The 72089-nt window shown below is 37.8% G+C and overlaps 1 protein-coding gene across 1 annotated transcript; it reads right to left on the bottom strand.

The window, feature by feature from the left end:
* Window positions 1-36926: 36926 nt before the first annotated feature.
* LOC311096411 (heparan sulfate glucosamine 3-O-sulfotransferase 3A1) lies at window positions 36927-70589 on the bottom strand. The gene is made up of 2 exons (XM_084135539.1): window positions 68823-70589; window positions 36927-39164 (listed from the first exon to the last, which is right to left on the bottom strand). The coding sequence occupies exons 1-2, from the start codon at window positions 69407-69409 to the stop codon at window positions 38543-38545; spliced, it is 1209 nt and encodes a 402-aa protein (XP_083991665.1). The 5' UTR covers window positions 69410-70589; the 3' UTR covers window positions 36927-38542.
* Window positions 70590-72089: the final 1500 nt, after the last annotated feature.

The following is a 72089-nucleotide window of genomic DNA, read 5'->3' as shown; positions in this document are numbered from 1 at the left end:
TCAGACTGCAAAAGCATAGGCATGTTTGTCTAAACTATATTATGTTGGTGCTAAACATAAAACTGAAATTTCATTTAATTACTAAAACATTTGCAAAGCTCTTTAAGTCTGTCAGCACTTGCATGTATAGGCAGGGTGTCACGTTCCCTCACTGTTGTGCCCTCTGCATGAGCAGATTAAGGAAAATGAATGAGAACATTGTTTGTCTGATCACTTTAATTGGAGAATTTAAGGTGTTAGCCTGCATTAAACATGTCTAGTCAGAGGGATTAGGACAGGGATCAAGCACATTTATAGCTAATGATGCTGGTTTGTCGGGTTAGTAGACAGAGGAACTGTCAGACAGAGATAATTCCATGTTACACACAACACACACACACCAGTTTATTTATAACAGAGCTTTTAATTTGATACTGATCCATTTAATTCATGTAAGCTTTTATATATTTTTTTTTCAATCTCTTACAGATTGACTTGACATTTAAAATGTTTTAACTTTTTTTCTTTACATTTTTCTATGTTTTTGTACGTTATTCGTATACCTACTATTTGTATTTACTTTATTTTCTATATATATATATATATATATATATATATATATATATATATATAGCCTATATATATATATATATTTTATTTTTTTTAATTTATTTTTTTATTTTTTTATTAGACTGCACTGCAGGGTTATTATAGTTACAAAAACAAAAACTAAAAATATGAAAACATTTTCATAACTTCATTATAATGAAACGTTAAATGAAATAAAATAAAATATAAAAGAAACTAATAAAAATGACAAAAACACAAAATTACTAAAACTAACATGAAAACGGAAAATATAAATATATTTTAAAATATATTTTGTCTGCGACACTTGACAAAAATAAATACATGCCCTAAAGATTTCATGTTTCATATTTTAATTTTTCATTGGTAAGTTTTTGAGTTTTCTTTTAAAAATTGATTTAAAAAGCTTATTTAAACTCAGCCAGAGTGCTGCATGCATTATCAACTTAATAATTAAATATTTTCATTGCAATATATATATATATATAATTGTTCACAAAGCATTTGTTGATTATCACCTTTATTGTCAGTTCTGAGTGCAATTTCAAAAGAGTAAAAGTTGCACAGGCCTGACAGAAAGATTCAAATGACCTCAAAATTTAATTTGAATATAGGTGATGTAGTAACATGCTTTTGTAATTTCAAACTGAAAGAACCAGAACAAATGGCAATGGCTTCTGTTGCCAGACAGCTGGCAGCTCACCCTGGCAACAAGTGGCACGGAAGCGTGTGAAGGTCAGGGCCACTGGAGGGTGGTCTCTCCGCTGCCTATGTATCCCAGCATGCACTGCCCCATGGTGCCCAAAACCCTGTGACCTTTCAAGATGGCAGCTGAGAAAGATGAAAGAGTTTGCGTGAAGAGTCAGTTAAGATGAACAGGGCTCCTGCGACGTCTTTGATTCAAACCCTGATTTTCCTCGAATACACCGCTGTGTTTGTGCACAATAGCTGAACACGTAAAAACAAAAGTCAGCATGTTTTCTTTTAGTATTCATGTACGTGTCTTTCACACTTTGATTCTGCGTTTGTGAATGTTTATAGATGTTTTTATATTTATTTCAGACTCTTTGTTTCAGATGTGTGCATGCATCTTAAATGGTTAGTTCATCATTTACTCACCCTCATGTCATCCAAACCCAAGACAGTTAATCTTTGAAACACAAATTAAGAATTTTTGTATGAGACCTGGTTTCTGTCCCTCCATTGAAAGTCCAAGCAAGCAAAACTTACAAGATCCAAAAAGGTCAGAACGGCGTCATAAAATAAGTCCTTCGAACGGTTTACTCAAAGTTCAGTCATGAAAATTGTGTGGATAGTTTATAAAACATTTGATTAATGTAAATAAAATATACATTAAAAAGATGTGCTGAAAAGCCCTTTTTTTTACAGTTTAGCAAACTCTAGAAGCTACCTTAGCACAGCCAGGTAGATTTTATAAGCTAGCAATCAGAAATTTGTCAGAATGTAAATGAAATGAATTTGAATAGATGAATTTTGTTCCGTACCACAAAATGCAAGTTTACATATTTGTGCCTGAAGTCATCCTCAAATGGGAGGAAAACTTGATAGAGACAAGTCAATCACCCCACAGCCAGCCCCATAACATGCAAGACTTCAAAAATTCCTTTCCTCCTCTGTAATAACCCTTCTGGTTGGAGATCCCACCCTTTGAATTGCAGAAGAAACAAACTTACATTGTTCTACGACATATGTTATAGTGCTATGAAGAGAAAAGGGAGGAAATCAAAGAACAAGGGATTATTCTGGTGGAGAGCAGGTGGTTGAGGAGTTCAAAGAGTCCAGAGATGAGACTGTGTTTTCTTTACCATGGCACTCTGCTTTTCTTACAGAGTCCCTTTTCTCCCTTTTACTGTTGAGAGCGGTCTTGTTCTTCATTCAGGAGTGCCGTTATTATCGGTAAAGTGCTTTTAAATCCGCTGCTGCTCAGCACCAGGATCTGTTCAGCATGATAATCCCACAGGACAGACATCCGTTACTCCTCTGTGGATCTCGCTCATGCCTGCCGTGCTTTCAACAGCTGGGAAAGCAGTTCGGAATTTAAGATCCGCAGACTATGGGGGAGTTAAACACTCTCCTTGTCCATACAGAGGTTTATAGTAATGTAGTGTTATTTTGAAGAATAGAAATCAGTAATTGTAGTTTTTAAAGTGAGTCAGTGTATCTGGTTTTAAAGTATTCTGTCTGGTTTTCCAGTGATACTATCTAAACTATCTTTAAAAAAGATACTTAAGTAAAATTGTGTAAGATAATACTTTTTCAGATCTTATTATTATTATTACTCCATTTTGTTTTGATCTAACAAGAATTCATCCAACCAGATTTAGTGAAGTTTAAAATGTTTTCTTATTGAAAAGTATAAATTTTTTATTTTATCTTCTAATCCAATGATTATTTTCTACTTTTTCGTGATTGAACAACTCTGTCCTATGGTGTAGCTCCAAACTGTGATTACATTGGTGCCTTTAACCAGTGCTTACCAAACGAGGGACAGGCACAGAGGAAAAGTACACAGCGTTGTAGAAAAGGGTACATTGAAAAGGACTAGTTCTCGTGAATTCGGCATGGACCAAACACATCTAAAAGAACCAAAAACATCTAAATCAGGGGTGTCTCGGTCCTGGAGGGCCACTGTCCTCAGAGATTAGCAACTCAACACACCTGCCTGGAAGCTTCTAGTATGCCTATAAGACCTTGATTAGCTAGTTAAGATGTGTCTAATTGGAGCTCAGCTTTGCAGGACAGTGGCCCTCCAAGAGCAGGATTGGACACCCCTGATCTAAATGAACCAAAAACAGGACATGTCACAAGACGCGACCCTAAAAAGGACAGAATGCTCAAGATCTCAAGGTCAAGGTCGGTACAGGCATCAGAAATGCCGTCTGCTTGCAGCAGATCTTTGTTTGTGTGAAATGGAGAAATTCCTGGCGCTGTTTTGACTCCTTTACACATTTTATAAGCTCTTTATGAGTTCTCAGCAGGTAAAAATACCATGTATGCACATACAGTGTTGCAAAATACTGTACATGATTCTTCACTTCTACTTTTGATTTCCACAACAACAACAACAACAACAACAACAACAAAAGAGTGTAATGAGAGAATGTTAATTTTTGGGTGAACTGTGTCTTTAAAACTACATACGTGATCAATCAGGTGACAATGAGAAGACAGATGAGATTAGAGAAGCTGTTTTATAGAACTTTAGCTCAACCCCTTATGGCTGGCGTTTGGCCCAGTGGCATTAAGAATGAATTGACTGTTACTGTTGATTCAGCACATGAACTGAGTAATGAAGTGCAGAAAACATCAGCCAGTGAAAACAGGATTTAAGAGAGAAGCGCTTAATGCATCACTTATTCTGTTCTTTGAATGGTTTGCAATGACTTCCACAGAGCTCATGGATATCGTCTGTTCATTACCAAAACCTTTTCCCCTTTTAGAATAAAAAAAGGATTCTTTATACAAAAAAAATAAAAAATCTTATATTTTTCATAAAAATGTACGGGAAAATCAATGAGGACTGCCAGTGAAACATTTTCAATGTTTCTTTTCATAGTGGAAAACGGAGAATGCTATTACACTTTTGAAGCATAGGGGGCAGTATTCACAAACATAAGGCGGATAGGAGACTTATGAGTCCATATAAGTTCTTGGAGATCCTGGTTGCATGACTACAGTGATTGACATGATACTGGGGCGTCTAATAGCAGTATCTTTGCATCTAACTTAGTGTAAAAGAAGCATATAAACATAAGACAATGTGGATGTATTACAAATTTCACTTTTCATAAATCATTTGCATTGTGCATATTTCACATTCAAAAGTGTTTTGTGTCACAGAACAATGCACTTTTTATTAATACCTGAAAAGTAATGCAAATAGACATAGTTTTTCAACACCAGTGTCATTTGGTATTTATAGTCTGCATGAAAAATAATATTTTATTTCATAATGTGGTGCAATTCCAAGTGAAAAATGGCATGGTGGGACTTGGTTTTGCCTACTGGGAATGGATTGGATGATGAAAAGCGGTCTCTATATGGCAGGTGCTTCGAGAGGAAGGGTTGAAAAATAAGAGGGCTTGGTGAGGTCAGGTGCAAAATAATGTCAAAGGTGAAGCAAATGATTACATTTTGATGAAAGATTATGAAGACAAATATTGCTTTTCTTTGGAATAATGTGCACTGATATGTCAATGATATTACATTAAGTCCAGGAATGTATTTTAAGATCAGTTTTGATGGTAAAGGAACTGCTAAATAGTGTCAAGCATGTAAAAGAGCCTTTTTTTACTTATCCTACAAAATCATAGGACACGGAACTCAGAAGCTGAACAAGCGTATATAAGTGTATTTCTGTCCATCTTCATGTGGTGAAAATCCGGTGAAAATCCGCCTGAGAATGTAATTGCACTGTAATTGTGTTCATCTTTTTTTTTTTTTTTTAAAGAAGCTTCTTAGCTCCACTGCTTTTTGACACAGATTTAACCCAATCCACTTTTCTTTGCACACTGACATGCAAACAATATTAGATTTATAGCATTTAAACAGCACTATTTTTTCAGTCCTCTCTCTCTCTCTGAATTAAGCAAAAAGCAGAGGTTTCTCTCACTCTCTGAGGGATGCACAGCATCAGTGTTCCAGGACAGAAATAGTGCTTAATAATGAAAGATTTATGTTGAGTAAGCTTGTAATTACATGCCGCAGTAGACAATTAGGTGCCTCCCCAACAAGCTCTACGACTTCCTGCTCAAGAATCCTGTTCTATCTCTCCTTCAGAACTGGCTACCATCTGTCTGTCTGTCGTTATATATCTATCGTTCATGTTAGTCACCCGATCTATCTATCTGTACTGCATGTCTATCTAATCTAAATACATACACTCTGTAGTTTCTTAACCGTCTGAGTCTATGGCTGGACTAGTCATGTTCAGTATGAGACTATAAGACACATCCACTGCCTTACCAATAGAAAGTGAGTGTATGGTTGTAGCGCTCTCTCCTCCCAGCACTGCTGCTCAGCCTGTACCTGTCCTTGTCAGCGACCTACCTGCACTGACAGCTCAATAGACTCCTTATTCCCCCTGCTATCAGCTTACAGCTGGTAATTACAGACAATCATGTAGGATCAGGAATGTGTGCATGAGTAGTCCAGTGTAGCATCTGCTGTCCTGGTGTGCAGCCCAACTAGTGCACTCAGGAGTGGGACAGCTGTGCCTCACACACAACTCAGAGTAACAGACCAGGGAACTGATATTGTTTGCAAACTGTAGCAGCTAGCCTACATTCCAGCAAAGCTCTATTTCTTGTTGATTGTAAGACTGCTTTATATCTTTTTTTTTAATTTATTTTATTTATTTTTAAATGTAGTGTTTATTATTTATTTTTCACACCCCCTTTTAATAAATATGCTAATAGATGTAGGCTATTTTAAGACGCTCTAGTTTAGCATAAAAGTGACGTCATCATCACGTACCATGCATCGACTGGCCTGCTGGTACGTGTGGCGTTTACTGCGTTGTTCACGATAGAGTGAAAAAAAAAAACATAGTAGTGGAGGCGTTTCACTGCTGGGAAATTAATATTCCCGTGTTTTATTGGCGATAGTATCATGAATGTTCAGAGTAACGAGATGTGTGATGTTTATTGTTGCCGCCCCCGCGCGATTTTGAAACGCGAGCCTTTTGTAGTGTGGAAAAGGACGTGATGCTTTTTAATCACAACAGATATTTAATGATTTTGTTTTTGACATTAGTAAAACTTACTTGACGTGTTATTTCATGTCTAGAAATAACTACAATCTTAAGATTTCACGCTTTTATCCAAGTTGAAGCTTCATGTTCAGTTTTTTATTTTATTTTATTTTTTTATTGCAGAACTTACACATAATTACAAGCTCAGGGAAGTGAAGCAAGGTTGCATTCGCATACAACACATTATGTAATTATACATACAAAAAAAAAAAAAAGAAAGGAAAAGAAAAGAAAAGCATAACAAGGTTAAGTCATATCTTTGAATAAATCATCATAATGCATAAAAAATTTTGCACTTTTTTTTTGTTATTTATAAGTCTAAGGGATGAAATAAAAGAATTAAGGTCAGCAAGAAAAAGAGGGAAGCTCAAAGGAGACTTAAGCCATTTTTGCTTGTGGATGAAGAATTTTCCATACAAGATAAGGAAGTTAACAACATGCTCAAGGGACATCAGCTTTGGGTTTTCATAATAAAAGATAACCTCTTTGAGAATGAAGGTGTGGGTCACATTTGTAGGGCCAAAAACAAAAGCACTTAATTCAGCCCAAAATCTATAGGTTACATTACATTCACAAAATAAATGGGTGACAGTTTCCTCAACAAAACCACAAAAAGAGCAAGTCTCATCAATATCAGAATATTTAGAGATGGATGAGTTAACAGGATAGATTATGAAGATAGATAATGAATTTCCTTAACTTTGTTGGATACACAAAATTTACTAGGCAAAAGCCAGGCCTTTCTCCAAATTACGTTTGTTACAAGGGATCTTCATGTTCAGTTTTGCACCAATAGAGGGTATGCACGTGACGTCACCATCGGCCGGAGTGACTGAAGTTACAAAAAGGGTGGCAAAAAGACTGAGTGGCAGCATTGGTTTTCAACGTGAATGACTCGAAAAACACATCTTATACAGGAAAGAGCTTTGAGATTGACTGTACAAATGGATTTGACAAGAAATGTGGGGTATATTTTTACAGATTGCCGAAAGCAACAGAAAAGAGAAGCAAATCGCTGCACAGAAACAGAAACAACTGATCTCCAGGCAGCGAAACGTCGATTTGCAGATATCATTTTGTGTCAATATGTTGAATTTTGGGGTAAAATCATACCCTGCATATTGTATTGTTGTACAGTGAGGAAAATAAGTATTTGAACACCCTGCTATTTTGCAAGTTCTCCCACTTAGAAATCATGGAGGGGTCTGAAATTGTCATTGTAGGTGCATGTCCACTGTGAGAGACATAATCTAAAAAAAAAATCCAGAAATCACAATGTATGATTTTTTAACTATTTATTTTTTTATGATACAGCTGCAAATAAGTATTTGAACACCTGTCTATCAGCTAGAATTCTGACCCTCAAAGACCTGTTAGTCTGCCTTTAAAATGTCCACCTCCACTCCATTTATTATCCTAAATTAGATGCACCTGTTTGAGGTCGTTAGCTGCATCTTTATACACCTGTCCACCCCATACAATCAGTAAGAATCCAACTACTAACATGGCCAAGACCAAAGAGCTGTCCAAAGACACTAGAGACAAAATTATACACCTCCACAAGGCTGGAAAGGGCTACGGGGAAATTGCCAAGCAGCTTGGTGAAAAAAGGTCCACTGTTGGAGCAATCATTAGAAAATGGAAGAAGCTAAACATGACTGTCAATCTCCCTCGGACTGGGGCTCCATGCAAGATCTCACCTCGTGGGGTCTCAATGATCCTAAGAAAGGTGAGAAATCAGCCCAGAACTACACGGGAGGAGCTGGTCAATGACCTGAAAAGAGCTGGGACCACCGTTTCCAAGGTTACTGTTGGTAATACACTAAGACGTCATGGTTTGAAATCATGCATGGCACGGAAGGTTCCCCTGCTTAAACCAGCACATGTCAAGGCCCGTCTTAAGTTTGCCAATGACCATTTGGATGATCCAGAGGAGTCATGGGAGAAAGTCATGTGGTCAGATGAGACCAAAATAGAACTTTTTGGTCATAATTCCACTAAACGTGTTTGGAGGAAGAAGAATGATGAGTACCATCCCAAGAACACCATCCCTACTGTGAAGCATGGGGGTGGTAGCATCATGCTTTGGGGGTGTTTTTCTGCACATGGGACAGGCGGACTGCACTGTATTAAGGAGAGGATGACCGGGGCCATGTATTGCGAGATTTTCGGGAACAACCTCCTTCCCTCAGTTAGAGCATTGAAGATGGGTCGAGGCTGGGTCTTCCAACATGACAATGACCCGAAGCACACAGCCAGGATAACCAAGGAGTGGCTCTGTAAGAAGCATATCAAGGTTCTGGCGTGGCCTAGCCAGTCTCCAGACCTAAACCCAATAGAGAATCTTTGGAGGGAGCTCAAACTCCGTGTTTCTCAGCGACAGCCCAGAAACCTGACTGATCTAGAGAAGATCTGTGTGGAGGAGTGGGCCAAAATCCCTCCTGCAGTGTGTGCAAACCTGGTGAAAAACTACAGGAAACGTTTGACCTCTGTAATTGCAAACAAAGGCTACTGTACCAAATATTAACATTGATTTTCTCAGGTGTTCAAATACTTATTTGCAGCTGTATCATACAAATAAATAGTTAAAAAATCATACATTGTGATTTCTGGATTTTTTTTTTTAGATTATGTCTCTCACAGTGGACATGCACCTACGATGACAATTTCAGACCCCTCCATGATTTCTAAGTGGGAGAACTTGCAAAATAGCAGGGTGTTCAAATACTTATTTTCCTCACTGTATATTGTATTGACAAACTCATCAATTAATATTTACCATCTTATATTCTGCATAATTGGATGTTTTTTTTTAAATAAACACTGACAAAACTATACAAGTCTTAGGGCTGGACGATATGATGATATAACATTGATATAAGTGATCACCTGGATTTAGACCTACCTATATTGTATTTACATAAAGCGTTCACTGACAAATTTGCTTTATGTAGGTTATTTCCTGGGGTCGAAATCAGGCACATATAAATGTCAGGAAACACGATTCCTGGCTGCATGTCTTTATCCATGGATCACTGGATCTTTGGTAAGTTGTAAGGAACACTTATATCGAGTCCAACCTTTAGTTGAAACTTGAAACTGATAAAATCCAGTCATGCAGCAGGCTCTTTTGCCACTCAGTCCGGCTGAGGGGGGGCGTGTTCCGGCGGGAAACTGACATCAATGCATGCTCTCTATAAGGAGGAAGCCGGTGTTGTCAATTCTTGCTAAATTGGGCTACTTTTACACTGTTGTCACAGGTTGAAATGATTGTGAGGCTATTCGTACTTTGGTTGTGTGTCTGTTTGTGTTAGGAGGTGTCAGAGAGTTTAACAATCTCTTACGTCTCTTTTAATAATATTTGATTTGCAAATCAGAAGCAGTGAATGACTCAGCATCCCTAACAGACTGAAGGGGAAGCTCTTAAAAGCAGTGTTAAGAAATCTTAAGGTACTTCTCTCTGACAAATTCACAATGACAGCCTCTACATGTCGAAGGGACTGTAGTAACACCTCACGACTCAAGCTGAATATAGTCAGTGGAGCTTACTGTCGACCACAGAGCAGGCTTTCACTCTGTCTCTGGCTTCATGTTGCAGATTTCATTTGATTTGGAAATTATGTGGAAGGCAGAGGCGAGAGGGTGGGGTGATGAGCGGACATAATTGCAGGGAGAGGCGCGTTGTGAACAAGTACGCTGTCACTTCAGCTGCCACAAAACAGTGGCAACCTAAAGCTGCTACCAGAAAGCTTTGTAGATTGAGTTAAAATCATCTAGTTCGTGACCACAGATGATGTACAACACAAGGGGAATGGACAGGTCTACTACAGCAGCCTTAATATCTTCATTTTGGCCTTATTTATTTATTTATTTTTTGTGTGCCTGTAAATAAGTATATCAAACTCAAGAGACTGTGGTTGGGACAAAAGCCCATTCCCTGTTCCAAAACTCAGTGATCATTCATTCCATTATAGATCTGGGGGAACACCAAGCAGAAATGCAGACAGACAATCACACCCAGCATGGGAATCTTGGCCCGACTGACTAACTCAGAATGGGAGATTTCAGTTGCTGATAGAGGTGGCGGCAACTTCGTTTCACATTTTCTTTGAATCCCATAGTAAGACGACAAGGGACTGCTACCAGCTGTGACAGCCAGACATGTTGTGCCTTTGTTTACACTTTTGGCCTTGGAAAATCCTAAACTTATTTTGCACTTGGATGAGAAAATCTCTCAGAAGCTCTGTGATTTATCAGTGCATTGGGATTTGGGTTTGAACCATAAAGTATTTGTGAAATTGCAAAAGAAATGCCAATGACAAAATAACTGAATTGAATATAATTGAAATGACAACATTTTTATTCATTTTTTTAACTTACTGACCCCAAACTTTTGAATGGTAACACACACAAGGCCTTAGTCATGAGGTCACTTGACCTCGGTACATTTTTCATGTTAAAAAAATTAATTTAAAGCTCTCTGAATGACTAATTAGCCATTTAAAAGTTCTCTGAGTGTTTGCATGTATAATTCTAGGCTTGTCACTAACGGTTATTTTGCCAGTTATTTTTTAAGTTAAATCGAGTAATCAGATATTTTTGTGCTAAAAAAGAATACCTAAGTGAACAATCGCCTTTAAAATGACTTAAAATACATAAAATAACAGAGCCAATAATAATTGGTTCAAATAAATAATCAAAAGCAAGTAATCATATGGTTTTATTGAACAACACTGTTAAAATACATAATGTACTTTAATCTAAACATAATCAACTTATGTACATGATGTATTATAATAAATGCCTGCAGAGGGCCCAACAGCCTCATAATTGTTGTTGTTATACTTTACAGCATGATCAAATTCTTGTTTAATATTGTCCAAAAAACATAAAATTCAAATGTCCTCTTAATTTTTTATATTTGGCCACTTCTTTATGATAGAAATGCTATAGCCACTGTCATTTCTTGAACAAGAACATGTGGATATCAAAACATGCAAAAACATTGAGGGTTTAAACTTTTATTTAGAATTTGCGACAATTCACATATTGTGTTGGCATAGGTCTATAAATGATTTATTACATATCTATTATTACATTTGGTCCACTCTGCTTTACTAAATCCAGAGTCAACGCAGCCGTCTACCAGGACATTTTCAGAGCACTTCCTTCATTTTCCAGCAGGATTTGCGCCTGCCCACACTGCCAAAAGAACCAAAACCTGGTTCAATGACCATGGTATCACTGCGTAATTACTGTGTGATTTCATGTAATATTATATTTTGATATCATATATATAATATTTTGATTTCGTGGGTTTCATAAGCTGTTAGCCATAATCATCAAAATTATAACAAATAAAGGCTTGAAATATCTCACTTTGCATGTAATGAGTCTATATAATTAGTTTCACCTGTTAAGTTGAATTCTTGAAATAAATCAACTTTTTGATGATATTCTAATTTTATGACCAGCACCTGTAAGCAACCCAAACTCATAGCATTTGCAGAGATGGAGTTTGTTGTTCATACTGTTTATGTGTTCCCATTAAATGCACCTTCTGGGAAACCGGTCTTATAATTCGGTTCATGGATTCTCGTCCGTGGAATGCTCCACTTACGGTATTTTGGCACGGGTAAATTGCAAGGTTTTTTTATTTTTTTAAATCGAGCTCTTGAATTTAATCGAGGAATCGTGACTGCCCTATATAATTCAGTTTAGACAGTTTGCTAGATTGCTGTGGTGTAAAAATGATGGAGAACGATTCATATCGCTGTGAGACGATGGCAGAGTGAAGGGGGCTTGAGAGAGTTGTGAGAGAGGGAGGATGTAACTCTGTCGTGTTGCCAGATCCAATTATTTTAAGCGTTTTTGGTCTTTTGTTTGTTTTTCTTAGCAATATCTGGCAACACTTCATCACTGGCACTTAAACAGCGTGGGCATGTTATTGCTGACACTATAGCACAATTCTCAACACCCCACCCCAGACCTCACTGATTTTCAAACCCTTGTTATAGACACACGCACGCACACACGCACGCGCACACACACACACACACACACCTCAACAAAATGGAAATGATTATTTTTATTAAATTATTTTCGAATGTTCTTTTAAATGCATATTTTGTGTTGATTGCACTTGAAATATTCAATTACTGAAATTCATTACATTTCCCGGATACATTTATTTTGGTTAAAAATACTTAAAATCTTCTTAGTAGTTTTGACCATAGAGGTTCAGATTACGTAATTAAGTAATTAAGAAATTATGGTTTGTATTTTCTATGGATTTCGCAGCACTTCGGTGGCTTTTTATTCTCTGTGCCTTTCACCTTCTCTCTTTCCAGGTTGTTGGAATGGAAGCCTTTGTGATTTGGCTCTGCAGTGTTCCAGTTGGGTACCTGGAGGTCTTCCAGATACATCAGCCTTGGCTCAGACTACAATCTCATATATTCGTTCTTTTACTACATCATAAACGGAGACATCTTTAAGGTATTAGAGCGACTCGGTCAGTTGAGGGATTTTTCTTATTGGAGTAAACGAGTGAAACACATGAAAAGATTTCAGCAATCCCTCAGGAGTGCTTGAGTCCACTGCTCAGCTTTTGCTGGTAGCCAGTTGCCCCATCAGCCTCACCTTGGACCAGGTTTCTAGAGCACCATAACAACCGATTCCAGACGAAATCGTAGCTCTATGTCCTGTTTTGTCTATGTGGGAGTCATTATGACTCTGTGGGGTGCAATATAATGAAAATGTTTCGACGACAACGCAGGCCGAGAGCGAAAACAGATTTCAGAGACGGCTGTTTTCATTAGAGGCCGGGTGGAGGCTTTTGCGCTGGAGAAAATGATGGTTATCATGACACCTTCGAGACGATGATATTACGACAGCAGAGACGCTGGACTAGAGCTGATGATATCCATGGGTGGCTGAGGCCTGTCATCAGGGCCAGGGGTGCTGCCTGCGTGCGTAATGGGTCTCCGCTCTCTGGCGCGGACGAGACTGGAACATTTCAGAGGGTAATGGCCTCTACGAAACCATATCTATAGCAATTCAATTTACCACAGCATTGCAGCCCTCAAAAAAAAATATTCCTCAGAACATCTGCGAAAGCTTCTGCAAATCTTTTCAATTGGACTTAGCGGATTTTTATGCAGTTTTGGCTCGGTCTTGTCACTTGATCTAGAAGGACAAGATGTTCTGTTTAAGGAGTAATACTTTCAATATGCACATTAAAATTCGCTTGCTCTTATACCAATGCGTAGGAACAGAGAATGCAAAAAAAAAAAGAAAAAAAAAAAGTACTCCACAGGGAGCTGGAAATACATGAATTCGGATCGGCAGTATTACGACTGGCACTTCTTGATGTAACAGACAGAACCATAAAGTAGAAGAATGTGCAATTCGCACACAGATGCAAAAGTACTTCATCTTCGGCGATGAGAGCCACCGTTCTCTCATCCGAAGCAAAATTGAAGTTCGATCAGCAGGTGGCATGTTGCATGTCAACCTCCTTCCTTTATGATGCGTTCATCATAAATTCTGAGGCCTGTTGTTTTTCCACGCTCGGGTCCCTGGCAACTGGCTGTGTGGCTCTAATGAAGAGTAATTTGCTTTCAGCTTCTCTGTCTTTGCGGTGAGGGATTCTGTGCGAGGCTGACTGCTCCTTCCCCAGGCCTAAAGCACTTCCACATGCTCTGGCTCTGCTGTACTGCAGGCATCGTGCCAGCGTGAGGTCCACCCTGAACTTGGCCTTTGGCCACCTTTAACCCAGAGGCTTTAGAACTGCACCACCCTGTATTTTTCAGCAAGACCACAGCTATGTGGAGACCCCCTGCTCTATACAAATGACCGTGCAGCGGAGTGGAGAGCAAAATATGTCGAAACAACGCTGAAGCTAAATGTGTCCATTCATCACCTGCAGTTCTGCAATTCAAGTCATTTTTGGCATTGAGAGAGATGATGATTATCTTTTAATCTCACAGTGAACTGATCTGTGGTTTTTTAGTTTGTGTTGATTGGAAAGGGACCGTTTATACGCTTGTCATTATGACATTGTCTGGATTGTATATACTGGGAAGTTTCCTTTTTAAAAGTCCTATTTGCATAAAAGAGTAGCTAAAGTTGGCTTCACTCTGTCAGTACCGTATCAGTACCATATTACTGGTTTAATTACTGGGGCAACTTTGGTAAATATGAAGGCTGTGAAATCTGCTTTGTTTATCCTTTTGATCTTTCATTAAAAAAAATCACAAAAATCGAACCTTTCATTAAAGTAAGGCCCTGTTTACACCTGGTATTAAGAAGCATTTTGGTCAATCGGATCACAAGTAGATGAGAGAGACATACTCGTTTACACCTGATGTTTTAATTTTGTCCACTTTCAACCACTTCTGTCCTAATTTATTCGAGTGTAGGGTCTACGGGCGGGTAAATGTATGTTTTTTTCAGATCTTTCGATGTAATGGACAAAATAAGCTCACGCAATTTACAAATGAACGCACCAGGAGACAACGGAAAAACACACGGAGAGCAGCTTTAGTTTCTGCTCTGATAGTCGCAAGATCACGGCAGACGCGGCGAGTGCGTGTTAGAAATCAGGAATGGGGAGAGAACATTGTGCTTGGTAAGTTTAAATCCCGTCTGGCTAGTGTGCTTCCTGTAATGTTTACGCGTTAGGTCAATAGACCTTTCTCACAACTTCCGTATTTGTGACCGGAAATACGCAATCGTCGTGGTAATCTACTTCCTCCGCAGTCAAGGCAACATAAACAAATGGCGCAAGCAACTAGCAAGAGCTATTGACACGCTAATGATATGTCATTTTAGTTAACAGTTCAGTAACAGTTAGCCTCGCTCTCTACTTACCTTGATGTTTATGGACAAATTTCTCGTGGAAAATTTTTTACTCTTTATTTCGTTTTTTCTTTTTGGTGACGGAGTTTTCCTCCACGAGTCGTCACATCAGCAAATGTAATATTTGGCAAATCCGTTAATGAAGTTGTGTAGACTCTTTGATCCATTTTAAACTTGCCCGGGTTTATGTTTTTCTGGTGTGTTGACACTTGACAGGAACTCCGCTTCCACACCGATTACGTATTTCCGGTTATTGTGAGAAAGGTCTATAGGCGGAGAGTAGGCGATCTTTAGTGGCTGTTCGAACACATTCGACCACACGAGTGTTTACACTGCAAAATCAATCCGGTTGAATTTGTTTTCGACTGCCTCTGGAAGTGGACAAGCTCAAGACGCTTTAGATCCTGTTTACACCGATTTAGCATCGTCCACTTTTGATCTGATCAACCAAAACACACAAGGTAATCATTCCCCTTCATCCATCACAATAGGTATATATGTATTTATCACATTTTGATTACCTTTACCATCATTTCAAACACTAAATTTTAAGTCTGTTATTTTTTATGTAATTCCTTTTTCCTACTTTGTTATAATCAAAAAGCACTTTAGACATCACAACACTATTTTGCATGCATTATCTTTTTCTATTTGTGATTTGATTTATTAAAAACAGAAGCCAGAATGTGACAACATTCATGCACTTTTTTTTTTGTTCTTGTGTTCTTGCAAGGAAAGTGCTTCGGGATAACCAGTAATTAGTCACAGACAGTTTTGATTCTGTAATGTTGTGGTGCTTAATTGGCTTACAATGTATTGCTTTCTGTCACATAAACAAAGTCTACAGTTTGTCTTAATTAAAACTACTGGTCTGCTTAGTGGTTTGTAAACCAAAAGAAAATCTCTCTCTTATACACAAACATTTACACTCATTTAAAAGTAAAACAGCATAGTCTGATGTGTCTTAATGTCCCTTTTCATGGCTAGTGTTCCCTAAATAATGTATTCCAAACGCCACATTTGGGTATTTGATTTACAAAGAAGTGCATGCTCCTCCACTGCTTTTTCATTAAGATTTATGTATTCCATTTGGACTTTTACAGGTTTTCCTTTCTGTATTTTTATGAGTTTCTTATTGCTCTTTTTTAGATTTATAGCAACACACTGTACCTAATACATCAGTCATTGAGGGGTTTCTACTATATTTGCGAAGCTGCAGCATGTGTAAAAGTTTAACATCACAGCAAATAGTTAATTAAACAAACAGAACAGATGCAGAACACGGAAACGCTATTCTCTGCTGCTGTAATGCCAAAACTGTGCATTTGCTCTGCATGATCACACATTCAGGTAATACAGCCTCTAACCATCCTGAAAACATCAACATGACAGCTCCAGTTACTGTCAGCAGAAACACAGAAGCATTATGTAACGCTCTCTATGCACAGAGTGGGAGAGAGAACGGTGCATTAATGTTTTTCAGGTGTTCTTTCAGAGGACTCAGGCGGTGAATAAGACACAATCTGGAGCTTCTCCCGAGCTTTACAGAGATCTTCAAGTAAATGACTTTGCGGACTTTATGAATGTTTCTCAGTTACTGTAGCTTAGCCTTTGAAAGCCACCACTGCATGTGAATGGCTTGAGGGTCTTGTTCTTTTGAAAGCAGTTTGAATGTCAAAACCCACTAAATGTCAAAATACTAAAAATAATGTTTTATGTTGTAGATACCTGTTAGTTAGATGCCAAAGACCTCTATTAATGTGAGGCATTTTCATAAACGCTTTTATAGTCTTAACTAAATCAACCCTCATTGTGGGGCTTCCTGTGTTGGTGTATGAATCACCAGCTTTGGATGTGTGTGTGTGTGTGTGTGTCCCTAATTCCTCTAAGCTTAAAAAAAGGTCACCCCAGATAAAAAATAAATAAAAAAATGGGAACAAACATATAACAAATGTTACTGCTAAGTAAGTACTTCCTAGAACTATTTAGAACTTTCTGGAACTTTGACTGTTGAGCTCAACTTATACTTTTTGATATCTGTTTCAGTAGCAATAATGTGACACAAGATAAGTGATAATACCTTACAGAAGAACAAGGCTATTCTGGATCTGTACCAATAATCTAGTGATATTTCAGCAATCACATAGAAGAAGAGGAAGTGTACCTTTAGAAGAACAGTAGAAAGTAGAATAGTAGAAGAAAAGTTGCAGAATGTTGGACGGAACCAGTTTCTTGGAGTAGAAATCAAAGGAAGAAAGGTTTTGTACACCACTACAAATGGCTGTCCCCTCAAATAGTGCCCTATTTAAGGGTATATGGGGTATTAGCCCAAACTTTACTGACTGACTTCTTTCCAGATATCGGGTTAGGGTGGATCAATTTTGTTGTTTTATTTTCCCAGAAAGCAAAGTTGTGGTTAGGCTGCTACAATGAACGCTTCTGAGGAGGAACTTGTTGCTATTATTGACAAAGTTTGCAAGGTTCATGACATTAAATCTTTGAAAGATTCAGAGTTCTACTCGAGAAAGCAGCAAGTAAACAAGATATCCTTGATCATATTCAATTAGTATATTATACACATTCATATAAAAAGGCAAACTGAGTTGAAGACCAGTTGATTAATATGTCTGTTAGATGGCCCCTTCTTTCCTAATTTGCCGTATCTTGGACTGAATAAGATACAGTATGAACCAAACTTTATGCCAAAATTTAAAAGTCTGGCTGTCCTAGACTATGCGCTTTTAGACTGTACACTTTTCCTGTCGCAACCGCAGAACATGGATCCTGCTGTGCATGGGAATGGTGTGCTTTCAAGCTCTGCTCAGAGTCTGAGATTGAGAGTCTCATCATCCAAACGATTCCAAATCTCCATGTCTTCCTGTGTCCCTCCATTCCTCCCCCTGTCTCATAAACAAACCACAGCGTTTGGCTAAAGACAGAGAGGCTAGACGGACAACTGCAATTTCAATTTAGCAGACTGCAAAACACTTTATTCAGTCATGCATCAACAAAAAAAAAAAAAAACGAAATATGTGTATTTATTCCAGTTATTCTGTGAGTCTACAAAAATGAGAGACATTATTTTCAATTGTTTCTTCTGGTTTATCATTATAAGTAATGAATTTAAAGGGATAGTTCACCTAAAACTGAACACTCTGTCCTTATGTTCTCACCCTCGTGTCTTGACATTTCCTTTTTCTGTGAAGCACAAAATATATTTAGAAAAATATCAGAATTCATAGATAAACATCCAAACGTGAAAAATCTGGGTCATTATGGCAACTGTCCTGTGTGTATGTTTTTTGCATGCAGGTGTTTGCAGGTTATATATCTCAATGGAGTCACATGGGGTTGCTTTAATGGAACAATGTATTCTACCACTGTGAAGTTTCCAAAACAGAGACCGTTTCCACTTCATCTCCCAGCAGGAGCACTTTTTTTTTTTTTACAGGTAATGGCAGCAACCACTTACTGCTCAGTGAAGAGCACTTACAACTCATCAGATTTGCTGGACAGTTCTTAGAAAAGCCTCCTAAAACTATAAACACTGTATCTGTGAAACCTGCTCCCTGCTTTACAAATCAATAGAGCTTTCAGTGTTATTGACAAAAGAACATAGGCTGTTTGTTCAGCTAATGAACCTGAAAGTCTCCAACTGTCTGTTAAAAACAGTCCTCTGCTCCAGGATAAAAAAATATTTTTTTTAGGAAAACTGTGTGTTTATGAGGGATGTTGTGGCTCTCTATATATGCATTTTTAAATTGGTATTGGTCAAATTGGATTTATCAGCAGACTTGCATGTAAATTTCTTCGATTTCTTCTCATGCTCAGTTAATCTTTAAAACACTAACATTTTTACTAATAACTTTTTTTTATTATTATTAATATCTAACACTGTTAAATTTAATCTTTAGCACATTTTTAAGATGAAAACCCCTTTTTCATGTTGTAATGTACAATATAATGTTGTGAAGTCTAAATTCAATTTAGACTAGAATTATAATATCAGCCATTTAGCATAAAAATAATCAATATTTTCTAAATGTTAATATAGCTGCATCCCTTAAAATTATACTTTGTATTTGGGCTGTAGTTCAAGAATGCTCTGATCATAGAGACATTCCTTTAGCACTTACGTATGTGTTTGTGGATATGATTTTTTTATTTATTTAAAAATGTTTATTTTATTTATTACATTTTTATCACATTTTTTTAATAAATTGCATTAAATTAAATGTGTTTTATTGTCAGTCTTAATTAAGACTGGACAATAATAACTTCATGATTTTTGGTAATTGGACCTTGCCGATACCAATTACTGATACCTGTATTTTTTGTTTTAAAAATATTTGGTAAAGAAACCAAAAGAATATGATTCATATTAGGTGACTTAATTTGTTTAATAAATAGATGTTTCCTTTAGTCATATTCATGCTTAATTACACCTTTTAAAATGTATTGTACAAGCTTCTGTGTAATTGATAATTTACACTTTTGCATAATGACACTGTCAACATTTTCTGATTTCCTAATTTGATTGAGTAGATATTTGAGGTTTGTTTTACTAAATACAGTCTAACACAGTTGTTAACTGTGTTTATATTAGTGTGACACTATATCAAGGGTAAATGAAGGCTAAAGATTATTATCCTGCTCTGTGTATTATTATCATATTTAAAGAAGAGAATGAAATCATTCTTTGTTTTAAAGCTCATGGGATCATGGACTGCTATTACTGTTTGCATTGGGAGCACAGTATTAGACCTTTCAATCACTAAGAGTGACAGTCCCGCCACCACAAAGGAAACCGTATAATGTGAAGTAGAGGCTAGCCAGCACTTCGCCAGCACCTTGAACCCCTGACTGTTTCCATTTTCCCTTATTTTCAAATTTTTCCATCAGAAAACACCCTGTCATACCAACTTTCTTGGGCCTTGGGGTCTGCACTGCAACTTTTAGCGATAACCTCTAAAGAACAGCCGTTCCCGAACAAAATTACGGTCAGTGTTTTTGTGAGCTACGTCCCCTCATGCCCTGCTCCTCGTCTGGCCTTGCTGTTTTGCGGGCTCTATAATGGATGAAATCTGTCTAACAGCTTGTTGTGAAAGCTTGTAGTGAAAAAGATCTGCTTCACAGGGAGCTTGCCAATTAAACCGAGGGGCTTCCCTTTCTTCATGAGCCAAAGACTTGGAGCAGATTCCCCTCGCTGGGAGAGAAGGAACAGTTGGGGGATGAGAGACGGATAGGGAGAGGGGAAGAGATAGCGAGAAGAAGAAAGATGTTGCGGTCATTCACAAAACAGCTTGTCGGGAACGGAAAACATGTTCCTCTGAACACTAAACTTGACATACTCCCTCAAGGAGCTCCTGAAGGTAACTGGTTTGACCAGTCACTGACCTGATTTCCCTGCTGGTCAAAGTAAGTGCATTGTTTGGTAAAGAAGTCTGGTCTGGGCCAGTATTATAACCTGACCTGGATCTGGATCAGTGTGAGAATTTGAGTGACCCTGATCAACCTAATTATTGTAAGAAGCCGCATTGGTTTTGAGGTATAGCATAAAGTTCATCGTCTGTGTTGAGAACCAGAGTGTTGTTGAAATAGCTGACGACAGGCACATTTTTCTCTCATGTCCTCTTGATGTCTTTCTTATTTGCTGCTGTTTTTTCCTGCCTGCGGTAAATGCGGTAATTTAATTTCACCCTTATTTCTGCTTTTGTATTTATTTTTTCTTTGAGTTTAATTTTCCTCTGTAGTGGGTGCCGTGACACCTTTCAGAGCCGACTGTTGAGTTCTTTCCGTTTCTTTATATTTATGTGAATTATATTCACTTGGTGAGTGACCACAATACCAATCTTAACCCTGGACATAAAGTGCTTGAGTACTCCCTGCTCATCTCTGTAAAAAGAGTCACAATGTTTTTTTGTTTTTTTTTTTCATGTGAGACTGCCATGGTGAGCAGATGCCAAGTATGCATTTCATAAAGTTAGAGATGCACAACCTATAATTCAAACAGAGAAAGTCAAGGGATTTTTGTTTGGTTAAAATACATATCCTTGAATGCTGAGATGTGCAGGAGGATATCCCCTTTTAAGTAAACGGAATCGCTCATATAGATTCAAATGTATTTTCAAAGAATTTATAGTAACGTTTACTTTGCTAATAATGTTCTCATGCTGAACATTTCCAAACTTTGAATCAACCAGAGTCATCATGCTTACTTTGTGAGACCATTTTGGGCCCCTTACAAAATAACTAAACTATCTCTCTGCCCCAGAAACTTTTATCCAGGTTAAACTAACAGGTGTAGCGCAGAGATATCTGTAGTGTGTTGGGAACAGCTGTGCTGATGCCACAAAGGCTTGTTCCCACTGGAGCAGAAGAGCAGTGATTTCATTAGCTACACTGCCTGGTTTATTTAGACAAGTCACTATAAACAGGAACCGGTATGATTCAGCAAACAGGCGAGCAGACACAGATGTAGCCGGCAGGCAGGCCTCATTAATCGATGATTAAAACCATTGCAGACCTATCTCTGCACCAGTGTGGGAGGTGACACAGTATGTAATGCAGTGGTGTCACTCAGAGTTTAGTCATTACATTCAGTTTTGTGGGTACAACCAGGAAGTTACTGAAGCAACTATTTTTCTTTTCATCAGTCTAGTTTTCTCATCATGTATCCCTGATCCTGTATTGGACTAAGCTTAGTGTTTTGAAACAGCATTCATTTTCTGTGCTGAAACTAGGAATATTAAACCGAATATAAAATATACTATCAATCTATCTATTTATGTTAGGCTTACCGTATTGACTTACAAAGGTAAGGCAAGAACACATATTTGATCATATATTTTTAACTAAAGGTTTCCTTTCCTTTCCAAGCTCTGAAAAGCATTCATTTTCTAGTAAGATTGTTTACAGTGCGTGCATAATTATGCAAGTTGATATTCTGATCATATTTTTTTCCCCAAGTACATTTGTCCAATTCCAAGCCACATCAATCTTAATAACTTCTATTCATTTTGTATTTACACTTCTTTTACTTGCTCAATACTGGTAAATCATTTTTAACTAAAAATCAGGTGAGAAATGCTCCTTAGTGTACCTTAAAACAAAGAAGTGTTGACTAATTTCTGGCATTACACAGTTGATTAGATAATCTCTCTAAAATTCCGTCCAATATGTCACGACTTTACTAACATTAGCTATCCGCTCCGTACCAGCCAAAAAAATTAATTCCAGTCCTGTGTTTGTTCTTCATGCTCTCTCCATCTCTCCCCACGCTTCAAAAAAATCAGCATGTTCTCCCATTTCCTCCACATATGTTTCACACACAGATGCCCAAATTATTTTCGCAGCTTCCCACCTCTGCATCCCAGGAACCACAACTGGCCGGGCCCAAACCTGCGCCCGGCTCCCCACTTCCTCCTCCTCTTCTGGAGAGCTCCCACAGCTGTAACACATGCAGGCACGGTTTGATTAAAGCTCGTTCATGTATTTTGGCGCAGACCGTGGAGGTTGTAAATGCTCCGCTGTTAACAAACGGCTTGTATTCGGCTGCCAGGACCAGCCCCGCAACCTGCTCGGAAATCCGCTACTCGCTCCCGTGCCATCCCACATCCAGACCTCTTTCCACTCATCCACACAACCCGACTCATTCATCCATCACTTCTGCTGCTGCTTGCCCTTTTATCCGTTGCAATATTCGTCCTCTTCTCTCTTAGTCCCTTAATCCGCCTTTTCATTTAACTCATTTTCCAGGCTTTTGTTTTCCTTCTCTTTCTAAATGTCTCTTTCTGTCTCGCTCCGTCTTTGTTTGTTGTTTGGCAATCTCTGTTTGCCCTTATCATATTTGCACACAGACCCCCTGTCGCTTGGACTGTTCTAGAGGGGTTTGTTTCAGTCTCTGAAGAAAGAGGAATGAAAAAGCAAGAACGACTGAGAATGAGAGAAAGCATCAGCATTAACACATCTGTTGTAGCGTTGCTGCTGAGGAGTTGAACGCTGGCAAAAATAAATCACGACTGCACCCGAAGCTCCCAGAAGCAGAGAAAGAGAGTGCATGTGTACTGTAATTGTGAGGATTCATGGCTTTTTCATATGGATAGAGACCTTGAGAGAGCTATCTGTTAGCACCACAATTCTTGTTCATGGGCACACCGCATTTTTGAGCCAGTCGTAGTATATGTTGCTTGCAAAAAGAATTAGGGATGATAATCGATGAAAAAAAATATTTACAATAATTTCAGTTTTCAATCATTTATACTATAATATAATTTTGTGTTAATTTTATGTTGCTTGTAAAATTATTTAATAAGAATTTATTAAAATGTAATTAATCACAGTTTTAATCATGTTAAGTGCATCAATTACCCCAAATTAATGAAGAATCAAGATAGGTATAGTATAATAAATGTTTCAAAATGATAAATAAAAATAATTCATAAATAATGTTTGTTTAATACAATCTTTTTGGCATGTAAAAGCCTCTAAGTCCGTCTAAAGTTTTTGTTTAATATTAACATTTTTATCAGGCTCCTATCTATAGGTTTCTACCCAAGTACCGGCATTTCTGAATGGGCTGAGGCTTGGATTTAGTGAGTTTGAAGTGAAATTATTTGATGAACGTATGTGCGGAGAGCATTCACTCAATATTATCTTATTTTTGACAGAGGCTTTTGCATCGGAGGTCTTCAGATTATTCATAAAATACAATAATGTGGATGCAGCATTTTTTTAAATAGTTAGATTAATTGGAGAAATAAAAAATAGGGACTTTCATTCCTGCAAATGCATTGTGATTTTAATTTATTTTTTATTTTTGCTTAGGGTTAGGTACATACAGTACATGGGAAAAAGAGTAAAAAACATCAAATTACACTAGAAAAAGCATACAGTTGCTTCTATTTTTCTTAAACAGTGACTTCCTAAAACTATGGCTCTCTCTTTAAATAGAAAAAAGTCAATACTGCTGCAACCGGATATTTGAAAACTTGCGGTACGAATACATGTACCATTACACCCCAACTCATTCTTGTTTCAGCAAATGGTCTGTCTCCTCCTATACCGTCTGTGGTATTGGCTACAAAGCTTGTAGCAAATAACTGTAAGTTGTCTGCTAAAAGTCAAACCAGTGAGTTTTTTTCTTTTTCTTTTTCATTTGTCCATGTGAGGTGTACTAGGTTAAACACGCTCCCACCAGTAACATCTGCATTCTTTTAACAGTATGTCCTGAGTATATCTGACAGTGTCTTTCAGCTGACCTGGTATCTTAGACATTTAGAATAAAGACATGACTGCAATTGATATATAGCAAAATGACGAGATTATCGATTATAAATCCATTATGATGAGACTGGGGAATGGTTTTGGAGGGGAGATCTGAAGACAGACCGAACTCATGGTGCAGACTGGATACGTTCTCCTTACTGTGAGTCATATTCTTTATGTTCCAAATATTTCTTTTTGTCTCCGTCAGAGGAATGCTTGTCCACCATGCCTGTTGAAGGTTCTTCGTGGAGCTGCTAATAACTCTTTGAATCATTGGCTGAAAAAACAGGCTGAGAAAATGTTTCTACAGCTGTTCCCAAGCTGTGCTGTTAGTGTGCGCTGAACCTTTTTCTAAGCCACTGGATCAACTCTCAACAGCCACGGTCATTCATAAAACACACTGTATACCCCAAGAGCACCAAACCGTCACCTAGGAACTTGTCACCACAGAAACCTTACCAGTAAACCAGTCAACACTTTGCAATTTACGAGCTGAGAATACAAGGATTGAAATGTATCACAACAATGGCACTCAGGCGACGTCATGACGGCTCTGATTTTCTGTACCACTGGTAAATTGAAAGTGATACAACTGAAAATTCCTTTGGAACTCATTGTATATTTTTTAATCGGAGCTGCAAGCTTTATCATTATAGGTTTAACAGATTTTGGTACATTTACTCTTATTTTTGCAGCCATTTTATACAAGCTTGTCTGTAAGACAACCAGGGCTTTGGAGTAGAATGGCCTCCTTAAAAATTCAATTCTGATGCTTCATTGACCAAGATTTGATAGTGTTCCACACTTTACCCTTAGACTTTTACCTCCCTGTGTTAAAATTAACAATCTAGAACTGCATGAAATGTTCTGAGCCCTGGAACCCCAAGAGCATGAACTATAGAGACAAATTTACGACGGGTTTCCGTACGTTACCACAGCATTACGAGAATGTGTGTGTCTCTGAATATAATGTTCCATGATTTTTTTGCCTTCTGTTTTCCTGGAAGTCATTAAGTTTGGAGCTATATTTTAAAAAGATGCATTTTGCGGTTTGCTTCTGATATACATCTCTTTATTTGCTATCTGGACAATTTAATATTTTTTTTATCTAAAAAAACTATAATTTTGTGACGCATTAACCATTTTGTGTGGCAATCCATAAACTGTCAGTTCACTAAATCCTGTTTGTGATCCATGAAATCTCTCCAGGCATTGGTCAGGAATTGGTCACACTCACCTGCTGAAATGATGGATTGGATGACTTTGTTATATTTCAGGACTGGAAAATCCCAGAACAACTGGGAAATAACTGGCCAATTTTTTTGTGAATCAGGGGACTGAATGATGTCTGTGAGGCAGAACCTGGTGTTTATCACTGTACTGATGGAAAAACAGACCAAATTTAACACATTAAACCATGACTAGACATTCCCCCCCCCCACACACACACACATTTGTCACATTCCGAGCAAAATTGTCACATTTTCCATTTTCATTTGTAAAATTTCCTTAGAAATTCTTTTTTGTCACTTCCAAGTCATTAATTCCTTTTTTGTACAATTTAGCTCCACACCTGTTAATCATTTAGTGGCTATCTGAAAACACACACACCTCATGGAAGCACTCATCCAGCACATTTTGTTCACATGCAGCAAGAATCCATTCCTTGGCATCTGTCAAGTACTTTGGCATATGCACATAGTTTTAAGAACGTATTTTGCATTCACATCACTCTTGCACCTGTCTCATCAAAAGTAGGATAAAGATACATTATGAAGAGCAAGTCCAAATTTGGTGCTAGTTCACAGCTTCAAAGCTTTAATAGCTTTAACTTTTACAACAGAGCGTCACATCAGGGCTTTGACTTCAATTGGATGCAACGACTGGAAGACCTATTTATCTTAACTCTTTCCTTACCATTGACGGAAATTTCCTGCTTTCCGTGTTTTCACTCTTATACGGTAGAGGGCGCTATTATGCATCTTCTGTAAGACTGCTGAATCTCCTGATCAAAACACAGGCGAAGAAGCAGAAACAAGTGATATCATATGTAAGCAGATGCATATGTAAAATAATGCGACCATCAACATTAAGCATATAAATCAAAACTGCCTAATGTTACTGAATGAAATGTTGACCAAGGATGAGCTATAGGACTGTGCAAGCTTTGGGGGTGTTGATGGAGTCGATCTCCATCTACATGTTTTGATCATCTTTCTGAATCCGATCCAGAGGTAGTCTTTGACAAAAACACAATTTTCTCAGATTTTTGCTCAAAATGTTGCTTTTTTATGAAACTTACCAACATTCAAGTTTTGATAAAAAAAAAAGGAGTGCATGAAGCACTTTTTTTTAAAAGTAGATTTGTTCTTTCTTTTGATATATTGCATAATATTCATACAACAAAATATTCTGGGGGCCATGTAACTTATGTGAAAATGATAAAATTGCTGGCGGTGACTGGCAACTTTTTTCAAAAAGGCTGGCGGGGAAAGAGTCAATGTTGTAGTCTTGTTTGGTTCTTACCAAGAAATCACATTTGAGTTTTGCATGCTTGTGGTTGAGAGAATGAGATAAAGGCACCTGGTTTCACAACCTGTGCTATCAGTTATCCTGTTGTTAAGACCAGCATATGTTGTTGTTTTTGTGCTGTAGATCCCGTTTCTATCAGACTTCTTAACTAGCACTAACCAGCATAAACCAGCCTGGGAGTGTCCACTTTCCATTCTTCCTCACCTTGTTCATTTTGCATACAAGCCCATTTGCAAGTAAAAAATTCTTTGTACACCGAAACCAAATGCAACCTTTTATGTAACTCAAGACTATTTCAGCTCATCTTTTCCCACAAGCCAGTCTTCTTGTCTAAGAAGACAGCTGTCAATGACTGATTAACCCTGCGTCTTTTCCTCTGCTCTTACTTTAACTTCCCTCCCACATCTGATGATTTCTGACATCTTTGCATTACTTAAACTGACAGCACTTATACCATTTCCAGTGCTCTTCTGCTTGAAGATTGCTCCATGTGTCCAGAGGCAAGTGCTCTTGAAATGAGGATATACTACTTCCCAATTGAAGCCCCTTGAATCACAGATGCTCTTTAGGAGCGAGGCCCATCAGGTTGACAAAAAGCAACTCTTTAAAAAGCGTCTGGACTGCCCTGGTGATCCAGAGCCAGGAGCAGCAAAAGGTTAAAAGCGCCCGAGCCACACAGATGCATTCTTCAAGGGGCGAGTAATGGGATCAGGGTTTCCATAACTCTTACGAAGAGCCAATCCTCCCTCGTTTTGCCTGGTTAGTCCTCAAAGGGAAGTCTGTATGTCAGTGGAGGCTGGGTAGAGATTTTAACGGCTTGCTGCTGCTGCTTTTTTTTTGGCCTGAAACTCGATTTTCATGGTGTACTGGAGAGGACACCATTTGAAACCAGGAAATAAAGATCTATTAATGTGGGCCATATAACCTGCTCTGGCATGAAGAGATATAACTGTGATTGAAGCGGCTGAAATAGTCATCGTTTCAGACATCCCACAGGCTCCACGAGAACCAAGGAAGGTCCAGGTTTTTTTCTTTTTTTTTTTTTTTTTTTTTGTCCAACTGACATTGCTGGCTTAACTTTTTTTTTTTAAATGAAGAAATCTGTTGATGCATTGCCCGTTCTTTACCATTATTCATCTTTAAAATCTACTCCAACAACTTGCTGAGTGACTTAACACAACCCTGTTTCTCTTATCAGTCTCTCTTTGGCCTTCATCCTGGATTGCCGTTCCCCAGACGGCCCTGAGGCGAAGTCAAACTCCCATTCTGAACCACTGCCTGAGAAAGTCCAGAGAGAGGGCTTCATCAAAACACAAACTTGACCTCTCACCTCTGTTTCTTCTGTGAGAACCTGTGCGTCTGTCTGGTGACCTAATGCCAAGAGTAAGTCACTCTAGACTACTGTATCCTTGTGATGATAGGTAAGCTCACCTCACCTCTAAATCTCAAGAGGGGCCTCATTTGTACTTTGTTGGCATTTGTTTCTGCTCTAGTGACTCATTTATCATGGTGGTCCCGTGTGCTGTGGTGTACTGTATTGGGGGCAGGATTTGGGGATGTAAGTGTGGTCAGACTGCTAAACTTGGAAGATGGAGAGCCAAAGGCCCAGCGGGCGTGTCAGACTTCCGCTGCTGAAAGAAGCCATGGTGTGTTGCTCATTATGAGAAGCCGTATTTCAGTAATGTGGGCTAGAGAGAGGCCTAAACAAATACAGGCTTTCTGTAACCTGGAGGTTAGAAGTGACGGCGTGCCTGCTCCGTGCTAAACGTCAAAGTAATTGATTCAAAACATTTCTCTTCATGAGAAAGAACACACCCAACCAACATTGCTGACTGCCTGACTGAATTGTATTAAGATTTTTATCTTTTAGTCTTAATATTATTGTTTAAGATTAATTAATATTATTGCATTTTACCAGACTACATTTTTAGAATTCTTTTTATAAAAAATATCTACCGTGTGTAGTTACACCCCCTTGACATTTTGACTTTTTTCTGTTTTGTGATGTCCATTACAAGGAAAATATTGCTATTATTATTATTATTATAATTATTATTAACTTGGAACAAAATGCACAGGTAAACTGTACACCAGGAACGTGCATTTAAGTAATTAAGGTCAGTTTTGATTTCATGTCCACTGTAGAAATCGATACTGGTGGCTCAAATCCAAATTCTCAAATGATATCGGCAAACGTGAAGCACAGAGCAATTACTGTACAGCCTGTGTTGGTAATGCTCGCCATTCATCGACTTCTCTCGAGCGAATCCCAGCATTGCTGCTAATTAAAAGGGCTTCATTGTGTTGATCCGAACCCCTTTTCACCTCACCTTGGATCAGGTGACGCCAACAAGGGAGAAAATGAACGAGGGATTAGCAATGCAAAACAAAGCTCTCTAGCATGTCCTCAGAGTGCTCCTAGTTTGCCACCTGGACTCTGTTATCTGACCCTAGTAGACACACATAGATGCCACTGCACTTACCTGGATCATATTCTCCATATCACCCTCAACCAAAGAAGGGCTACAGTAAATGTTTGTTTTGTTTGATTTCATCTGCACATAATTAATCATGCAGTGCTGTGTGCAATGTTCTAGGCAGACCTGTGAAAATTAGCTTAACATGCTATTATATATACAGTGCATTAGTTAAGTGCTACTACAACATAGACTTTGTTTACCAAGAGGTTAGTCACCTGAGCAAATACAACCTTGTAATTGATGTCTTTCTTGGATTTTTCAAATTGCCAGCCAGTTCGTCTGTATTTGTAGGCCTTATTCCATAATAAATTCCATAAATAAGTACAGTATTTCATGTAACTTATGTATAAGTCTCAGGAGAAGGTGCCTAAAGCAAAACAATGGCACATTTCATGTCATTCTAAAGCCAAACATGGAATGTCTGTGTGAACTTGTCTGGCTCAACCATTGGCTCAGACGTAATATAACCTGTTTACAATGTCGTCACGGTTTAAGATGCATTAATCATACAGCGAGACCTTGAGAAAACCCACTCCTGTGGAGAAATAACAAACTTCCATATTTCTAAGGCTGTAACTGGGTTTTATAGACTGCATTTCATAGCAGCACATTTGTCACAGCTGGAGAAACAAAAAATAAATGAGGAAGTTATTGCATGACGCATTATAGAGAAAAGCAAGATTGCTCAGAATACTTTTTTCAATTATCTAGGGGCTGTTCACACCGTTACACGACAACTACGTTTTGGTGACCTGCAAATGCAAACATTTGAAAACGGGTTTCAAAGTGCAAGTTTTTAAAAACGAGACCGTTATCGTCTGTGTAAAATACAAAAATGTGAATTTGTGAAAACAGTGATGTCATGAGCATGCGTATTACATGCTCGATACTTTCGCCATCTTGATTGTTTGGCTTTTTCAGGAGTCGCATACTTCCCTACTATATAATTGGTGAAAAACAGTATGACAAAAGTAGTATGTCTGAATTCACAGTACTCATAAAAGAGTAGGCAAAAAGTACCCGGATGACTTATTACTTCCGGCAGGATTCTAAAAATTAATATGAATAGCATAGCTGAGATAATTTGGGCTTCTGATATAATTAATAAATATATATATATATATATATATATATATATATATATATATATATATATATATATATATATATACACACACACACACACACACACACACAATCAACAATTAAATTAATTTAGTATATTGTATATCAGTACAGTACCTGTAAATAGCTGATAATTAATTTAATGACTGCAATGTATTGTATATTTCTCACAATATAACTCAAGGGAGACAGGAATACCAAAAGAACTAAAACTTTATTTATACACAAGTAAATCCAGAACAAGGTAGATGCAAAGGAACAAAATCAGGATACTCTTAAAACTCATAAAGGAATAAACTCAGGATAGTCTTGAACTCAGGATATACAGTTCACAGTCACAGATTCATTTGAAGCTTGATTCGACTCACGAACGCTTGAAGCTAGTTAGAATAAACTCAGGATAGTCTTGAACTCAGGATATACAGTTCAGAGTTACATATACACTCGCAGATAGTTCGTGTGACCACGCTCACAGAAACACATGAAGTCCTCTGTCGGACGATCCTTAGAATATCACTCGCAGAAACACGAAGTCCTCTCACGGACGATCCTTAGAGTATCACTCATAGATGCACTGGAATCCTCTCGAGTGGGGAACACTGAGCCACTTGCCGAGGACCTCTGGAGCCAGTACTTTACATATCAAAGGCAACAGGGGAAACAGAAATGATGTGATGTTTAATACCCGGTACTGAAGGAGTAAGAGCAAACAGCTTATAAAGGCTGGGGATGAAGTGATAATGACGTGATGGAGTTCAGCTGCGGTGATGAGGGAAATGATTGCAGGTGTGGTGAGGATCCAGGGGGTTGCTGGGAAATGTAGTGCAAGGGACCGTGACAGGAGCGGGGAAAACCGTGACAATATTAGTGTATAGTGCACAATGAAATCAATAATTGAACCTATATATTTACTGACATGAATATACTGTAAATCAGACTGCGTTATTTTATAGATATTCACATTGTATATTAAACCCTTGGTACTATACATCGTGCTAACATTACAACGCATATCGAAGAATTCAGAGCAACTTTGTTGTTGGCTACTTCCTATTTTTTTCCTATTGTTTAAAATTAGGTCATTGTGTTTTTTTTGGTTGGGACATGCCGTTATAGTCATTTTAAAGGTCTCATTTGTGCTTTTTTTTGTCGGATGGAACAGGAGTAGGAAACTCATGCTGTGATAAGAATAGGGTGGCAAGTAAATATAGATTGTTGGACGTCCTGATTCCCATTGGGCTCATTAGACATTGTTCTCTTTCTTTCCTACTCTATTTCATTCACTCTGACACTCTCAGAAATTTTCCACTGGTCTGTTTCACCTTCTCTAAGAAGGTTAATTGCTGCCCTTTGGCCTCTTCGTGTCCGAGCAGAATTTATGTACTCGCCACAATTTCCATTTTAACCACATACAACATTCCTGAGCACAGCTTGATTTATCCAGCAGCACCCAAGCAGAATGTGTCGGCACACAGAACCCAATAAATCCAGAGCAGACTGCATTTCTAAACCGTTCTTAAGCTCTTCAGTGAGTGTGGTCCTTTGTGATGTTGACCGGGATGGCAAACAAGCGCACTATTTAGGTGGCACCCTGTCCATCACTGCGGGTGCTTCTTGATCTGGCGGCCTGTATGGTGTGCTGGGGTCATGAATAATTCCCGCTCAAGTCGCTGACTTTGCCCCCCGTATGTTTGCATGTCATCTCTTAGCATGGCACTTTGGCACTCGGACGGCGTTAATTATTTATAACGTTCATCATCACTTGCTTTGCTTGACTGAGCTGTGTTGTTCAAGTGTGTGTGAGTGTGCATTTTTAAGTGTGCACGTGTGTTTTAATGTGCGGTTTCTTCTGTGTGTGTGTGTGTGAATACAGTGTCCTCTATGTGTTGTAGTGTTTTTTAGGTTCTGCCCTTTATAATGAGGACAGGGTAAACACTGAGCTTTTCATTAATTTATAAACTTACTGAATGGACAAACTCGTTTATTACTTATTTAGAGGCGTTTGTTGCGGGCCACCAAGAAACAAGACGGTCCCACTCGTCTCATGCTGCGCTTCCTTACTGTCCCTATCACAAGGACGAGCCATTTATCAGCATGTATTTTTGATGGAGTATCTGACTGAGTGTTTCGTGTTTCAATAGACTGATACGGTGTCATCATGTTCACAAGTTTACTCGCATAGCTCTTACTGGCCTACGTCCGTTACACTCAACCCAAACCTCACTCCCATCCGGGTCACGGCACCAAATGTTACCGGTCCTACTCGTCCCGCTCCAAGCGGGATTCGAATATATATATATATTTATATTATGCAGTTACTTCCTGAAGGATAAAATGGAAGTTCCATAATATTTTTTTTTTCCTAAAAAAAATCCTTCACTCATAAATATATCCGATTATGGAAATAAAATTAGATTGATGGACCTGCAGAACAAAAAGAAACCTCTGTAAGCCAGAAGCAGCTCCCAGACGCCTTTTGGAAGTTTTTGTCCAGCTCCCTGGCTCTCTTTGAGACTGCTGTTACCTTGTTTTTCTGGGCATTGAGTGGAAATTTTCATTAATATTTCCAAAAAAGCTGCAAATTTCTTTGAGAGTTCAGAGCAATATGAAGTCTTTTAAAGAGGTTCTGCTGTTTTCCTTCAGAACAGATGTGTTAATATTTCAAGTGTTAAATGGGACAGTCACATGCTCTCAAATTGGCCAATTTTGTCCATTTTATTTCCAGACTGGCACTTGAAAAGAAATCGCTCTGTAAACAACATATTTCCAGTAAGAGTGACATCTGTTCATAAAATACCTCTTAATCAGATCTTAAAAGAAACGGTCTGTTTCATGACAACGACAAATGACTCTATTAAACGCAGATTTTGATATGTTTACTCAGGGCGTTTGGCCTTGAGCTCTGCTTCATTTGAAAATCACTTGCTCTTTGTGTGGACTGTACATTCACACGAAGATGAAACAGAACCGTTTAAAAACCCATCCCAGACGTGGGGCTGAAAAGCTCTTTTATTAATACAGGCTTTAGGCTGTGCTTTTGAATCTTGTTTGCTCAGATGATTATGAAGATTAAGCGTTGTTTCTGAGATCCAGCGAAAACAAAGTGCAGATCCCCCTGATCGCCAACCGCAGGCCGACTGCTCCGTGTGTGTGTGTGTGTGTATACGCACGATATAATGTCAGAAAAGTTGCATGTGCGCGTTGTAGAGACCACCATCACTTTACAGCATCAAAGGTGAATACTGATCCCCTCCACATTCTCATTTACATTGCATGACCTTTTTAATGAACCATGCACGCAACATCTGTACTGGATACCTTTACCGGTCTCAAATACCTCTTCCTTATTTTCCTGTCCTAAACGTTGTGGACTTTGTAAAAGTAGATTTGCACTTTATCTCTTCACCTCTTCACATGCCGCAGTGACTGATATCTTTATTCACTGTCTCAGAGGTGAGCCGATGAATGTGGAGATGAAAACAAAACTAAATCAGCTCCTAAATCAGAAACCAACTACAACAACTGCAAAACTTGAAACAGAAAATATATCAAAATGAATGGACCATATAGAGCATATAATGTCAAATACATTACAGACCATTTAATGTAGAGCTTCTTTCCTGGGTAGATGAAGGTGTAATTGTCTTAGAATAGGTCAGTGTTATTTTAGTATCATTGAGACACTATTACTATTTTTAATATTTTATTTTCATTTTAATTTTAGTTGAAGTTTTAGTCATTTTCTTGTGTTGTGATTTTTTATAAAAAAATGTACTCATATTTTTTTTATTTCAGTTTTAGGTTTAGTTATTTTATTACATCTAGCTAAACTAACTGAGAAAATGAGAAATGTTGCCTTTGTTTTTTTATTCTATTTCAGTTAAAGTTTATTTTATCAATATATGTATATATGTGTGTGTGTGTATGTGTGTGTTGTTTGTGTTGATTTGGATATTTTAATAAACAGCCTGAATTATATTAGAGTTTATTTTACAGTTTATTTAAATAGCTGAATTATTAAATGAGTGACGGGTGATTTTTTATTTATTTATATGTTTAAGAACAATTCTCTAAACAAGTTAGAAAATTCCCCTCACAATCATTTTCAGGCAGCAAATATTGTCCCTTGGTAAAAGATTAACATTAATTACATTAATATTGCTATCTGTGTCCAATTTTCTCTGACTGTCTTATTGCAGAACACATGATCTTGCTGAGGCAGGATGAGTGTGTTATCAGGGCTAACAAGAGACTGAAAGGGGGTAATTGTGCACAAGTAACTACACAGGTGTCTTCACCCTCCCAGTGTTGAGCTGACACAGGCCCTCGCTGACAGCTCAGGACAGGTATAGTGTTTTGTGTGTGTGTGTGTGTGTGTGTGTGTGTTTGTGGCCTTCATTTTCAGAGCCTCACTGTGCCACTGTCGTTACAATGCAAATGCAGCTTAGATGGTTAAATAGATTGAAGAAATTCAAATATGACATCATTGAAATTCAAATATGACATCATTGTTAGAATGTTCAGCATTTCAAATCTAATCAACAGCAATGTAAAGGTTGGAATGCACTATACAACCTTTGCCCAGATTTTGCCCCAATTTTCAGTCTGGCCTTGTTGACGCTAGTTACCGAAAGTCTGCAGATTTTTGGCAGTCAGAGTTGATAGATGTTTGGAAGAAATTATTATTTGTAACCCTCATTTTGAACTTCTGTCTAAAATGATCTGTTTTTAAGTGGTGGCTCCTTTATGGCGTGTCTGTAAACAGCCACTGTTATGATTGGCTAACGTCATTGCATAAGAAAACGTATCAACACCTCCACGCTATTGCACGTGAGTAAGTGTTTTGAAATCATTATCCATATTAAACCGCAATTTACAGACAAAGCATGATGAAATCATTTACTTGTGGTTTGCGACGCAACTGCTGTCAGATCCAGTACAGATGACTGCTTCATGTCAACAAAAGTGTCTTTGCAAACTCTCCGTTACATTGTGCCTCGTTTACAAAACAATCTGCAGTCAAATGCTCTGAACAAACACATAAACGCATAAATGATTTCTCATGTCATGACCCCTTTAAGATTTTAAAATCAGTTCAGATTGTAAAAGTTGTGAGGTGTATTCCAGCTTTAAGTGGAAGATTTTCAAGTTTGCAAAAATTAAGTTTGCAAAAACTGAATTAAGGCTGAAATTATCTACAAAAAGTTTGATTGGGAGTGTATATGTGAATGGTTTTGAATTGATTACAGAAAAGTCGACTGAACTCGAAAAGTTGTTTGCAAATCAGTATGATATATTCCCAGTTATTTGAGAAACTTTTACATCATACAAAGCATTGTAAATTTACAGTGATGGATGATTATTTTGACATTTGGATTATTGCATGTGTTTAAGCAATTGTGGGCTCATTAGTAAGTTCTCAATCCATAAATTTGACAGCTTTATATAGATAGTCCTTGATTAGGATTGTGATGTGGTTGAACTGAACAGCTGGAACGGAGTCTGTAAGAAACCCAACCTGTGGAATTTAATTTTGATGCGAGTCAGGTTAACACACGGTTTAAGTTAATAAAAAACACTGTCAGATTTAAGTTCATAATGAACACTGTCAGATTCCAGCCTGGCTGCACAGTCTCTTTTTAAACAAACGCACGGAGTGGATCGACGGGACTCGGGGGAGCACTGAGGCCAGCGATGAAAACGAAAACAAACAAAAGCCAAAGAACGAGGGATTGGTGGAGAGCTGGTGGCTGTCAAGAGCCTTAAAGCGGAGGTACATTTGCAAGTGATAAACTGAGAGAGCGAGCAAACGATAAAGGTTGGGTTAAAAATCCAATTCCTCCTCAAGAGGTTTATGTGGTTGCCAGTGCAAGTGGACCATCCAAATATCCATTTTGTCCATGTCTTGCCGTCTCCGTTTCCAGCGGTGCTCGACAAATGGTCGTTAACCAGCCAAATTAGAAAAGCAAACTCCCGACAGGCTTATGCACAATCCAGAAAATAATAAACCCACAATGAGGAGCATCTTCTGGGGGCCTCGAAGCATCCTGGAACTGTCTGGCGTGGACAGAGATAAGCTAAGACAATGAGGCTGGATGGAGCAGGACAGATAGGACTGAAGCCAGTGGAGGATGAGGGCTGCTGTCTGCTGCCATGGTCTTGAGCCTTTCTGGAGCCACAAAACACTGCATTTTGATTTTTTTTATGATTTATGTAGCATTGACTAAGAGCTGAGTTTCATAATTGTGAGCTAATAAGCTCTGTATTTAGCTGTAGGATAGCAAATAGAATCACAGTCTGGGAAATGTTTTATTTACATTTTTTTTATTAAAAGTGTGCTTTATAAAATCCATTATTCAAATTAAATAAACATAATTATAAAAGAATAATGTCATTGATAATATTGCAAAGGAAAAAAAATGTGTATTCACTCCCTCTGAACTTAAAGGTGATGCGTGTAAAGCAAAAGGAAACAAATAATAATGACTTTTTAAGTTTCTAAACAGGTAAACCCACCCCAAAGTTTTTGAGGAAACCAACCTATGGATGGCTTTTTTTAAAGGTGGGGTTTTAAAGCATTTTCACATTGAAAACTTACACAAATCACCTTTAAATAGAGTGTCACCCCAGTCACATTCACGGCCCAACTGGTCAGCCCCGGAGGAACTTAGGTTTTGCCGGGCCTAAGTCAATTCAGGTGACCAGTTGGAAAAGGGCCGCTGAGCTCCAGGGCCTTAACAGCTGATGCCTAAAGCCCACCTGGCCTCACTCTAGTCGGTGAGAAGAAATCAGACAAGTTCAAATATGACCGCGATGGATCATATGAGGCATTGAAACACTATTAAGTGTCTTAAAGGCACTGCTGCTTTGTAACAGTGTCTTTCTCTCTCACACACTCACATCATTCACATAGCTTTAAATGGACTCTTAAAAGCTTGCCATCCAGTCAAATCACAATTTGGACAAATATTTGTTTGTACCAAAAAAACTAACCCGTGGCGAAATGCCATTGCATTCTGCATGTTTACTTCATTGGCAGCCCTATTGTTGTCTTTTGATCCGTTGACACAAGAAATATTTTTTTAAATAACAATGTTTCATAAATCTTAGTGAACTGGATGGTAAACATTTAAATGTGCACATTTTTAGACCACATTAAAAAAAATTGAAAAGGCATTGTCTTATATGGTTCAAAATACAAAAGAAATCCCCCCTGCACAAGCAAAAAAGTGAAGGGAGGTGTTTAGTGAAGATTAAAAATATGTAAACTGTATATGTGTACATATATTTTTTTTAAATAAATACATAAAAAAAAAAAAAATACACATTTTTATTGTTTTGATATTTTCTTCCAAATAATTGCAAAGCTATATAAGCAGCTAGTTTTTCTACTTTAAATATGGCAGAAGGACTAATCTGATCTCCATCTCCAGACATATAATTCACAGTTCAATGTCCAAATGCATAGTTCTAGAGGGATCTCTTCAGCTTTCAGCTGTCTCTCTTAGGTTCTCTTACGGTACAGTATGTGGCCGTTGAAATGACAAATATAGCAAAAACCCAATGGTAAAAAATAAATAAATAAATGCCCACACTATTTATCAACAAAGGCAATGTTTAGCTCTCTTTTTGTCTGTATCTTTTTGCCTGATGAGGATGTAAGAGGTCAAAATGTCACATTTGAATCTGGAATCTGAATAGCAGTGTGAGGACATTTACTCTTGTTTTTGACATTTTTTGACAAGTTCTGTACCTAACTTGAGTTGGATGTGGACTTCTCTTTACACTTTTGCTCCAATTTCTCCACAGCCAGATTGGGCCAATTTTGGGCTATTTTTTTTTTTTTCAGAGAGAAGAAATTATCATAGTTATGTTGCTGGTGAGGTCACAGTAAGGTTGTTTCTTCCTTTTTCCAACATTCAGGGTCTATCTCACGGTCTTAGTCATCCCATCCAAATTTCCTGCCAGTCATCTGGTAGAACTTCATGTTGAAAGGCCTGTAGAAGTCTCGAAGTCTCTGCACGACCTCAGGGTCAATGTTTGGGTGGGTCCGCCCTTTGGTTTTACCCAGGCAATGGGGCTTGCTGCTGCCCTCTGCCTTTTTGAGACAAGGGAAGCCCTTGGTCTGGTTGAAGTAGAAGTGTTTGTCTGTGATGATCCTCTTGAGCCCCAAGAAGTCCTGCACGCGGCCCAGCTCTCCGGCCGGGTCGCTGATCAGCCGTTCTCCGCTCACGAACAGGATCTGGCTCATGGGGAAGAACTGCAGCCAGTTGTCCAGGTGTTTGGCGTAGATGCCGATCTGAATGGCGCTCCACGAGGTGTCGATCAACCCTGTAGTCCTGTTTTTGAACGTCAGGCTCTCAAAAGTAGGAATGTCAGGCTTCTTGGACAGTGTCTGCGTGTAGTCAGAGATGGCTCGTGTGACGGGGTCCCGGACCACCACGATCAGTTTGGTGTCGCGGGACAGGGCGTAGATCCGGGCCGGAGCCTCGCGGGTCACAAAGTAGCTTGGTGTTTTCTCCATGGTGATCTGGCCCTCCAGGGTCTTAGGCATCAGGTCTCTGTAAAGAAACAGAGATAAGTTGATGAAATTATAGCAACAGTTAGGCTAACAGCCAATATGTACATTATATTGTATTTGTATATTGTCATGACTCATGATGCATATTTTTCGTCATTTTACAATATTTTTGTCAGTAGTTCAATTGGTAAACTGTATCTAAAGCTTTGTTCTCTCTCTCTAAAACAGCATCTAACACTCAGAGTTCTCAAAGTTGACCTCTGTTCATTTCTGAGAGAATGACTGCTTTTCTCAGAGGCTCTTAGTGCTAATTGAGACTCCATTAGACCATCAGGCAGTGACCTGAACATCACATGACCCTAGACCCCGTCTTCTATCATATTGGTTTCTTTCCCTTTGTAGCACATTTACTGACAAGACAAATTATTCGCTCAAACTGCAAGACAGTGTATCTGACAAAAAAAAAGTTTCTGCTCATGCTGGCTTTTAAGATAGTCCTCTCTTAAGAAAAATAACCATTTGTTTTGTTTCCATTACAAGCCAAGCAGGGGCATGTGATTTTTCTCTTGTGCTTTGCATTCTAGTCCTTTCAGATCTTGAAGAGGAAGAAAAGAGTCTAATCTGTTTGTGCATGCCGCTCTCACTCTCTCTAAGCCCACTGCTCTCTAGTGCTTTCAAGACACTGACCTGAACCAAAGAGGATAAAAGCAGTGGATTAATGATTTACAGCACTGCACTCCACCATTTAGAGCCTCATAAGGCCCGTTTGCTTCAAATTCAGCCCGAGTGCAGAATGCAGCCCTCAATTATTTATCTCCCTCCACTAGGGGGTTTAGGCCCTGAAAAAATGCCCTCCCTTAACCCCGAAGTCAGTTTATGGACTGTAATGGCATTAGTGGGCCGGGGTCAGTAGCTTTAGATAGCCCTTTAGGTCGCTCTGAAAAGGTCCTTATTTTTCATTGGCAATTGTATTTCTTGTCACATGCCACCACAAATTCATGCCTCCTGGTAAAAACAAGAGACCAGCGGCTATCCAGCATGTAGCAGCGAGTGTTTATGTGCTGTGCAGCTGGGCCGCTTCGCTCAAGTGAACACCGTAGGTTGCTGATTGAGTAGGGCTTGCAGCACTCCCGCAGACGGAAGTTGTTGCTGGAGCACAAATTAAAGTGGTGATGTAACACACAGCAAAACTTTTTGCATGCATATTAATAACTTGTTTTTCCATTTAAGCCGATGTTTTAACTGACTTTCAGTATGCTTATAACAGGTCCCCCAAAATAACCAAGGATAAAGTGTTTTGCTCATGAGGATAACGATAAGTCAATAAAGGTTTGAGGTACTGAGGTTTGAACTTTCAGTGGTCATCCGCTAGGGGTTTTAACCACCAGCTACACAAATACAAAATCCCAGGTACTATTATTGCTTGTTTTTTCATTTGCTTTTAGTTATTTATTATTCTTTTATAGTTTATTAAAATTTGCGGCCCTTATGCTAAATTACCTGACAAAGTGTAATGTACAGTACAGTACAAATGTATATTGTCTCATCATATTGTTTTGCATTTAAATGTGACATTAATGCATTTGTTTGTTTGTTTGTTCATTAATTATAGCATGCATGTACAAATTCTGTTTGACAGGTTTACTGAACTACCTAAATTTACTACTGAACTAAATGTTTCTAAATATGCTGCAAAGTTACAGTACATTATGAAGCCAAAAAGACAAATGTGTTATATATATATAATTCATGTGGTGTTGTAAAGAATTCAACACAATTTAAGTAAGCCGTATGAGCTCCACATGTGAATTTGTGACTAATTATTGATGGGTAGATTCCTAATGGCCAGGTGGGCCCAACTTGCTGATGTGGCATCATATCCTGCAGGTTGTAGGGGCATCAGGGACAAACTTTGTCCGTTGCAAAATTCACAACATTGCCTCTATTATGAAATAGACATGAACTTGGTCCAAACGTAGCATTTATATTTAATAAGTTGCATCCTTCTTGTTGTCAAGGCAAAGTAGTTGTGCTGAAAGTAAGTCCAGGTACCACAATCCCACAAATTAAATTAAACTATTTAAAATAGTGGGTATGGAAACTCTATACAGGTGTCATTTTTTGTTACTACAGTTCAAAGTTTGGGGTCTGTGATTTTTTGCTCTGATGCTCACCACGGCTGCATTAACTTACTTCAAAATATAAAAACAGTAATAGCGTGAATATATTATTACTAAATAACAGTTTTCTATTTTAATATATTTAAAAATGTAATTTGTTCCTGTGATGGCAAAGCTGAATTGTCAGCATATATAATTAAATACAAATATATATTTTATAAATATGATTAATTTCATTTTTATTGTTTCCCTCTCTAGCTCAACAGTGCCCATATGCTTGAGTTTCATTCTTTCATTTTACAAAAAAAAAAACCAAAAAAAAAAAACCTGATTGCTGTCTTTCTCCTTATCTGTTCCAAGGATGAATGGAAATCATAGAGGTTTGGGAACACCATTAATAAATCATGACAAAATTTTCCTTTTAGGGTGCACTAACCCTTAAAAATATGAAGAAATGAGTAAAAGACGGGAATCATCTTTTGGGACGTGATTGTTTGAAATAGACCAGCAGTCAAGATAAATCTTCTTTCTGTCACAGCACAAGGCCATTTCTCAGACATTAGAGCCCGTAGAGAGTTTAAAAGTTAAACAAACTCTTGTATCAAATGATATAATTGAGAGAGAGAGGGGAGGGAGAGCAGGGAAGACATAGCGAAAGAGAAAAGATGGACAGCTTTCACAGCTTTACCGTTCTCTGAGGGACAGTATAAAAGGGAGGGTGCTAGAGAAAGAATATTTTTCTCCATTCCCTGGCAAGGGAAAGTGAGGCTTTCTCTAACAGATGTTTATTGGCGGCGCAAATGATGTAACACTTGAAGTAGCGTTGCCTCCGAGCACCAATGATTTACAGTCCTTTCAGAGCAGTGTTTGATGTCTTCTTCACGCTGTATGAATATGACTCCCTGAACACACATTCAGCCATTTAATACAGGCAGAAAGCTTCAGCCATTAAACACATCCGGTTCATTGCAGGGTCTGACACGTAGCGATCCAACTGAAGAATATCAGCCAAATGCTTTGTCTCATATGCAGACAATGAGCTTTAAAAGGGACAGTTTCACCCAACAATATAAATCGTCATAATTTACTCATCCACAGGTTGTTTCAACCTGGATGACAATTAAAAACGATGCAAAAAGGACCTTACAACTATTACAACATACAATCTAAGAGAAGTAGTGATATTTGATTCATGTTTTTCATGTTTGAGTGACATATTTTTAAATAATCATTCGGTTTTTGAGTTCAAAACAGACTCAATAATCTGGTTGAATTACCCACTTATTGGAGGGGAAGATTCATTGTAATGTACTTAAATTTTGATTTTTGTGTCCTTTTTGAAGCCTGAAAGCTTAAGTTCATCAATTTCACTGAAAATATTAAGCAAAATTAAACTGATCAACAGAAAAAAGAAATTTACACCAACGTGAGGGTGAGTAAATGATCACACAATTTTCATTTTTGAGTGTACTATCCCTTTAAGCAAAGCAAGTTACATATATATTGGATCTTGATGTTAAATTCATGTCCAAAATCAAACTAATTAAAAAAAACATTTTCATAATATTACAAGCTGCATGAAAAAAATTAGAACAAAATGGCTTGAAAAGGCACTATAGCATATTGCACAAATTCATTCAACCTTATCTTAAAGCATTCTGCTCCATTTGTGTTTAATACAAATGAACTCCAGCCAAGCATCTCTCTCCATATCAGGCCAGATTTACGTCTTCCTGCTGTAGTGCAAGTGTGGCGCACGGGGACAGACGGGGGCACAGCGAGTCAAACGGGGGGTAATCACAAAAGGCACGAGGGTACAGAGGCCACACCGCTGTAGATTCATGTCTCCCCATAGAGAGGTAAAGCACCCATAAATATCTTCCACAACTCCACGCTGGCAACCAGGGCAGATAATTGTCAGATAATTGGCTCAATATTTCTAGCCTCTGGCCAGACAGTCTCTTTCTCTCATTCTTTCTCTTTTTCTCACCGCTGAACTCTAGTGGAGGTCAATGGAGTGTGTCTGTGATTTACAATGACCGTCACAGTCTTAGCGTGTGTGAGTCTATGTGTTTTGAAATAACACAAATTAACTACAACTGTCTGACTTTGTGACCCTGTCAGCCGGTACTTTATGTACTGTAGCTGCGATGGTTCACCTGTCCTGAAGCGGCCGAAGTTTGCGAGTATATGAGAGAGAAGCACTTCTGACGGATAGCAGAGCAGGTTAGTGCTGGAAATGATATGTGTTTCCACTCCGAGATCACTCAACCATCAAGAAGGCTCTGGCTGTTGTGAAAGGCAAAAGCTTTGCAAGCTGTTATTGTCTGACATGTCTGTGAGATTTTGTTATTTGCCATCCACACAGTTTAGTGGCAGAGAAGTGTAGATTTGTCATCTATTGTAGTTTTTTTCACTTCACTTTTCAAGTGTCTTGCACTTAAGGCAAAGAGTGAGATCTGTGTGTGAGAGGTTGTGCATTTTGCTTTAGCAATACAGATTGTATTAGAGTGGCGGAAGTCATTGCATCATTACCATTACACAGATTTCTGGAATACTTGGTTCTGATTGGTCAATTTGTATATATTGCAATGACTGCTAAATCACATAGTTGAACAGGCTGTGATAGGCGTCGTATTCCTATAGGTAGATGTGGGTCAGCTAATGCGAGCTTGACTGACGTGATATGCCAGAACTAATGATTTGCTTTATCACAAAATAATAAATAATAAAATAATTTTCATTTTATTTAAATAATTTGATTTTAAATATATAATATAAATAAAAAGGTATTTTTATTTTGTTAATTATAATAGATAAATCACATTAGAACATGACCATCCAACATGAGTTTAGGAAAGTGCAAAATTAGCAAAAAAAAGCTCTGGAATTCAAGCTCTTGGATTTATAGCTGCAGGCAAATCTGCAGAAAGGTTTACTATATTTCGTTTCATAAAGCGAATAAACTGGATAAAACTGTAGGGACATATTTCTCAAGGAGACTAAATATGGGAGATGAAATTTGAAACAAATGGCTCATTTCAAGACATATTCAAGAATGTGTACACACACAAAGATTTTTACTGGTACCTTAATTCAGTCAGTGATTTAAACTCCTGTCATAATCCAATAAAATCTAATTTAGGCATTTGAGCAAAGTTTCCAGACCACACACACACACACACACACACACACACACACACAAACACACGCTGTACTTTATTCAAAGCACAGTCAAAATGGGCCAGTCCAAGTGCACACTGAAAGAAAAGTTTTTTTCGCTCTGCTTTCACTGTAATAGGAATAATTGGGTAGCCAGAATTCTTTATATGCCTACAAAAATTCTATATTGAATGCTATTTATTAAACCTTATTTTGGACAAATAAATCTGTCCACAGGAAGTGTGGTAAAGTGTTGGTTTGGTGTGTTGCAGGTGTTTTCTTTCTTTCTTTCTTTCTTTCTTTCTTTCTTTCTTTCTTTCTTTCTTTCTTTCTTTCTTTCTTTCTTTCTTTCTTTCCCCCTTTTCTACACCAACTACCTTTGCACAATTTCGTAAAATTTTTATAGAGTTAGCTTTACAGTCTGTTCTTATAAATATATCAGCAGCATTTTAAGCACAGTGTGGCTTTCTCTGTCGCTCTCTCTGTCTGCGTCTCTCTGTGCCTTGAGTGAGTCCCAAGTTTATTGTGTAAGAGAGGAAAAATAAGCAGTATCTCTGTGGCAACCTTCTTTTGAATAATTCACCCTCTTTAACTGTAGAAAATGATGGGCTGGAATGAAAGAAAGAGAGAAACCACACTCTGTGCCATCAGAGGATGAACATGCTTTTACGTTCCACCGGTTAAAATCCACACCCACCCACACACACACACACACACACTCACACACAGACATGAAAAACCTCTTCTCCTCCTTACGGCCTTCCGTTACGAGATGGGAAACTTTAATGTTGCATTTGCTTTGAGGGAAAACCCTGACCGCTCCTCTGATCCTCTTGGCAGCTAAACTGGGCTGTGGATTGAAAAGTGAATGCTTGAAATGAGCCGAGTGTGGCTGAAGACATTTGTGGATTTATAGTCCTGATCCCCCACCCCGCTGCCGTCGCAGAAACAGACCAAACAGCACGGGTTACTAGAGAGGCATTTCATGCATTAGTGTGAGTGTGTGCAACTGGAGGATTGTCAAAGTGTCTGTGTGTGTATGTGTGTGTGTGTAGTTATGTTCAGGATAACACACTATAGTGTAGTATGCATACCCTGACCCTGTATTGTAGTACAGTATGCATAGAATATCTTTAATTTTCCAAAATGTGAAGTACAGCACAGTTTACTGCTTGGAATACTGTATGCCACAATAACCCTAACCCTAACCCTAACCCTAACCCTAACCCTAACCCTAACCCTAACCTGACTTGACTTGACCTGAATGTTCAAAGAAATTACCACTGTGATTTTCAGCATATCTTTAAGTTATCATGGGATCGGACTGCCTAAGATATATTGGAGTATTATAATGGATTCTACACCCTTGGTCACTTTGATAATTGAGATGCAAAATAAATCTTTGCATATGTGTTTCCAAGTGTGTCCGGGTATGTGCATATATGTGTGTGTTTGTGTGGTAGGCTCAAGCTAAAGGCTTTGGTGTAAGTTTGAAACTAAACTTCAACATAGCATCTGCATTACTTTTTAATGTTTTTCTGACCCACTTGTTTCTGAGTTGCAGAGTCACAGTCATAGGAGTTACAGACCAAATTATTCTTAAAGGTGTTAGTGTCTTTCACTTTCTTTTTCAGCAAATTCAAGAGGATATCAAGAACTTAAACTATCAAGACTGATAAGATGCCTAAACTTAATGCCAAGCCTCATTTTTAGAGGTTTTGTATTCCCTGAAGATCAGCTTAATACCTAAGTGGTGCTGGTTCTCCCAACTTGTCCATGTAGAAGTATGATTGTAACAACTTTTTCAGTAAATCTGCATTTGAGGTACTGAAAATTGATGTCAAATGGCTGGTCAAGTGAAAGTGTTTAACTTAATCGTTTCACTAGGGTGCAGAACACCATATGTTTATTAAGAGTCAGCACCGAATGGAAAAAAATAAAAATGTCTGTGTGTTCGATTGCTGAGCTGTGCAGAGATTAGTTAACTTTAAACGGACTATTCTTTAGTATATCCTCTTCCATTTAAGCCCTCCGTTAAGAGGCAATGATTTTCTGCCAGGTTCAGTCTTTCTGCCAGGCGTGGATACGATCCCTCAAGAGGAAGCTGGGGACGATTAGACGTCTGTTACACCAGACCTATTAAAAATCTCCCAGTAAGAACCACATAAGGAAAAAAATAACAAAAAAAACTTGACCTCTGCAAAACAACAATCACTTCATCCCCATTCCAGACTGTTTGATTTCACAGTATTTTAAAGTAATACCTTGGATCTATAACTCCTTAACTTTATTAATAAGGTCCAGGTATACAGAGAGATGTACTATAGCTAGATATGATTACAGAACAGTGAAAATATCTCTTTGTGTATTTTTGCTAAGTGACTTTTTTACTGCTAATTCCAGGCACTTTTTGATGATACTAGCACATTTAAACAGAATCTTACTAGATTTGCTGTAATATGTCAGCAGTTGGAAAAATCTATACAGATTGTACATTTGTACAGAAGGCATAACATTCAGTTTTCGATTGTCAGTGCTTTAAAGTTTTTATTATCAGGGTTTTATAATTTATTTAATTTTATTTTAATATTAGTATTATTGTGCTTTCAAACTGTTAAATGATATAATTCAAATAGCATCTGTAAATTTCTCAGGTTCGGCCAAGTTATCTCGTGGCATTTTCATGTTTGATTTAAAATTGTAAACCTTTATTGAAACCTGTATTTTGGCCACTTTTAGTTTTTAGTTTGTTTTTGGATGCATGAAAATAAACTTTGACTTAATTAGCAAAAATATATTCACAAATACACACTTTTTTTATGCTTGGCATGCTGAACCAGAAACACACATGCTGTGACCACATTATGTTCTTCTGTGTTTTCTACAGCTGAGGTGATCAAACCCAACACATATGGCAGCCATGCTGCGGTGATGCTCGCAGTATCATTAGTCTGGCACTCCTACAGTGAAATCTGCAGGTACTTGCTTCTTCTAAATGACTTTCAGACCTCTAGTACGTCTGCATATGCTCTCTATTATAACAGGGGCTCAGAGGATTCGCTCCACATGTCAGAGTTCTCTGTTAGTTGTGACGCTGTGGGTGAGAGACCTGCACTGACTGCTAGTTCAAGTTGTGCTCTAGGCACAACTGTGATGTTTTGCTTGGTATGTTACCCCTTCTGTGTTCTCTATGAGGGCTCTAATATCATTGCCAGTGGGTTTTGACCCCTATGTCTGCAGATGCAGTATGCAGAGTAAAGAATCAGGTTCTTCCAACTCTAAATTCTGATTAGATGAGCCTGCAGTACTGTTGAAAAACATTACTCCATTCGGTTGTAAATTGACGGTTTTGGATATAAAAGAGGTACCCTGAAGCAGACACTTTGTGGAAAGAGCTTGCACCGACACATCTGCTGTTATAAACAAGCAGTGAATAATTTAAATAATAGCCATACATTTATGGAAAGCATTTTCTGCCAAATTTAAATAAATAAATAAAATGATTAAAATGAAAATTAAAACCAGATTAACGATTTCATTACAGAAAACAGTACGCAAAATATGTGACAAAATTGAGAATGAAATTAAATGATTTCATTTTCACAGCATTATCCCTGTCAAATTTAAAAATAAAATGCAATTGGTGATTTCACATTTCATTTTCACTACAGTCTCGAGGCAAGACTGCCAATATTAAAATGAAAAGCCAAACGTGAAAAAGAAACTACAAATACAGTTTTTACAATGCTCTTTAGTAACGCTCACGCAATAATAGTGACACAATTCAAATACAAATGTAAATTTTCGCTTTCATTTTAATTCCTCTTTTATTTCACAGTTTTCATTTTCGTTTTCATTTTCAAAGACAACCTGCATGCAAATTCTATGTTAATGAGTGGGTGTGGCTTATTCTAGTAACGGCGCTAGAGACACGCCTTCTGTAAAGCGAAGTCATCGACGTCCCGTGTGCATGAGTTGAATGTGTGAAATGAAATTATTTAAATGTGATTATATTGTAATCGAGACGACGAGATCTGTTAAATCTGTTAGTGAGCTTTTGCGGGAAGCTGCCGCAGCATTAGAACATGGAAACAACCAGCCTGACCATGTTAGTTATGATGTTAGACTCAGACTAGACCATAATCGACGATGAGGTTCATTCATGTATTAGGCTGTTTTGGAAATTCAACTATTTGGGTGTACAAAGGTCTTAGTAACACAATTTCTACAACAATTATAGCCAGACATTAATACCCGCTAGCTTTAACCGAGGACCTCGGCCAATGTTTCATATTCGCGTCGTGCCTAACAACGCCCTTCAGCCGTGACTTATTCAGATTTAAATTAAATTAAATTTAAATAATTTTGTTTCACACATTCAACTCATGCACACGGGACGTCCATGACTTGGCTTTACAGAAGGCGTGTCTCAGCGCCATTACTAGAATAAGCCACACCCACTCATTAACATAGAATTTGCATGCAGGTTGTCTTTGAAAATGAAAACGAAAATGAAAACTGTGAAATAAAAGAGGAATTAAAATGAAAACGAAAATTTACATTTGTATTTGAATTGTGTCACTATTATTGCGTGAGCGTTACTAAAGAGCATTGTAAAAACTGTATTTGTAGTTTCTTTTTCACGTTTGGCTTTTCATTTTAATATTGGCAGTCTTGCCTCGAGACTGTAGTGAAAATGAAATGTGAAATCACCAATTGCATTTTATTTTTCAATTTGACAGGGATAATGCTGTGAAAATGAAATCATTTAATTTCATTCTCAATTTTGTCACATTTTTTGCATACAGTTTTCTGTAATGAAATCGTTAATCTGGTTTTAATTTTCATTTTAATCATTTAATTTATTTATTTAAATTTGGCAGAAAATGCCTTCCATATACATTAGCTTTCTGTGAAGTACAGACTTAAATTTATGCCATTATTCACTGATAATATTCACTTCCACTGAGCTATTAACCACTGCGAACAGAACATTGAGTCAGTGAGTTGAACTCGAAAACTGGATCAGTCATTTAGTCATTCATGAATAGATAATTCAGGCTGTATTTGTGACAGAATCAACTGCTCCATTGGAACGATATGACTCAAAAGAATAGTTTGGTCGTGAATTTCACATTGTTACTTTTTTCCTTCCAGTTTTGGCCTATTCCTCACGAGAATTGTAAGGCTTCTAAAGACGTAGTATATTTAGCGTGAGTCATATAGACTACTTTTTAAAAAGTGTATATGATCGTTTTATGGTGCTTTTGAGTCCTTTTTGAAGCTTGAAAGCTTTGGACCCCATTGTAATTGCATGGAAAAACTGTTAAATTTCTCCTGTTATATTCCTCAGAAGAAAGAAAGTAACTCATATGTGTGGCATTAGGTTGAGTAAATTAAGATAGAACTGTTATTTTTGGTTGAACTATTCCTTTAATCTGTAGCCGACAATTCAAAAAAGTAGTCATGTAGAAAGTTGGTCTCAGAGAGCCTCATTTGTATCGCGATCATCATGAACGAAACTTGCAAAAAAGATTATTTTGTCTAGTCCACGTCCTGAGATTAGGACCAGAAGAGATGGTTCAGCATTCTCCCAAGGAGAGAAAATCATCAGAGCCACTATAAATCAAACTGGGTGAAGATGACATGAACAAGCTGCTCTGTGCTCAAACTCTCCTCTTTTGTGTGTTGCTCTGGTAACAGAGCTATAAATTAGACACTGTGCTCTCACTGCTTGTCTAATATGGACCAGCAGTTCTGAAACCAATGCCCTATGGCTGTGAAATAAGTCCAAGAGGCTCGTTCATCATCTGGATATTTTAATCTGTTGAAATAGAGACTGATGTCACCGTTTGCTTCTGAGTTCACTCCCGGATCACTCCGTGTTTGCTGCTTCAGTAAAACTGATGTAATAAAAGTTAATGTAAGTATATGACTTAATAACTGATAGTGTGGGGTATGCTTGTGTGAATGCAAATAGGGCCAGCACGTGGGTGCACACTCACACACCACCAATGCTGTAAAGAAGGGAAATCCCAACTCAATTCCCGGCACCTGGTCCTCCCACAATATAAGATCATGTAGAACAGCAGCTGAATAAAGGCAGCCATTGTTCTGCTCTAAGGGCACCGAAACCTGTCTGTCTGTGGACAATGGTTGGTCAAAAGTTTGGGGACAGTAAGATTCTTTTTTTTTGTCACATGATTCTTCAGAAATCATTCTAATATGCTGATTTGGTGCTCAAGAAACATTTCTGGCACCAAACATATGAACGGTACTGTAATAATTATAGCCACTGTACTACTGATTATAAAGTGTTTTATAATTGTGCCTTGTTTGAAATGTGATTTAGTATGATATAGAAATAATAATAGTAAACTAGTGCACCAGTGCATTATTATTGGGATATAATTATAGTATAATGTCATATAAAATAGATGCAAACAAACCAACCTCCTTGCATTTGTGTTGTGGGCGATATTAACCGAAAACTTGTGGTCTTTGCCTCAACAAAACTTGCCAATATGTTGCTATGGTGTTTTGGGTTGTTTTTAATTTATTGCTGTGCATGTGCTTACATTTGATAAAGAACCTACTTTTTGAATACATTCTACAATATGCATGTTTGTAGTAGAAATACAGTCTGGACATATCTTTCATGTTCAAATGGTCATTTATAAATATGAATACTCCTCTCCAATAACTTAGTAAAGCGTCCACTGATGGAAAAGCATTGGATGTGCATGTAAGAATCCCAGTGGATGTCATTTGGTTATTTTTCTCCTCCTGTTTTATGAATACTATCTCGGATAGTTTGGCGCCTAACCAAAAGAATGAACAATAATGATAGTAGTTTGCTAAAACTTCAAAAAAATTAAAAAAATAAAAATAAAAAAACACACCAGAAAAAGTATACCAACCCAGCACCTTTTGATACTATTTTCAACATACTGTGATTTGAAATGTACTAATCTATAAACTTGCATACTATATGTTAGATATAGTATGCAGATTGGGATGTCGGCCTGAGCTATTATATGATATGTACGTCTAGCCCATTTTGTACACAAAAAGCATACAGAAAAAAGATGTGCAGGGTCAACCTGGTAATGGTATTTCTACAAAAGCCAGAGGTTTATTTCCTTTTTATATTATAATACAGACGTTTTGGTGTCTGCACCACTTTTATTGACCTATTTAGACCAATAATATGAGCTAGAAGGAGGCAGAGGCCGACTAGTGCGGTTTGGGAATGGATGAAAGTAGGGAAAAGGGAAGATGATAAAAAAAAGAAGTCTTAGGGATGAACCATCAAGCACTTTATGGAAGAGTGAGGAGCAAAGCTGATTATACAGAGTCTGCTCTCTCCCTAAGTCCCTCGCTGGTTGTCTTAAACTTTCCTTCTCTTACTGTAAGCTATAATCTTTATTTCTTCCTTGTTTAATTTCTGCTCTTTCATCAGCCTTACTTGCACTTTGCTCTCTCTCTCTCTCTCTCTCTCTCTCTCTCTCTCTCTCTCTCCCCTCTTCCTGAGCTCTTTCCATGTGATTATACTTGAGTCTGTTCTTCACTCAGTCTGTTCGTCATCAGTTCTCTCTCTCTCTCTCTTTCCATAATACTCTTATACTTTGAGCTCTGCTAACACAAAAGACTCCCATCCTGCTCTGCCTGTCATGTTGCCAGTTCACTCACAGCTCTTCCCTGCGCTGCTACAGCCTGCCATCATACAGACTTCACAGCTCAGATTAGCATGTTTAAAAATGCCATTTTATCCCATGCTTCATATAAACTCATTACAGTGCTTGCAAGGCAGCAACATAGATTAATATTGCTTAAACATTCTGGTTAGGGGTTTGTTTTAAATTTTAAATCTGTTAATTTTTTTTTTTTTTTTTTTTTAATTAACTATTTATTTATTTAAATGCATACATAAATATTTTATTTTCGTATACAACATTTAGTATGCAAAAAAAAAGCCAAACAATGTCAATGACATTCATTGGTTTACAACGTCATTAGTTCTCAAGTGCATAGTAACCAAATGTCAAAATGTTGAACCTGCGCCATAGGTAATATTTGCATACTGAATCACAATTGGTCTTCTTTCTTGCATGTATTTGCATACTGAATTAAGATCTTTCTTTTCTTTATTACATCTATTTAAAACCAAAGTTTAAACCTAAGCTTACATTAAACTTTCTACCTAAAACGCCTATTTTTTTTGCTGCCTTTCCTTCAGGAAATGCAAATCTAGTTACATATACTCTCATATACTACATTCTACAAGGATTTTTTTTCAAAAAAAAAAAAAAAAAAACCCAGTGTGGTTGCCGGTCACAAGGCCGATTATAAGTCTGTTGCTTTAAATATTTGATGGGATTTCGTCCCCCTTTCCTCTTACATATTGGGCGGAACAAGTAATGTGCCTCGTAATAATGTGTTAGCACTGTAATTTATCCGAACGAGAAGTGTGAAGAAAGGCAGGAGGGCTAGAAAATGGGGAAAAAAGGGGAGGGCTAATGTGCTATTTCCATTTTGGAGGCCTTTTTTTTGCATTAGCCATTAAGTAAATAGCTCAAGGAAAAATGGAGCTGTGTGCACCTCGTTCAGATCCTGCAGTGGCTGAATCATGTGGTACAGGTGACCGTGACGGTAAAATGAAAGAACTGCGCTATCTGCGGCAGTTGAATTAGTATGTTTAATATGCAGGGAGATTGAAATAGAGGGGAAGAGATGAGTAGGGAAATGAAGAAAGCCTTTGTGGTTTGTAACGTGTCTGAACTGAGCAGTGGTTGGACTGGGCTTGAACCCAGATTCAACAGAACCAAAAAATATGCGGTGAACCCTGATAAAAAGAAATATCTGTCCTGGGAGAATAGAAACATGTAGAAATACCTCTTCCTTTTTCCTACAGAGAAGGAAAATCCATACCGCTGGGTAGAAACGGTCCTTTTGCTGATAGGAGGTGTGACGGAGGGTGTTGTGAAAAGCTGTCAACAACGGTTAGGTTTCCGACGGGACTGTTATTTAAATGAAGAGGAGAAGATGAGGAATGGATTACAGAAGGATGCTGTTGTAAGACTTTAACAAAAGACCTATTGAGAACTTGCCCGTTGTCTTGAAACAAAACAGAAAGATTGGTTTTTGATAGAGTGACTGTTTGGAAAATATGCCACTTCTGCAAACAAGAAAAACAATGGAAGAATTTAAATTTCGAATGTTGGCAAGCTTAGGGGTCATGGAGCCTGTCCCGGAAAACAAAGGACTGGTAATTTTAACACAAACTGACATAAAGTATCTGACATCTATGTGAACGATGATGCTTCTTTCGGTGGTGTATTTATACACAATCATAGTTATCTGTCTTAAAACTAATGTGCTTATTTCAAAAACAACTCTTGCTAAACACACTTATATTCAAAGCTACACACTCTTCCTGGCAGTGATTATAAATGAAGAGTTGTCTGTGTCGGCCTTAATGGCATATAGGGGTGTTGGGGTGGGCCGTCCCGATATGATAACTCGCCTAATCAATCAGAGAGATTTTACTCTATTTTTTTATACTGATGCAATCGCTCCTCAAAACGCATTAGCATAATGGGAGAGTGCTGAAGGAAGATAATGTGTGAATTTTTGGGGAATCGAGAGAGAGATTGAGCGAGGAGGCCATGCTTGAAAGACAAATGCCCTGCACACACCAAACAAAGTCTATGAATAAAAACGGGGCGTGAAAAGAACGATTAGAGATTGAAATGGATTATAATGAGGCCTGGATCACTGTACGAGCATCGCTTAAGGAAAACACATTTGCCAAAATATAGAGAATAAAATGAGTATTAGCTGCATTCATATTCACGGTGATTTAACATCTGATATATAATGGCATCTGATTTGCATATACATTAGCTATCACGAGCAGTGCGATGTATGAAAATTGCAGAGGAGGCAGTTGGTCATTTACGCACAGTTTGAGGCAGAAGTGAGTAGATTAAAAACCAATGTGTGTGTGTGTGTTTTTTTTGTGTGTTTTTTGCAATTATGCGGAAAGAATTCTGCCAGCTCTAAATCTTTCAGTGCTGTAGTTTAAAGAAGCTCCGCATCAGTATTTGTGTCAGTGTGAGAAAGTGATGACAGGTAAATGAGCACTTAAAAATGACATTGACATTTCCACATCCTCCACATCATTAACACATTTCCACATTTTTAAATCGGTTACGTCAAATATGGTCCAGCGTTCAGCCCAATCTCATGAGAAAGCAAGAAGCTGTGTGATTTTAGCACAAACAATGTGGGACAAGTTATTTGCAGGGTCAAAGGTTTTCTAACCAAAGTCATAGGGATAGGAAAGACCCAATAACTAGTCTGCTCTTCCCTCTTCTCTGAGCAGATGAAGTGATTAAGGACCTCATGGTCTGATCTGGCTCTATGTCGGAACATTGATGTGTGGGATTGTCGTGTGCTTAGAGGATCATTAGGTGTGGTGGGAGGGCCTGATGCCTCGTTTGTGTTAATAAAATGTCTCAGAAGAGTTTGTGTAATAGAATTATGGTTGTTGCGGAGACTCTGAGGGACCTCAATTAAGGTGATAAGCAAATGAAAATGAATCACCCACAATGGTCCGCCTGTGTACAGTAAACACCGGAAGGAAACAGGAAGGGATCTGACTGAGAGATTTTTTTTAAAAAGGACATAAATCTCTATTACAGCATTTTCCTAAGCTGTTTTCCCAAAGGTCTCTTGCTCCGAACAAAAAGGAGGATTTCAAACTTCCTCAGAGATAAAATGAGGAGGAGTAATAAATACTTCCAGAAGACTATGGCTAAATATAACTTGAGTTATGTGAGTTTGATAAACTAATGTGGATAAGAAAAGGCCAGTTCCTCTTGAGTTGATCATTCGAAGCACTGCAGTAGAGCATGGTGATTTAAAAAGTGGTTCACAGACTATTTTCTTTTTTAGATTTCTTACCCTCTTCTAATGTAAAACTTGCTGTTGTGACTGTGTGTATTTGCATGCCACACTTAAAATGTATTTCAATAACAAAATATCTAAGAAAGTGGCATTAAGCCCAAGCTTTTCTCAGAATTAACATTTTTCCTCTTCGGTTCTAGCAAAATAACCGCAGATGTAGTTCATCTCACAGCAATTCGTATGTATTTTACAAGGTGGCTAATTCATACGAATTCATACGACCTCAATTTGTATGATTTTTGCTAAATCGTACATATTTTACGAGTTGCCCAATTCGTATGAATGGCCTACCCCTGACCCCGCCCCTAAACCTACCCATCACTGGGGTTTAGACAAATCATACGAATTCATACGATTTAGCCACCTTGTACTCACTCATACTAATTGGTACGATAGCATTGAGTTCATGACATTAACCATGAACCTGACAACCAAAAGATAAAATATAAATATTGTTACATTTTATTTATTTTCACGTTTTAAACCTTATGATACTTTAAGTATTTTTTTTTTTAATAATAAATCCCATTGGTTTTTATATTTTAAATCTTTATAATAAATTGGTTTGATTATTTTGATATTTTGTTAATGACATTAATAGATTTGTAAATGTGTCTAAAGTGTCCAAATACTTTCTGAATATACAGTGAATTGTGGTCAACAGTCAATGTACAAACAAATACAAGTAATAACTACTTGTATTTCAGCAGAGACAGCGGAAACGTCAGTACTTGAGACAGTAGCTGAAGGGTGTGTCTTTCAAAAGGATGAAGGAATGAGAGATTTGAAGGACCTCAGAGGCATCACAGTTCTCAGGGTGTCCTGTTTCAGGAGGATGTCATTAAAAACAATCTTTTCCTGTCTCATCTGTCCAAGCTCTTTAAAAATGCTGTCACACTCACTCTCAAAAGAATGACATAGATACAGTACTAGTGTGCGGCCTGAGTGTTATTAAATGTTTAAGGCTTTAGGGCCAGGTCGTGAAGGGGTCATACAAGCTAGTGGTTGATTTTTGTTTTGAGTACTGGACAAATGAGGAACTAGTTAAAAATTATGATTTAAATTTATTTTAATTAGATTTATTTTCAGCATCTATTGTAGATGTAGTTTAGTTTATTACCATTCAAGTAATTGAAAGTGAAATGCAGGATCACTTCCTTGTCTCACATTGCTTAGACAAACCTGTAATCCTGACCCATGTTATGTTGCACAAAGTTGGGATACTCAAAGAAAACTTTGCAATGTTGTTTGGTGTCCTGAAAAACTAGGGAATTTCAAAACGTGTGACTGAAAAAGTCATGGCAATTAATCAAATCATAAAAGGTTATGGAAAAGTCATGAAAAATTTTTTTTCTCGTTTTGCTCTGAATCATTTGCTCTGAATTAGGCAAGAAATTACTCTTTGTGAGTGCAATAATCTAAAAAAAATATTTTTAAAAAGCTTTTACAAATCATAAAAAATACTGGAAAAGTCATGGAAATATTTTCTATATACTGTACACTTCTCTAACTATTTTATAGACTTTTTGTGAGTATGCTCTCTGAAATTATTATTATTTTTTTAATCCTTGACTAAGAAATGACTGGAAAAGTCATGGAAATTCATTGGTCAGAAAATGTGGAAACCCTGTAACTAAAATAAGTAGAAATCAGTCTTAGTGTTTAATCCTTCCCTTTGGTATTATCTCCCTTGCTCTGTTTTTTAACAAATACAGCACCTTTTTTCACTTTATTGCAAGTAATCGATGTCCCATAAATGCTTCATTTTTCACAAACAAGAAAGCAAAACAAGCAAAGAAGTGCTTCTCCTCCATCATTTAGACAAGGCATTCTGTCAAAGTTCCTCCAGACTGTTTTATGGCGAGTCAAGGCTGGTTCCATTAGCAATTAGAAGTGTTCAGTTTGGGACTCATTAAATTACTGGACCTCGTCTGAGGAGTCTGTGGTTACAGTATCCATCACAGGCCTACACTCTATCTTTATGCAAAAGAGCCAAGCTCTGCCAGCGGGCTTCATTCGTCAGTGCTCCGGTGCCAGAGTGGGTCACTCTCTCCTGATGACTGATTTGTCTGCCAGCCGTACTGACTTGTAGGGTGAGCTTACGTCTCGCTGAATGTATATTCATAAAGAGGATGAATGAATTCAACAAACACATATGCACACGTTTCATGTTATTTGTCTAGATTGTGAATTATATCCAGAAAAACGTCTATTGATCCTGAAACGAGTCCAGTAAAAAGTGTGCAGTGTCTCTTTGGGAATTATGAGACTCTTTAAATAACAACAGAGATCATCTCTTGAAATGTCTGCAGAATATGTAAGAACAAAGGAAAGAATGTTGGAACATCTCAACCTGCTAATTATGCGTCATAAATCCACGGATATTGCGGTAAGGATTATATGGCATTCAGACTAACACCTTAAACACCGAAACATGGTTTATTGCACCGTGTGCAGACTTTAACATCCGTATGGTGCTTGTATGTTTAGAGAGACGGTGGCCACCTGAGAGATTTAACCACAAGAATAAGGATGAATACAGCATTCATAGGTGAGTTATGTATACCACAGACCTCTCTCTTTCTTTCTGTTTTGTGTGTTTGTATGGGAGATCAGCCCAGTTGTGCTGAGACTGCCAACCCTCAAGTGTCTGTTACTGGAGCTGTGGTGTGCACGAGGCTTCTTGCATGTTTCTGTAACACTGGATTAGACTGCAACTGCCATGATACATTTCCCAAATTAATTTCCAAAGGCAAAACAATATGCCTTGAACACGAACACATCAATGGCTAAAAATAAAAGCAATATGTGCACATATTGTGGATTATGTTGCCTGTGATTGGGAAATAAAGCAGAATTATGACCAGGCTAATATCCATGTGTTATTTGATAGTACTGCTACTACTGAATTTATAGTTCAAGGGTTATCGTTATTATAAGAACTTGAAGATAGCCTTCAGAATATTTAGTTTTTAATCTAAAACTAATGGAAAAATACTTTATCACTAATAAAATAATAAACAATACATTAATTAATGAACTATGTTAAATAAATTAATATTTAATACATTTCCTAGCTTTCTACCATGACATTGTATAGTATGAATATTATTGGCTCTGTGATTATTTGCCAATGCTTTTGCGTTCTCTTGCAAACGTTTTGCATTCCTCCGAGAAACTTTTCATTTCAACGCAAAGTTTCTCGGGGAACGCAAAACATTTGTGAAAGAACGCAAAAGCATTGACTTATTATTATTATCATTATTATGTTCCTCTATTGTAAGTTCCTTTGGATAAAAGCATGCATGTAAATGTAAATAAGTTAACTTATTAAAATAGTTTCTTGCATAATATTGAAGAACTAAGAAAGCAAATCAGAAAACATCAGCTATAATAAAGTATATTAATATATGTATTGCTATTGTCTTCAATACTACATTTATCAGTACCAGTACTGATAGATGCTGCTTTCAAATGCTCGATTGTTTGAGCGAAATTTGTACAGAGATCCTCAATTTTTCTGGTACTAGTACCGACTACTGAAATTTTGGTGACAACCCTAGTTTGGAACATCATAAAGTAATTCTTATATTATATGAACACGCCATCAGTCTTTTAAAAACGGTAAGTTGTGACTAGATTTGTTCTAGATGTGTTTATTTGTTTGTTCTTTCAGAGCTTGCCTTGCAGGCAGAAGTGCACAAGGAAAGAAAAAAGGTTAAACTGGGCTAACCCACATGCAATTCCATTTTTCACTTGGCATTTCTCTGCAATTCTCCCTCTCTGTCTTGTTTTCTCTCTGATTCACAGTGGCATAGGGACCACAGGACTGGCATGGTTTGTACTGCTGGCACGGGTCACATGGAAAGATAACACACACATTACACACAGCAGCTCTCAGGACACCCACAGCGTTAAACACCTAACAATAAGAACCACATCAACACTAGTGCAAACTAATCATTTAAAACAGCTCTTGCATTTCAGATGCAGCTGAGGAACAAAGTATGCCAAAAACGCAAGAAAAAGTCTACTTATGTTTTTTAAAGAAGGTCTTTGTGCTGCATTCATGAATGGAAGTGATTATAATGGGTCTACGTTTCATTTTCACCAGATGATTAAGATATTAAATGTCACTAATTATTATAATCTTGCTAGAAAAGTGTTTATTTTACTAATTTAAACCATTTAAATAATTATTTCAGGATTGAAAAGGAACTACGGATCTTTTTTCTGGTTTTCCGAGTGTCTCTCTCTCATGTCTGTCTTAGGATGGAAAATTGCTCTCTCTCTCTCTCTCTCTCTCTCTCTCTCTCTCTCTCTCTCTCTCTCCTGTGATAAAGCTGTTGCCTGTGCACTGGGAAAGTGAAATCCATCATGCGACGGAAAGGGTTTATTCCACCATTCCGCCCCATTGAGGCCCGTAACACGTATGTGCTCTCGCCGTGCATCATTAACCCACAACACCCCGCTCTCTTCCTTTTTGTGTCTGGTCTCGGTACCGTTTTTTGGCTTGCTGTAGCGACAGCTATGCTCACATGCAGTCTTTTGCAGGATTGATCTATTGTAGTTGTTGTTTTTTTGTGGCTAGTTTTGTTCAGCGATGTTGGGTCTAGTTCACAGACATCAGCGGCTCCTTTATATTGTCAGACTCCCTTTGCATTGTTCCTGCAGGCTCTGCACGGACATAAACCCACATGCACTTCTACTGCCAAGTGCTTGGTGTACTATTTCAACTTCTTTCTGACAGGATAACACTTTGCTACCACTTTCGAGGTTTTTCTAAGGAGACAGAGAGGAATCTGCGGAGGAAGGTGAAATGATACTAAATTGCTGCGAGTGCTGAAGTCAGTTTTGGTTGATACATTGAGAAACGCCCTAGGTTAGTATACTTTAAAATATACAAAAACATCAACCAGTGTAGTTCCACGATGCTCAAAGCGAATAACAAACATTTACATTCACAGACATGCCCTTAAGAGCATGTTGAATAAATTGCTCTGTATATCTGTGAAGGTTTCGCAATTTTGTGGCAATAAAATGCCTCCACTTAGATGAAAATATTCAAGAGACGTCTTCATTGGCAAAACAAGATTGAGCAAACGCAGCTGCTGTTAATGTATGCTATCAAGACTTGTTGCTTCCTGTAGCTTTGGCTATGCAGTAACTCACGTGTTAAAGAATCAGTAAAGGCGCGTTTGCACTGACAGAGATTAGATGGAGGTCACCATGCTGCAGTAATGTTTGTTGGCTACAGATTCCTCCTCGAGTATCCAACTGTTTTAGAAGGTGGATCACACAAGTACCCGTTGCTCGTCACCTAAAATCACCAGCTCTTATTGAAAACAGTCACTTTGTCACTGTGAATCGCTGCAAATTTAAATGCCACTTAAAGGGATTTACTCACTCTCAGGTTGTTCCACACCTGTATGACTTTCAGAAAACAACGTCTCACAAAGTTATCATATGATTTCAGAAGACTTGGAATATAGTGCATTAGTTGCATGAAACACTTTTAACCATTATATTAGGTTGCAGGTCAGTTTGACCCATTTCGGTCAAAATTGTGACTTTCAATTGTGACTTTCTCACTTTGGGGGTCATGAAAATGCCTGTAAAGTTTCAAAACACTGCATGTGTTGTGGAATGTGCATTTCTATTACGATTATGATGATTGCAGGTCAATTTGACCCACATACTTTAATGTTTTTTTATTTATTTTAAATTAAATTTTTCTATTTAATTTGTTAAAATGTTTTAAAAAACGGCAAAAAATTACAATACTGTTCATAATATTCATAGTTTGTGAAAACAAAAATGGCTAAAATATATATTTTTTAATATAATGTACATATTGTTTAGGTAATCTGTGAATTTATATTAAAAGTTTTGTGATTTTATGTGAATTTTATTTATGATCGTAACATTAAAAAAACAAAAAGAAAACATGTCAGTTTTACGTGTTACGATACTTTTTTGGTCATTTTGGAGTTTGACAGGCCTTTTTTTTTATTATGTTGAAGACTGACCGGAATATTAATTATTATTATTTTTATTTATTTATTTTTTTTAAATTTATTTAACCTTTATTTAACCAGGAAGTCCCTTGAGACAGAATCTCTTTTCCGAGGGAGACCTGGCCAAGACGGCACACCAGTTAAAATTTAAATACAAATACAACATAGTCAAAACAACCAAACAAGCATCACATAAAAATAAACAGGTCACATATGGCAGTTACATTTTTGAGTTATATGGCATTTTAACATGGTCTTACATTCGTTTAATGGGACTAAATCATTTAGATGTAGCAAGTTTTGCAAATTATTCCAAGACCATGGCGCAAAGTAAGAGAAGGCTTTCTTCCCCAGCTCAGTAAAAACCCTTGGAACCTGGTAAGAGAGCCACCTGGAGGAACGGAGACGAAAACTGCTGGAATTCTTCTTAAGAAGATTACATAAATATGCCGGTAGTTTACCTAACATGGCCTTGTATAGAAAAATATGCAAATGAAGTTGTCTACGTAGACTTAGTGACGGCCAACCAATCAGTTCATACAACGTACAATTATGAGTACGGGAACCAGAGTTAAAAAAAATTACCTTTTGTTCTTGACAAAAAGTGAAATTCAATAGGGTTTGAAACTACTTGAGGGAGGGTAAATGATGGCAGAATTTTCTTATGAATAATTAATCGTTCATTGCAAGCTGGTCACAAGAGGTACGTGGACGGCGCTTTTGGACTCGTAAGCATCTTTCTGCACTTTGATGCTGTGCCATACAACATAAAAAGTTGCCTAGACACCATCTCTGTAGTTAAAAATAGCTCTAACTGTTTTCTCGGGATCAAAGCCTGCACAAATCGAACAACATAAACAAGTGGTGACACCCGACTTGTGAGTAACTGATCCCTTGCATTCCCATCTGTGTCTGCATGAGGGTCACTCACATGGCAGACATCTCTCGCCTTTTAGAGTTGTTCCCTGTGACCTGCACATTATCAATCCCTTGTTCCACTCTTCATCAAAGCCTGCTTGCTTGCTCTCATCTTAGTGGCTAAAGTTGCAACTGTATGTCCTGCTAAGCCGTGTTCAGGTTGTGAGGTAGCTGTGGCAGATAATGGCATCAGGTGTGTTTGTGTGTGTATGGAAGTGTCTGTGGAGCAGTCTCCACCTGCTCTCTCTCTTCAGTGCCCACTGGGGGCTGGATTCCCAGAATGCCTTTCAGGCAGCTGTTGACAGCCAGCACTGTGCCCTGGCCCCCCAAACGGCCCTGGGGATCAGCTGCATAAGAGGCTGTTTGCGTGTGTGTGTGTGTATTTGAGGGGGCGAACACAATGTGTGTTCTGCTGAGAAAGTCATAAGACACTTGTTGTAAATGTGTATGTGTGTCCTTGTTTGTGTGTGTGTATTATATTATATTATATTATATTATATTATATTATATTATATTATATTATATAAAGAAAGATGGTCAAGCCCTATATGGTTTTGATACTAGAATGTAAATGATCAAAGCAGCATTGTGAGGAAAATTAGTGTGTATACATAAAGTGTTTACATAGTGTTTGCTATAAATAAAATGTTAAACATAATCAGACATAAACAGCAAAACAAACATAAACAGCAAAAGTTGTCACTTAAACTTTCTTAAATTCTTATCTTTGGAAAAGTCTTATGGTTTAAGCAAACACATTCAGAATATTTAATATGTTTATGTCATATTTCAAATTGTCGTACTGGGTTTTAATTTGAGATTCTTTTATACTAAAAAATATAATAACTATTTTCCTACAGCTCAATTAATGAAGAAGCTTGTCATCTAAATAATCACTAATTTTGAAATTGGCATACTGGACAAAAGTAAAGCAAAATGTGTGAGAGGCTTTCTCCTGCTTAGCACAGTTTTAATCGAGAACCAATTATGACGTGATGCATCGTGGCACATGTATCGCAATGTCCATTGTATTGTGAGGTAGTTCGCAGTCATATCTGATATACACATAGACAGACTTCCACATTCTCTGAACAAGGGTTGAGAGACCTCTCGAGTTCCCTCTCACAGTTGTACCCCTGACATTAATTTTCACCCTCCTGAAGACAAGTCAAAGTGCTTCACTTTACAGATCCAGTTACTGACCCCTCTCACCTCCAAACATGACCTACATAAAGTTATGCACCTTCCTGTGACCCACGTCCGTACACACACACAAACAAGCACATTTATATACTCTCAGCTTCTCGTTGTAAATCACAAGGTTCTAACATGGCTCACATTTTAGTTGCTGGCATCTTGCTTTACAAAATAAACAAAGTCAACTTTTAGTCAAGGGGTGTTTATACATGTGCAATTTTACACTGATAACAGAGTCATTATCTAGTCATGCTTTGAGCAAAATATGATCAGCATACCTGTTATAAAAGTGTTTGGAAAATGGTAATTATGTAGTCTAACTATTTAACTGTCTACTGAGCTTTGTAAGAAATACAGAGAGAGAGATGAGAGTGTTTCTCTGTATATTTGCGGTAACTTGAGTGAACGTCACAGCGGTGCCCCTAGCCAAACCAGATCAAACGCCAACACACACACACAGGGGTCTCTTTGTTCAGTGTGATCTCATGTCCCAGCTGGCTTATGTCATCCTAGCACTACAACATTACAGTACAACCTGCCCCAAGGCTGGCTCAGGTAGAAAACAGTATAATCTAATAAAGCACATGCAGGTGTGTGTGCGAGCAGGTGAACGAAGCACCCCTATAGGAGAAAAACGTTCAAAAAATATGATCTCATTAGTATTATGAAAAGTGAAGTGGTTCAGGTATACCCAACTACGTTACGGGGACCAAATGGCAATGGACATTTTTTATTCCCCATGAGGAAAACCTTTGTGATGAGTAACTTATGTTTAGCTGATATATATACAGTTTGTTCAAAAATCATTATGTTTGGAATGTTCCCATAAAACATGGAAACACAACATGTTCTGAAATGCTTAACTTGTTGTTTTTTCAAGTGTTTTTTTATACTTGTTAAACTTTTGTGATAATTAAATTCCTCCAAACAAAGATGCAAATGATGAATCTTGATTTAATTTATAAATAAATGTGTAGGGACGCACAGGTAACATATCTGTTATTGTCTGATATTGGAGAATTTTATAACTATTATTATTAAGTATTCTTAAATAGTATTTAATATTGTCAAATACAATTAAATTAAATTTGGTTTCCCCAAAGAACCTTTCTGTGAACCAATTTGTTCTTAGTGTGAAGAAGATCAATATTCAACTATGGAGCCTTTTTTGAAGTTATGGATGGAAGTTAAAGGTTCTTCATGGAACCATAGATAGCAATAAAGAACCTCTGTTTTTAAGAGTTTACATACAGATATCTATGAATATGATTGAGATCATTCTGGGTTGAGGCAACGCGTTGAAAAAATACTCCACCTGTCCAAATGTGAAACAGTGTGTTGAATGCACATGTATAATACTGACAGTCAATTTTTACTGTACTCGTGTAAATCTGTCCATATTTCTATTAACACAGGGGTTTATTTTCCCAGGAACTTTGCCACTGCACTGTAAACCAGTTACCACAGGCTGTGTCTGTCAGTGTGAAGCGAACACCATGTTCTGTGTACGAGGAACTCGCTCTGTGCCATGCATCACTCAAGAACATTCCCCATATTCCAGCGAAGTTCACACTACCCTCTGCCAACTGGCCAGCCAGCCTCTCCACGGGATCTCCAAGCACTTCTCCACAACACCTGTGATGAGAGACGTGTCTACCAGCTCCAAACAGAGGCGTGTTTAAGAGCCTGCTACTCACTTAATCACAAACCAACTTTACAAGTCAAACCCTGCTGCTGAGAATACTATTAATGTTCACAGACATTTGGAGTCGACAGAGCTTGTGATTTTGCTGGGTAGTTTATTTGCACAATGCAAACTGCAGCTTAGGATAGTTTAAGGAGAAAAATGTCCTAAAGAAGTTTCTACAGACATGTGGCCTAGGATTCCCCCCCCCCACACATTTTCTAGCCTGAATTTTTAAAGAGGTTTTAATGTAGTTTGAATGGCTATGCTTTGATATGCGTTCCTTGAATCCACTTGAGAGAAGCCCTCACCGCAGGGGCTACGGAGGGGGAAGAGTGCAAAGAAACAAAAGTGCACAAGCTCTCCAGATGTGTAATTACTTAATTTCCTCACATATAAAACAGTGCTATAATTAAAAGGAAGTATGCAATTTACGACAAATATAGTGGCCCAAATAATTTATGAACAAATTCAGTGTATGACTGTTAGTGCAAGACCAAAAAATTAAAGAATATTTCAGATCCTTTTTGTTTTCATTTCAAAAATTCTTTCGTCCATTTATTCATGTTCCTCCGATGTTTCTGTGTGGTGACACCTGAATCTGCTGTAGTTATTCATATGGATTATTAGGCCCTGCATTAGTTGTCAATACACTGTGAAACTTAAAGGGATAGTTCACCCAGTATCTACTGGAAGAGTCACGTGTTGGAGACCAATGGTAAGAGATGATTGTCCAATTCTGAGATGCAACACAACTACTGTAGCCATTTAATCAATAAAATACAACCCTGGACACAACAGGTTTCTGAAAGGTTAAATTCAGGAGCTTTGATTATAACAGACTTTAATTTAAGCAAAGACCACTCATTACATCGTCTTTCAGATGATCTCTTTTTGCACTCAAAGAACAGATTTCCATAATAAAAGCCTTGGGGTTTAAGTGGCATTGTCTCAGCACAAGACAGAGAAAGTTTTGTGTAAGCTGGCAGTGAACCCTGTCAAAATGGAGGGTTTCACTGGTAGCCCAAATAAAAAGCGTGCCTTTCATAATAGTATATAATCTAATACTCAATGTTTTACCTCTCACAGATGTTCTGGCTGCGTGTCTGATTTCACTATTGCGAAGTTGACTGCAGATGGATGAGTAATGTTTTGACAAGCAACCACAACACTGATATTTGTAGTAGCACAGATGCAGTCTGGCAATGCTGAAATTAATTTTTCGTTATGTAGTTTTGGCTTTTTGACAAACTGCTGAAAACAGTATAGAGAAAATGCTAAGCACAGCTTGTGGCAGTCAAAAATTCAGCAATTTTTGCACCACCAATAGGACCAACTGGACACGAGCAACTTAATTGACAAAACACACACACGTCTCACATTCCCACAGAGAAGCGAAGTTGTGTGATTCCTTCACAGTGTCCGTATCAGCCATTACGAAATACAAAGGACCTTCATCCCTGCAGATGGAAGTTTCTGTGTTTAAACATTCACAGCCTAGCCTGAAAAGAGTCACATAATTCCAGCAAATTGGACACAGTGATTAGTGCAGGGAGAGAAAAAAAACAGAGCCCATTCATAACTTCAGCGGTCGGGAGAAACGCAATTATTCCCAGAGGGTTTGACAAAGGGTGAGAATTTATGCCGCAAAAGTAATTTTATGTTTGTTTTCTTTATTTGCAAGACATTTGCACAGATCCATCAAACTGTCCTGCCTTGTGCATAAATTCAGGAAATGTCTTTCAGCTCATTTGAAAAAAGAGAGTGAGAGAAAAACATTGGCCGTGTAGTTTATTTCTTTATTTTTTCCTTTCTTAGAAAGTTGACACCCATCCAAAGTGTTTTAGCTCAAGTAAAGCACACTTCTTAATGTTTTCTGTTAACCTAGTTATCCCACTCGCTTTTTGTTCATTTTAACTGACGGACTTCCCAACACTTTTTAACTTGTTGTTTATGCAGACGCACTGTTAATGGATGAGTAATCTGGCACATGCTGTTATCTAGCAACTAATTTTGATGTTGCAGTTATTGTTTTCTTGTGTAATTTTAAATTGAGGGCCCATCCCTTTCTGAAGGATGGGGGATGGGGGGGGGGGGGCTGTTTTCCGAACCGTGTGTCGCATTCCCAAGAATCCTGGCGACTCTTTTAGATGGATGGGATCCTCGTGGATATAACAAAGCACAAAGGATGAATAGCAATGTAGGGTGTGAGAGTGATGCGAGAAAGAGAGACTGCATGTTGATAAAGAGAGTGAGTGTTTCTGAAGGATTCATGTATTTTTTTATTGTGTATTTATTTGTTTGTTTTTATCTATGCTTTTGTACTAGAAGGCATAATCAGTTGAAGGAGAAAGAGAGCGTTCGGGCAAGTACTTTGCATGGCCTGGTATGTTAACTAAATCTGGTGGTGAAATATACCTTGCGGAGACAGACAGGTAACCTTTCATTACGGTCATAATCCCTCTTAATAACAGAGCTGTGATGTCTGATATGCTTCATTACACAGAATGGCAAAAGACAAGCTGATGTTAAACTCTAACAGCAGCCTGAAGATATCGAATGAACTATCTTGCTTGGGAATTTTGAACTTAAAATTTCCTCAAATTTCCTCAAATTAAATGGAGAGCATAAGCTAAAAAGCATCCTCACAATATTATATAATGCACAATAGAGCTGTTTGAGGTCAATATTTTTGGTAATTAAATTTAAAAAAGCTAGTATTTTACTCACTAAGAAGATTCTCAAGAAAAGAAATCTCTTAAAAATATGTATTTCCATCAAACTTTTTTTACTACAGGTATATAGAAAGTTTAATGTATTTGTTTTATTGTTGTATCAGTTTATTTGCTACCATTTCTTACTAAACTTTTTAACTATAGGAATTAAGATTACATGATGAAAATCTATATGAAAGTGTATTTTGTACACTTATAAGAATATAAGAAAAACTGTTTTCTTGTATTTTTGTTATACTTTTATATGTATCTGTCTGTATGTTTTCTGCATCTATATGGTGTGTGTGTGTGTGTGTGTGTGTGGTTTCCTATAATGACAGTGAGGAGTTGATTATCATGGATTAGAAAATGAGCAAATCAGAGCTGGGCTGTTTGTACAATTCTTATCTGATAATAATATTTGCATTTTTATTTGCATGTTTTTTTTTAAAAATAATTTCCATTTATTTGAATGTGTAGTTTTCAAGCCACAAATAGTTTTTTTTTATTAACAAAATAACGTAGACTATTATGTTATATTGTATTATAGGCTACATACCAAATATTTATAGTGTTACTTTTAGATTTGGCCTGTTTTTTGGGGGGTTTTTTGTGTGAAAAAACTTCACCATCTACAACTGGCAAGCTTAACACCAGCGCTACAACAAAACTAATTAATTACGAATAATAATCATATTGACGTTATATTATTATGATTACATACAAATAATATAGGCTACAATACATTATTTATGTATATGGTTTAAAAGATTTGTGATAATGTTAATGTTTCTTCTCTAGTCATTAGGGGGGGAATCTATTAATCTTTTGAGATATCTAATAATGATAACGCATATTTTTTAAACTCTTGTGTAGATTGGGCACATCATTATCACTGATCATAAGTTAACTTACCTGTACCAGTCCAGTCCGTTGTCATAGTTACGGTCGAAGAAGTGCGGCTCCGCTCCGACCGCGCGAATATCTGGATGCACGCGCAGAAACTCCAGCAGCGCGCGCGTCCCTCCTTTTTTCACGCCGATGATGATCGCCTGAGGCAGCTTCTTACTGCCCTCGCCTAACGAACTCAGTTTACCTGTATCAAAATAGGAGCCCCCCGTCTCCAAATCTACATCCAAAGAGTCTGACAGCTGTACGTTTGTCCGAAAAATGTGTTTATCTGCCTCAATTTCAGGTAAATCCTCTTCACTGACACTTTCGAGCCGGTGGATTAATCTGTTGTTCCTCATCACCTGAGGTCTTGTGGAGGTCCATTTCTGAAAAAGTCTCTTTCTCCTCAGCGACCCAAAATCTTTAAGTTTCGAGGCGTAAAATTCCTCCACCGGACCCGTATCTCTTCTCTCCGTGGGTATACAGGTCCCGCATCGATCCGTGAGGCAGTGGAGAAAGTACAGAGACGCAAGTATAGACAGCAACATGACCGCGAAGGTCTTAAAGATGCTCTTGGACGGAGGGTCCGAAAAGACGCGGCTAAATGCCATGTCGGTCCACGGGTGGCATGAGTTGGAGAGACAGCCATGCTAGACTGGCATTATTCGGTCTTGCCATCAAAAAATAAAGCAGCGTTTGGAGCTCGAGAGCATCAAAGGTGGTTTAGAGTTCGCACGCGCCGCTCCCCAAAAACCCCTCGTGCATATGCAGCCTAAAGCTCGTCGTCGTTACATAAACTGTTATTAGTCTGAAAATTAGATTATTGAGATTTTATTTATTACTATGTTATAAGCGTTAATCATGATCCCTTTAATAGTTTGTTTTAATCTAAAACAAATTGAGTCCCTTAAACGAGTCAAAAGTGTAAAAACAAAAAACGATTTTTTTTTTTTTTTAGGCCATCCTTTTCTTCAAATGATTTTGGAAATTCTGATTAACTTTCATAGCACTAGTAGCTCTCACACGTGTGTGCCTTGTATCTAACTTCAGAATGACGTCACCTGAAGTGACTGACATACTGCGGCCCAATCAGGTTCCCCAAAATTTTCAAGAGCGCATGTAATTTGCATTGCAGTAACCAATAGGATGCACGAAGAGCAGGACAGACCCCGCCCACCTGTCAGTTCCGTTCAAGAGGAACGGTTACGCTCGTGTTCAAAGCAAATGTCACTTTCAGCGCCTGTGGCCACTGCCAAACAAAATGTAGGTTTGTAGTTTACACAAGGTGGTTTTAAAGAATCCAAGAGAGATGGTTTATATATTCAACATCAGCATATTTACTCAAAAAAATCTGCACTGCTAAGACTTAAATTTCTCCCTAATATATCTTGTAATTGTAGATTTTAAACATTAATTTGCATTAAATCCCTTACTAAATCTAATTAGAAATCAGGCCAAATGCTCTGTCATTTTGCCTGGAAATATTATATAGAATTTTAACTAATGCTAAACATATGATAAGCCGTTGGATAGAGGAAAAATTTTGTATGAAACTGATACGATGTTTGATCTCTTGTGCAAATGTGTGTTTAAACAGTCATGGTAATGTTTTAATAAGATTATTTCAGACATGCTTTACTGCATGACTAAACCTATAAACATTATCTCCAAATCTAAGTGTTGTGTGCACTTCATTTGTGCGAATGGATAAGAGAGAGAGATAGAGAGAGAAATGTCGGTGTTCATTCTATCACAGTTTTCACCCCTATTTTTCTTATTTCTTTACAGATATGTCACTGACAGATTTCGTAAACATTTGGCTCTTTTTTCACTTCAGGCCACCAAGGACGACCGTCATTTTCCCCCCTTGTTGTTACCATATTGTCTTTCTTTTTTAATAAGGAGAAGAACACAGCATGGTGAAATGAAAGTAAAAGCAGCGCATTATCTCTTTACAAGTGAACAAGAACAGAACCAAATGTTTCACATCTGCTCCTGTAGTTTGCAGCATTACCATGTGAAAGCCAAAGGAGTGTTTCAATGCAGTACAGCCCACTGCTTCAGAATGGAGATGGAGACCTCAGTCGAAACACCGGCTTGCTTGTGCCAGATGTCCCCATGATGAGGACACAATGAAGGGGCTGACTCGCATTTAACAAATCACACCCTGGTCCTTTCGGCCATCCCGGGAGAAAGAAGAGGCAACAACCAAATAGTAAGGCCATCCTCCTGTGATGCCCCCTGGGTCAAATGTTTTTGCACCACCATTATATTCATGATAAAGGAATTTGCAGAGACGCTGTTGCTGAGTGGACAGGCCAGTCCACTGAAATTTAAAACACAGGCTAAGAGAACTTGTTCATTGCACAATATCATGCCAATGTTTATGTATTTTTGGGTTCTGTCTTTGTGCAGTTTTGCTACTGCAACTTTTGCACAACTATGTGCTTTTTCCATTTCTTCAGTAAAACGAGGAAATCTCAGCATACAGAGGATTTGGTTTGAATCAAAAATGTAAGAGCATACACAAATAATAGATAACCTTCTTTCATCTCTGTTATATTTACTCTGGATGCTTAACAGTGTACTGAATTGTAAAACCGACTCAAGGATTTACAACAAATAATTGCAAGTATCTGTTGTCATTTGTTTAGAGAGTTCAGATATATCCATTTTGAAATTGCAATGCGTTTTTTTATGAGGTTAACAGCTGTTATCACTCTTCCTTGTTTGTTAGGATCTACAGTGTTTTTATGGTCAGCAAGCAAAACCTCAAGTGCACAAAAAGACTTCTTATGCATCAGAAATGTGAATCCTGGGCTCCCATGGCTTGCTGCAGTTTTCTCTGGACAGCTTTATGTGTGGATTTGGGACGTCTCTCAGCATGAGAGAGACATCTTTACGGCCAGTGCTGTCGGAAAAATACAGGGCAGGTAAAGCAGCTCTGTCATAGAACCGCAGAAGAAACAGAAGGGCATGTGAGGTAACTGTCCAGTAAAACTCTGATTGCTTGTTCATGAGGCAAGCCTTGTTCCAGAAATACAGATAATTAGGTTGATAGATAGATTAGTGTGCCTTATACAATATATGTGAACTTTTCCTGTAATACATGTTTGTCTGAGAGGATTTATACACACTTTTTAAGAAAATGGTTAGGACATGTACATACCCTTACGAAAATAAAATATATTTCCCAATATATGAATGATCAATATATGAAATTATATAACAGTATATTTAAATATACAGAATAATATATTGTGTTATTATATTACAGTATATTGAATAATA

The sequence above is a fragment of the Abramis brama genome, assembly GCF_963993115.1.
Source record: "Abramis brama genome assembly, chromosome: 14".
NCBI classification, from domain to species: domain Eukaryota; kingdom Metazoa; phylum Chordata; class Actinopteri; order Cypriniformes; family Leuciscidae; genus Abramis; species Abramis brama.
This window is presented reverse-complemented; position numbering and strand designations above follow the sequence as displayed.

Excerpts from the sequence above, each read along its gene's own strand:
- LOC311096411 (XM_084135539.1), bottom strand. The coding sequence starts at position 69,409 with ATGGCATTTAGCCGCGTCTTTTCGGACCCTCCGTCCAAGAGCATCTTT. Across the intron at positions 39,165-68,822 it reads AACGGACTGGACTGGTACAG|AGACCTGATGCCTAAGACCC; the intron begins GTAAGTTAACTT and ends GTTTCTTTACAG.